This window comes from Trichogramma pretiosum, unplaced genomic scaffold (genome assembly GCF_000599845.2).
Source record: "Trichogramma pretiosum strain Unisexual culture from Peru unplaced genomic scaffold, Tpre_2.0 scaffold8, whole genome shotgun sequence".
NCBI classification, from domain to species: domain Eukaryota; kingdom Metazoa; phylum Arthropoda; class Insecta; order Hymenoptera; family Trichogrammatidae; genus Trichogramma; species Trichogramma pretiosum.
The window spans coordinates 1849778-1910725 of record NW_019641699.1 but is presented as its reverse complement, the minus strand read 5'-3'; the positions used below and the strand labels follow the sequence as shown (position 1 = coordinate 1910725).

Sequence of the window (60948 nt, the reverse complement as noted above, 5' to 3'; positions counted from 1 at the left end):
ATTGGCGCGTTCGTGCAAGTGTATGCGTGTGTATGCGAATATATGTATGTGCACGTACGTAAGTACGTACGTATGTATGTGCGCCGCTGTCGCGTATGTAAGTGTATATGCGCGCGTGTGTTCCGTGCACGCGCATACACTCGCAGAGAGGTATAGGGCCGCCGACATCTTGTTCTCTCTTTGCTGCAAGCAAGTCAGCGGCGCTGGCAGCACTACCAGCACAGTAGAGAGAAAGAGAGAGCGCGAATTACTAGCTCTGTTAGAGGCGGCCCTGTGTCGTATGTCTAAGAAATACACATCGAGTGTTGTTTTTGTATATAAACACAATCGACGAATACTCGAAAGAAATTAACGCTAGGGAGTGAGGGTTTCGTCACGGGAAAATTCTCTCTCCGAGAGAGAGAGAAAATCGTACGTGCAACGACAGTGGCAGCAACGGAGCCAGCGGCGGGTGCAGTTGCAGCAGCAGACAGATTAAAAGCAGCAGCATAGCGCGGAATAGAGCGAGGCAGTTGTGCATGCACGTTCCGAGAGATCGAGAGATATGTATCTGGTGGCGGTTGGCTCGACGCTACGCCAGCAGTGAACAGTTCTCCATTGTTTTTTGTAAACGAAATAACAACAACAACAACAACAAAAGAAAAACAAACCGATAAACATCAGGCATATAGGGGCTCGTAGTATCGAAACTCGGGGTGACTCAGTGCTCGAACGCAGTCATCTCGATAAAATTTGGTGTGCTCGATTCGGCCGTCGTCAACTAGCCGACGGAGTCGCATCTACTCCGAGTGCAGAAGGACCTTTGCCAGACGTCGCCGAAGAGAGGCTGTAGCCGCGCCGCCAGAAAAGCACGTTGCGTTGGCCGCTCGCGCCACAGCGATATATGCCGTTTGCTCGCGCTCCTGGCGAAGGTACCCGCGAGCGAAAGAGATAGAAGAGGCGCCCGCTGCTGCTTTTGCGTAGCTTCTCTCTCTCTCTCTCTTTTTCTCGCTAGTTGCGCGCTTGCTCGCCCGCTCGCTCTGTGGCCCGTTCGCGATTCGCGCGTGTACATGACTACGTGTGCGTGTGTATGTGTGCGCGACGGCTCTATACAATAGTGGGGGACGACCGGAGCAACAGCAGCAGGCATAGCCGCAGCATAGCATAGCACAAAGAGAGCGGCTCAGCAACAGCAGCGTCCCGCTGCAAGAAAGAGGTTTTACCGTGTATTAATACTTACATATATTTATATATATATATCTACATAATATATATATAGATATATATATACACACGCACCACATATACGTATCTACGTATACATACGCTGAGTTACATACATATACACGTTTAGCTATAACACAAGTCTGTGCGCAGGTTATATAGTACGATTATCCGAATCTGCAGTGTTTGTATGATAGTGCCGCGAGTATTCGCTTTGGTTGTACTAAAAAAAGCCGATACAGCTTCTTGGACGAGCAATTCAAGCATCCAGCGAGTCTCGTGAAAAACAGCGATTCGGCCAGCAACAGCAGCAGCAGCAGCAGCCACGATCGTGTAACATATACGTATATATAGTGTGTACGTGTGTATCGAAGGGCCCTTCTCTCTCGGCAACGTACTCGTTATATACGCGCGTGTTGGTGTGTTCATCGTGTCGCTGTGTGTGTGTGAGTGTGTCTCTCTGTACTTGTGTCCGTGCGTGTACGTGTGAACGTGTCCGTGTGTCTCTGTGTGTGAATCGCACTCTCACATACAAGCGCACTACGCATACTCGCTCTCTCACACGCATACTCGCTATACTTCCATTGCCAGTGTGCCCAACGATCTTGCATGCTGCTACTTTTATGCTGAATAGAGAAGTCGATTCGGCTGTGTCGTCGTCGTCGATATAGTTGCCTTACCTACGGTGTAAATGTGCAAGATAATAAGCGACAATAGAGCATCTATGTGCAGCAGAAGCATCGTCGTCCAGGAACGTTAGCATAGCCAAGTAGCGATACAAGATTTCAGTCGTTCGAACAGTTACAGTTGATTTTTACATAGCTCGAGTGCGCGCGTGCCTCAACGACGTCGTCGCATAAAGACACACACACTCACACAAGTTTGCGTGCCAGTGCAGAGTCGTGTATAGATCGTACACACTCGTGATCATCAGCAGCATACATTTTAAGGGACACGGAGTTGTGCTGCGAACATGTCGGATCACCATAGGTGGGCGCCCGGTAGCCGGGAAGACGGTGGCGCCGGAGCAGCCGCGTCCGCGTGGTGGCCGGCTGGCTTGACGAACGAGCAGGCAGCCGCGGTGCAGCAGCAGCAAGCCGCAGCCGTGGCCGCTGCCCAGCAGCAGGCCCAGCAACAGGCACAGCAACAGCAGCAGGCTCAGCAACAGCACCAACAGAACCTCCAGCAGCACTTGCTGAACCAGCAGGCGGCTGCCGCGGCGGCTGCTCAGCAGCAGCAACAACAGCAGCTCAGCCAGCAGCACCAGCAGGACATAGTCAGGAGCACGGCCGCGGCGACGCAGCACTTGTTTACGTACAAAATGGCCTCGAGCTTCCAGAACCCGGCGACGACGGGGGCACAGAGCAGTCCCGTGTCCTCGTCGAGTCCCGTCGCCGCTGCCGCCGCGGCGATGCAGGGCATGAAGGGCTACGACTACAGGAGCGTGCCGGTCTCCGCCACCAATCAGTGGTGGTATCCCAGCCAGGTCATGGACCAACAGAACAACCTTCACCAGCAGCAATTGCAGCAGGGCCAACACCTCATCAGTCAAGGCAACGCGCAACTGATGTCGCCGGTACAGAACAACTTTCAAGCGAATATGCAAATTGTACTTTTCTTTTTTTTGTTTCATTCATTCATTAGACTTAGTTACTTTCTTTCTGCCTTGAGCTATTACATCTTCTTCGGTCACTTCGTATCGGTCCCAAAATTTGTGAAAAAAACGCCGAAAACTAACGATCTGTCTATACTCCGAAATAGCCGGCTGTTTAGGCTATGTTAAAATCGACACGTGTGTGCGTGTAATGCGTGCCGTGTTGTCTTCTTACACTTGGTACATGTAACGACTCCTCGTTTTTGCCGTTTTTTCCACAAATTTGATCGAGACGTAATGCAACGTTATTTGAGCTCATTTTAATCAATTTGACAATGAGAAGAGAAGAATCAAGTAAATGAGTAGCTAGGCCAGGAAACACGTGTTAATTATCATCTTTTAATTCGAGACTGTCGCCCACTAAGACAGAGACTGCGATAAAAACTCGTTTGAGATCGATCATAGAGTGTGATACGAGATTACATCTTCGGTCTCGCTGCACACATAACCTGAAATCTAACTTATTTTTCTCGAAATTTACGCCGCCTATACAGCTAGCCGTTGCATGAATTTTCTCCTCTATCGAATAACGTAATTACAACATCACGGGTTTTGACACTATAATACATTGCGTCGTGTCACGCGGGCCCTGATAAAAAAAATCTAATGACAACAATAATCGCACGCGTTTCTGTAAGGTTTTTTTGGTGCATTTTTAACGCAGGCCTATAACGCCCGGACCCATGGGTTTTGAGATTGTCTATATAGCTGCGCGCCTTTTCGGACTTTCACGTGTCGGTGTATGTGTGTGTGTGTGTGTATGTTGTGTGCCCCGCTGCTTCCACCACGCCATATATACCGACACGAACTAGCAAGCGAACGAACGAACGAACGAACGAAAGAGAGAGAGAGAAAGAGAACCCCGTCCATTTTGTACACTCTGGCTCGGTGCTTGTTCTCCCGCTAGCCATGGTGTGTTGTCCGAAAGACTGTCGGGCGCATATAATTTTTTTCACTGCCTTTTCTGTAATCGACGAGAACAATTTTTTATTTTGTTCTTTTACATTTTTCTTCGACACTTTTTTTTATTTCTCTGCGCATTATTGATACATGAAAAATAGTGGATAAGAAATTAAAATCACTCCGATTTTACTGAATGATGGCGTGAGGATATTTTGTATTGCTCATTTTATACATCGGCCATCGTTTACAGTTTTGATTTTTTAAGCCCAAATCATGGATTCAAATATATCATTCATTCTAAACTCATGTCATCGACACTTTTTACATTGAATTGTTTCTCTGATTTCAAAAATCGCATCTGGAAAAAGTTGTTTTTTCTAGTTATATATTTTAGTCCTTTTGATTTTTGAAAATCTATTTACCTGTTAATATTTGCCTTTAATTGATGTAACGGTATGTTTTTGATGTCTTTCACACATGGCCGTAAAGAAAGTATAGTACAAAATACTTTCCCACGCGTATTTATTTATCATCGTACCCACGATCAGTTATTTCGTAGCATATTCCGAAATTTGATTTAATGAATCTCGAGAATACTCTATTACGATTCTAATTAAAATCTTTTCTACAATAATTATTGTTCTGCATTTTTAATACATTTTTATTCATTATAAATTTACACTTCGTTCAAGGTTCAAAAAATTCTAGGTATTTATCATATAGGTATATATATATATATAAAGAGAGGGAGCCGCTGCTGCATACAACTCGGGCTATTGATTCTACCTCACTTACTCTCTCTCTCTCTCTCTTTTCATCCCGCCTTCGTCCGACGGTTAACTCTCTCTCTCTCTCACTACGCGATTTTTAAGCGGCTCCCTCCGCCTCCACGTTCGCTTTGCTGCTTCGAAATTCGCAAACTATGAAAGAGGGTTGAAGGTGATTTACGCATGAGGGTTAGTTATTACAAAGAGAAATAGAAAGAGGGAGGCGCACTGGGCGAGCAACATTGATTAATCGAATAAATTAAACAAAAAAAATTTTTTCTCGCTCTAACCTAAAATATGCTACTTTGCCGCTAGTTTTGGGCTGATGTGAGAAAAAATAGTGTTTTGAACTAGCGTACATATGGGTTTTCATTAACATTTGTTGCTGCACTCGCCTTCATCTCATACTATATCCCTAATGTTGCTAAAAAATAAACCACAACTGCATCTGTTAAAATTATATTGTTATGTACTACGTATAATAGTATACACATTTTCGTCAAAGCTTCTTTTTTTTATTCTCTAGAGTACAAGATGTTTCACTTCGTAAACTTGTATGCAGTCAAAAATCACTACATAGTTGATACGGGTATTGAGTTCGTTGAGTAGCTAGGTGAAGTTGAACGCCATACATACTTTATATAAGACTGGTTAATGTTGAAACCTACTGTGAGGGACGAAATATTTTCGCTTTGGCCACGAAAAATAATGCGTTTGTTTTTCCTTGTCAAGATAACTATCTATGGGATAATATATATCGGAGTTGCAACAACCTTGATCAGTAACCATGCGTTAAACGATATAGGAAATTGAAACTAATTTCCTGATCACACAATTATAATGTCCGCTCAGTCATACGTCCAATGACTTTGATCGGTTCAAAATCAATGCAGATTATTTTTCCCTTATCAATTTTTGAAACTTCAAGTTTAAATAGATGAAAAAGATGATTTGGTATTATCACTTTCCGATCTCTACAGGCGATTATTGAGCTCAAAATATTAACTAATTTTTAAGTTTTAAAATACCGTTTTGTTTGCTCCAGTGATACGAATTTAACGCTTTTTCTATTTAACAACTTTCCAACAATATAAATCTTATACATTCCTTACATTATTCCCGAAAAATTTCTCCGCACCTATGACCAACAACAACGTGGGTTTTTCTCGATTTTTCAGCACCAGATACAACAGTTGCACCATCAAAATAATCTACAACATCAAAATAATGCTTTGCAACAGGATAAAAGAGCAAAAAATACCAAGCCAAGGGGCCGCATGACAGCATATGCGTTCTTCGTTCAGATTTGCCGTCAGGAACACAAGAAAAAGCACCCCGATGAGAACATCGTCTTCCAGGAATTTTCCAAAAAGTGCGCTTTGAGGTGGAAGGTCAGTTATCAACAATATTCTATTACTCAATTTAATATTAAACGTCAAACATATTTGAAACTCGTAAAAAACTTTCGATTTGACTATTTCAATAATACTGAATTAGCATAAGGGAAAATAGAAAAATTGTAATTTTCATAGTATCTTCAGTATTTATAAAATTAATACTTAATAAAAAACGGTCTCGAGAAACGGCAAGAAATAGCTCCAGCAGATCAAGGTATACAGCCGCTGTATATTTTCCGCAAACGTAACTTAGAGTTCGTTGAACCTTGCAGAAAGACTAAATTTCCAGAAATAGTAATATGCGTTTTGTATGTGCTTCGTGTTGTGTCGCGTCACGTCGAGTCGCTACATTACTCGATTGATGTCGTTTACTATTGAAATCTTCCATTAAACTCGTTGAAGCATCTTCGATACTCAAAGATATCACCCGTGATTTCAAAAAGTCGATTGATTACTTGTGTTGTAGGCAACATACAGTATGAATGACCTAACGAATATAATATGAGCGGTAATAATTCGTTTTAAGATTATCTGTGTGTTCGTAACGAGATTTTTCATTCTATAGTCATGAGGGTAATTTCATAAATTACCCCCTCGCCACGGGAACTGTTTAAAATACTATGTAAAATGTTTTTGTGTTAGTGAATATAGTTAATTTTCTGTCAACTCACCTTTTTAAAAAAATTGTCCTGTATCTGTAATGTTTGTCTCGTTGGAATTATTCCAGAATTAAAATCAAATTTTTGGGACAGCAAATTGCAATTCAAAAAAGTTCCTAGTTCGGTTCTGATTGATTTGCTGTTATTGAAAGAAATTTAAAAGTTAAAATCTAATCAAGTTTGATCTAAACTTTGATCAGAGTAAAATTCACCAAGATTTATTACAATGTCAACTATCTTCCATTGTTTGTATGGTTTGATCATCTTTATCCAAGTTTTTCAAAAATCAAGTCCGAATTAGATATCTCTGTGATTAGTATCAAGTGTTGATCGGAGTGCTCAAATCACTTTAGATACTTTTTTCAAAACTGGGACAGTTTTAACTAGTCAAACATCATGTTCGTCTAAGCAGTTACAGAAACATAGTTTTGAACAGGTAAGTTAACAGAGAATCGGACATGTGCATATGCGTAAACTCGAGCGTCTGACATCAAGAGTTAATTTCATCAATATTTATCAATTTATAAACACTCAATGGAGTTCTTACAATCATACTCTCGATTATATTCCCTCTCACAAGTAACTAATCGCACGTCATGCGTTATATGCTCACGTCATGTATACCGCGCTCTTTAACAACTAAAAGAAAGTTGGTATCTCAATTTATGGAAACAACGCAAGATAGCATCCATTTCTGGGCACAGTACTGTTTCAAACCTTTGTAAAGATCTTGAAAAAAATAATATCGATCAAACACGAGGAAAAAAGAAAATTAACCACTTGCGTAATGTAGTGCTGCTGTCGTCAAGTTCTATTAATCCGCCTATTATGTACTCCAGATTACATCATACCAAGTTTATTTTAATAATTATTATTATTACATCATGCATCAAAATGTTGGCTCGAGAAAGGAAACTTTTTAAAAACATCAAATTGACGAATAATCCATGTATCGAGCGTGATTCTTTCGTTAGTTGGCGAAAAAAGCAGGAAGAAGCCGTGTTTTACACGCCGCACCTGCCCGGTATAGACGGATGTTTTCTCTCTTTCCCTCTCTATCTCGCTCTTGTGCTATGTGCGTCAGTCTATCATTGACTAGCACCGGAAACATTAGCAGCGTTGTAGTCGCGCACTCTGTATCGAGATCTCTCCCTCTCTCATACTCGTAATCGGCGTATGTATATGAAACACGTGCACTATTATCTATATAGATATTCGTTGCTGAGCGCATCACGTTTTTACGCGCACCTATTATTAGATATATCATCTTTTTGCTGAGTTTAATAAAAATCAATCTCATATGAAAAGTAGTAAAATTGTCCACAGCTTTCTATCATTCTCGAAGCGAGTTATTTTATTTAATCTCGTTGATAAATAATGCATTCGAAGCTCGGTATAGGCTAATCTCAAGAATATATTATAGAACTTTTGTGAATATTAAAATGATTATAAAAAAATGAAATCACAAGGTATCCATGATGAATGCATTTCATTGAGAAGAAAATAAAAATAAATTTCTACTCATATCTTAATTAGAACTCTGGCTATGTGTTTTCCAAACCTTACTCGATCATAATATTTTTTTACCGAAAACGAAGAAGTATGCAGAGGTTTCATTACTATCTCTTGTATGCTGCATTTATTGCTAATGCTCATCACTGAGAAAAATAATGATTATATAATATATACGTATATATATTTATAATATATGGGAAGCAAGAGAGGGAACGAACGAGCGAGCTAGCTACGAAGGAACGAAATTAACGAGGAAAATAGAGGGGTGAACCGAGGAGGGGAAAAAAGTGGGTTAGGGTGAGGGTGGCAAACGGCAGTTCTGGTGACGGTATCGACCAACTCGCTTTGGTGTTCCCTACTGCCGCTATACTACCCTCTGCATGTCCCCACTCAATACCGCCTATCTACATATTTCCTTTGCTCTATGTTATTTTTTACTAAAAAATTGTAATCTTAGACGAATAGTTTGAAAATTAATTGTGATGAAAAATAAGAAAATCGATACTTATGAAAAAAAGTAACGCGAAGGTAACCAATGCTTTGATACGATGAAAATTGATAACTTTATAAAAGAGGGGAAACGCGACAGCGAGCGTAGACTGAGGGGGGTAGATAACGGCGCAGCGGCGGGTACACTGGTCCGATCAATACGTGCTAGCCTTTTACAGACTTGGTATTTAGTGGGGGTAGTGCAATAGCGGTGGTGGTTGTTTTTCTACTGGCGCGTTTATATAGATATACATTTTTTTATACGTGCATTTTTCACCGGTAGATGTAAATTTCGAAAAAATATGGAGGGGATGGATGTTGGAATACCATAGTTGGAGAAAAATATTGTCTTTAAAAAGAATTGATGAATGCTTTTTTTCAAATGATGCGTTGAACGATGAGAAAAATACGCTAACGTATCTTTAATGCAATGTTTGTTTTCGTTTTTTTTTACAGACAATGAGTGATAAAGAAAAAAAACGTTTCCACGAGATGGCAGAGAAAGACAAGAAGAGATACGATGCTGAGATGCAGAACTATATCGTTCCCAAAGGTGAGAAGGGAGGCCGAGGCAAAAAGCGAAAGCACATCAAGGATCCTAATGCACCAAAGAGATCTCTGTAAGTATTGATATTGTCAAAATAATTTAATAAGCTATGCTGAATTCACTTTACTCTAAAAGATTCATATTCAAAATGAAAGCTATAAAATATAGCTTATATTACTGTCTTATGAAATAATAAAAATAAACAATCAGATCAATTTCAAAAAAATTTAAACAACTTTATCATGAACATTGGAAAAAAACCTTATTATATACTATAAATAAAAATTTTTTATACTTAACTTTGCTAAATTGTCCGCTAACATGTGATTCAATTTTTTTGTTTAGGTCGGCATTCTTCTGGTTCTGCAATGATGAAAGAGCTAAGGTTAAGATGATCAACCCAGAATACGGAGTTGGTGATATTGCTAAGGAACTTGGTAAAAGATGGTCCGACGCTGGTCCCGAACTAAAGAGCAAATATGAAGCCATGGCTGAAAAAGACAAGGCTCGATATGAAAGGGTAAGTACATAGCTGCTATGTACATCTTAAAATCTATTTTTCTATCTTACTCAAGTTGGCATCTTTAAAAACATCGCAATTTTATAGGAAATGACAGCGTACAAAAAAAAAATTAAGGATGGTCCTGGAGTCGGTGTACCAGCCATAGTTGCAAAAAAAGCTGAAAGTGAAGAGGAGTGGGGAGAAGAAGAAGACGAATAGCCTGGACATTGATGAAAATAATAATAATATAGCGGACGCACGTCGATAAAAAAATCTCATCTATCACCCGTATCCTTGATCCCAATACATGCCTCACCTACTGTACATGCCATTGACCTTAGCGTGAGAGTACTTACACAAACAACTCTAGGAGAACAAATAATACATATTAACCACAAGTCGAATTCACGGCTGTTTCAGATTGATTATAATGATTTAAACAATGCGAACCAAACGAAAAAATTCAAACAAATAAAAGATACGATGAATCCGCGATTGATTATAATTTTATTTGATTGAGAAAAAAAAGAAAAATTGTATGTGTGAGTGTTTAAACAGATGCGAGAAAGGGCAGATGTGCGTGCGTGTATGAACATTTGTATTTTAACCTATTGATAGCAAAACATGTAAAGTGGCATAGGATAGAGATAACATAAACGAAATGGATTACAAAAGTAATGACATGTTATGTGTGAATCTAAAACACATATAAGATGGTGCCCACTTTTTTTTTGTCTTGGGGTGGAAGGCGCAGGGGCTTAATTTATTTATGGAAACGCCGACTATTGTCTCCACTCTTATTTTTAAAGTAAAGAAGATTGAACAAAAAAGCGGCAATTATTATTTAGATAAAAAAACTTGAATATACATTTGATTTAGTTGATATATTGATGAATGAATATAAATGACAAATGTTGTAATGAGAACACAATTGCATTGTAATCGACGGAGCGTTCCATCTTTAGTAGGTTTAAGTAAGCTTACGGAACGTTATCAGTTCAGTTCATTCGGTGCCAGCGTATAGTATGCGATTTAACGAGGTTTATATTAAATGAACAAATAAATGCAGTTTTCTTTTGTAATTACTCGATTTTTGTACAGTTATACTACTTATAATTATTTTTTAATTAATTCTCATGCTCGAATCGGCTGATAAAGAATCGCGTGCAAATAAGGAAACCGCGACTTTATTACTTTCTTCTATGGTTATGTCCTTTGACTTTTTCCTATATTTGAATTATTATCGCGATTCTAAGAAACGTGCTGGTGCGACCAGACCCTCAGCACTTAGCTGTACCTGCGTAATTTATATTGCTTTTTATAAACCACTTGAGGTACGGGGATTCGATCTTAATCGCGTGTACGTTGTTGTGCAAGAAAACGATCTCCCGGAGTTGATGTTGTAATAACTAACTCTTATTTAGGACTGCGATGCGCGTGATTGAGTGATATTTATTTACTTAGCAAGCGATAGAATGAGCGAAAGAAAACTAAAAAAATGTTTTCTTAAATCAAAAGAAAAAAATGACTATGAAAGAATTGTAATACGATTAGAGTGATGTAAGCACATTCGTTCGAAATTTTGCTTCGTTAGCCGGAAAGAGCACAATCATAATTAAGTATTTCACAAAAGTTTTGAGCATAAGAGTAAAAAGATAGCGCAGTGTAGGATGAGTATCACGCGTAAGAAATATATCACACGCGTAAAGATTCATTCTCTAGCTTTTTAACGAGTAATGATATTGTTAATCCATAAGAATATCGTTAATAGATTCTGAAAAGAAAGAGTTTGAATTTTTAGTAATCGCTGTAATTACGCTTTAAGTGAACTCAATTTTAAATGCCAGCTTTTTATTTTTATCGATCGATTTTGGAAAAATTTGTGCGATTGTAATCGTTGTACAATACATTCAGTTTTGTTTAAAAAAAAATGGTTTTTCATATGCCTGACGAGTAGGTTTGACTGTATTAAAATAATACTTATTTGTATGTTTTGTTTGAACAAAGCGATCGGTCCCTGCCCCTTACCATCGTTTATATATTCCCTTCTTACAAACTTTCATTTTGTCAATAAAATGATATTTCTTAAAAAAAAAATACAATGGATTTAAGATTTTATAAATGATTTCTTTAAATTAAACACACCACTTAACAATATTTAAATTAAAATTTTTGTCTAACGATGAAATTCAAATAATACATTAATAGTGTAAGTAATACTCAAATGCTATACGCTATCTCATGAAAATCATTCTGGTGTACAGCAGGCTGTATTATAATAAATCATTGTGGTTTCTTGTAATGTTAACATTCCTAGATCATAGTATGTACAGATTACCTAAACGTCATCAATTAGAGCAATCTATTATATGGGATGCTGATGATAAAATGCAAGCTCTATATTATTCCAAGATTTTATTGACACGATAATTATGATATAATTATTAATATACAAAAATAGCAAAACATTATGCAAGAAGCTCGACTTCTTTTATAATCAGACTGATTGTAATGAAAACGATTCTTATTATTCTATGAAAAGCAAAGACGAACTATTCAACTAATTGGACGCATTCAGCGTATTACGACTCTTTGTCTACCTCAAATGCATTATTGCATCGTTCTTTTTTTTTTTTTTTAAGAAAAAATGCGACTGTATTAATATGATCATTATAATTATTATATGTATTAATACAACCAAGTGCAACCATACACAGTGCGAAAGAGAAGATAATAAGAACTAAAAAGAAGTAAGGCATGAAAATCTCATCATAGGAAAAGGAGTTAGAGGACTAATAATACTGTAAAATATGAAATTGTAATATTTTAATACTGATTTGCAGATGTGCATGATTTAAAATGAGTATAGCTGGTTGAAAATGAATTGTACTGATACTGAGAATATAAATTAATAAGCGCTGATACGTTTAATGGTGATACACTAAATGAGTATAAAATAAAACCAAGTAAAAACGAGAAATGAAAAAGAATAAGAACTCATGACAAAATTTCCTGTGTTAATTTAGGAAATATCTTAGTTACAAAGAAAAAACGTTTGTTTTGTATATCTCTTAGGGATTAAATAAACTTTTCAAAAAATATTTACTATTGTATTTGAGTATCATTTTAAAGAATATGCCTTTCAATAAACGTAGAATTTCTATATTTACATATTAATTCACATAGTCATCCAATATAATATGTATTTTATATACTAACGTTAGTACCAAGACATATTACTTACAAAAATTAATAAATTTCAAATTATCCCTTCATATAACTTAATGTGAATACAATTATTTACTTTTTTTATTCACATCAAACTTAAAACAGTTATTTTTGTTAAACTTTGCTCTTAGAGGTGTACCTGAGCTGTCAAGTAATACAATATTTTAGATTCTTACTTAGCGTGATGCTTTTGTAGATGAAATTTAACTCAAATTAAATAACAAGAATTTTCGATAATTTACAAGATAGGAATATTTATGCAAGAACATAAAATTTCCTCATAAGATTTTTGGTACAAAAGAAAATACCAAACAGTTACAATTCTATAAGTTATCATTTTTACAGTATGATGATGAAAGTACCTTCAATCTGCAGCTGTACTTATTTCGAAGTCGAAAAAACAATAAAAAAAAATCAACAATAATATTAATCGTAAGTATACATTTTGCAGAATTATTTTATTTTCATTCAAAATTGATATGAAATGCTATGTTCTCTCAAAACTTTGAAAAAAACTATTTTCCTTGTAACAGAATTATGAAACAAGATGTTAAATTGAGATTGTGATAATTTTTCTTTCACTTCCTCAGCAAATAAACTTTTTTAGATAAATATATAACAATATTGTGAACTTTAACCCATCTAGTCCGGAACGAACAAATTTTTATCTTTTTTTGAAACCGTTGTGTTTTCGGTCAAGCATTATAAAAATACAATTCCGTGAATTTTTTAAATTCAACGTTCGATTTGCGGAAAAATCAATGGCTCAATTTTTATGGATAATCTTATCCACAAAAACGTGGTTCTGAGAATAAAAATATTTTCTTTCTGATTTTAGATTTGAAAATTGTTTAGGATCTGATATCTTAGGTGTAAATTAAGCGTTTATGGCCCTAGTAAAAAAGTTATGTCCATTCAAATTGATGAAATGAAATTTTGAGCCCATGAAATAGCGTCTGGAACAAGAAAAAAATGAAGAACCTTCGGGAATTTTCAACTCAAAATAAAAAATGGACTTGGGGAAAAAATGTTACTGACGAAATAGCTCTTAAAATCATCTAAGGATATGAAGGAATTTTTTCAAAAATTTTTTCCGATTTTTGAAAATTGAAAATTCTGAAAAATCAACAAAAAAATTCTAGTGTATTTGATTTCACGCTCTAATGTTTGCGAAAACACCATTTTACATACAATTTTTATACATTTTTTTTAATAGAAAACGTTATTATACATGAAAATTTCAATGAAATAATTTGTTTTTTAAAACTTGAACTTTCAAAAACCTTTTAAAAAATTTCAAGTCTTTATTTGAAAAAGTACACAAGTTATTTTCACTTTTTTTTACTTGTTTTGTAAATAAAAAAACACGGTTTTTCGCACTTTTATGAGTTTTTTTCGAAAACTAATAATCCGATTTGGTCCATCGACATATCGCTAGGAAGATAATTAAATTTTCTATATTTTTTTTTTAGATTATAGCTCTATCTTGTATGGTTCACAAACTACAAGTAGAAATGTAGTAAAGGGGTTCATTTTGGAACGAGATTGTTGCATAAAAAGTTGATGGAAAACCTAAAAGGGCAGTATCAATACTTTTTCATATGCTTGGAACAACTTTTTTACAATGGAGTTGTTCGTTCTCTATAATTATCTATGGCAAAAATCTGACATACTTTATCGAATTTACTGACCTTTACTAAAATCTAACAATCTCGTATTGATATTGTTATTAAATTAGTCCTTAAAAATATTAATTTAAAAGAATGTAATGATTTTGTTCTTTATATCTTCAAGTAGATTAACAAAATTTTAAGTAACGTTTTTACGCGCCATATGATAGTCATCGAAATGATTTTCTGAATAATTTAAAAAAATATTCATTAGGATCTCACGATAAATTAATTTTTAAAATAAGTATTAAAAAAATATGCAATCTTATTTAATGAAATGATTTTTATTTATTGTATAAATAAGTTATTGATAAAAATGCTTCATTAAAACAAAGTAAATCAACTGTTTTAATGCACGTAATTCTTTGCGTTGATTGAAAATGTATATTTTAATAGAATTTCGTGTATTAAAACGCGTATAAATAAAAAGCCGTAATGATCTTCAAAATCAATTGATGAGAAAGTATGTACAAATTGAGCTTAATAGCAAATAACAATGATACATATCAATTGATCTATTGACGCAACGCGAAACAGTACATTTTTTTCGCACAAATTTTTGAGAAGCCACATGGCTAAGTTCTCTTTCTCTGAAAATTTAATTTGTAATATTATAAGTAACATCTAAAATAATTAATTGGAATTGAGTCCTTATGGTCAATCTCGTCATGCACTAGTATTAATAATTTTAGTTACTGTTTGGCGCTGATTATGATAAAATTTTCTGCACTATATCTATATGTGTTAGAAAAGATAAAATCTAGTTGTTTAGATTAAAAAAAAAACATTCAATTTTGAAAAGATTTTTACATTTTAAATTTGGAACGAATCATTACAAGTCATAATTGATCAATCACAGTTTTATGCTTTCTTTAACTGATTTATCTCATTAAATTTTTTACAGTAAAACGTCACTTGTCAAAAACCATCATCGGCTCGTATTACAAACTTCAGATGTAATCAGATCTAAAGAAATCGTCTAAATAGTAATAAGGATTGAACGAAACTAATCATCGGCGGTGGTCGATGGCTCAGTTCCAAAGTACCGATCGCCAAAATTACCGATGCCCGGTAAAACATAGAACTTTTCATTTATTTCTGGATCGAGTGCAGATGTAACTATTTTTACATTTGGGAAGGCGTATGCTATAGAATGCACTCCTGACTCAGCCATCAATAGCGATGCAAGCATTATGTTATCAGCTGGTACGTCATGATCCAGAAGAACTCTTATGGCCATCATAGCAGCCGCACCGGTCGCAACTGTTGCGTCCATCAAGATTACTTTGTAATCTTTTATGTCCTTCGGTAATCGCAGATAGTACAATTCTGGCTCTCCGGTCTCGAAATTCGTTTGTATTAAAATTTTACCGACTCGTATGTCCTTACAGACATCTCTTAATGGTTGTTCCATGGTTTCACCAGCTCTTAAAATTGACACACCACAAATTTTTTCGGATGCGTTTCGCCTCCCATTGTATGAAACGCCCTGTGGAGTTTCCACCGATACTTCTTTAAACGGCAACAATGATAAAGCACATTCTATAACCAAACGCATTAAGCGCTTAGAGTAGAATATGAATTCATCTCTATGAGTTTTTTCATTGCGAATAAAAGTGTGTAGGCCTTTTATTTGAGGAGTGTCAGGAAGTAAGTACAATGAGTTGGGAAGCGGTTGACCAATATAAGAAAGAGCTAATTTTTCTCGCAGTTTGAATCCTCTTAGTTGTAATTGAGTGTGAATATGTTGCACTATCAATTCAATAGCTACTTCATTATCTCCTCCCCTGGGAACAATAATGTCTGCATGGACCATTGATGGTGCAATGTAGTAATAAAACGAAGGTTTTACCATGGTATTATACTGCTTCAAAACTCCGTCTAAATCTCTACCTCTTTGAGAAATATCTCTTTTCAATCGCCGAGCTAATCTTACATCTGCATCGGTATCTACAAAGACTTTCATGTCACACATTTTTAAGACATCCGCATTATAAAAAGTTAAAATCCCCTCAAATATAATGACATTTGCCCCGTACATTGTTTTTGTTCGGCTTTCCCTACTGTGTGTTACAAAGTTGTAAATAGGGACCTCAACCTTTTTACCCTCTTTTAGTCTCTGTAGAGTTTTTCTTAACAACTCAAAATCAAATGCATCAGGATGATCAAAATTGTACTCGTTGCGAGCTGCCATTTCATGCTGTTTTTCATTCAATACTTTATAAAATGAGTCCATACTCAATAAAGTAACCCAAGGCACATCAAGAGATTCTATAATTTTTGTAGCAACTGTAGTTTTTCCTGATGCACTTCCTCCACAGATTCCTATAATGAAAGGTTCAACTTGTTGTCCAGCAAAATTGTACCAAGGAGGCCTGCCTGCTGTGTAAATTGTCCTTGTTTTACTCTGGAGAACTGACTCAGCAGCAGTTTTCTTGTTGGATTGAGAACAGCTTACGGTCCTTTGTCTGCGTGAATGAGGTGATTTGGTAGAGCTAGCAGATGGTGGTCTTGGTGAAGTTGGAACTGGAGTAGGAGTACCCATTTCAAATTTATTATCCATGGATATTTCTTCAGTAAAAAACATTTCTCTATCATCTTTTCCATCTTCACTCTCAGAACTTGCTGAACTTGGAGGTTCGTAATGTGTTACTTTGGCTGCCATTATTTTTTGAGTAAGTACCCTTTTAATACTATATAATGTAAAATTACCAATAATTAATTCCAATCAAATTTATTTGACGTCTGTAATCTTCTTTGTTAATTTGTAGCACTGAAATAAAAATTATTTCATTAAATTATAAGATTCCTAGGTAATATTTTTATTAAATCAACATACATTTGTAACATAAATATATATGGAAATGAGCAACAATCTATGACTTTTGAATCTGATGTTCGATATGGTATTTAAAATATTAATCAAGCACAAATTATCTAAAAAAAAAATTATAATAGTATTAATTTTTTGTTTTACCACAGCCAAAAATAACAGTTTTGAGAGTGCGGCCCAAACTACAGATTGTGTATACACCTAGATTGCCTTCATATAAACTCCATTACTTGAAGGTGTTTTATCAGCCTCCGACTTTTTTACACATATTGTAAAACTTTTCTTTGTTTTCAGCTAATGTATGTTTAATATTATTAATACAATTTCAATCACATTTACTGTAAAGTCAATTAACAAGAATGAATAGATAAAGACTAGCTTTGAAAAATTTCTAAAAGATAAAAATACATTACAGGAATGAAGTAATAGTAATGTGGGAAAATTAAAACGATTAATAAGTAATAAAAGTGTATGCGCTCATATGACTTTTGTAAAAAAAACTTCCGAGAAACGATCCGTCTCTAACGTCAGCAGCTAACTCTGAAAAGTTGTACTGTGCGCATATAGTAACAAAAAATATGCAGTATCATCAGTTTGTAATCACACTCTAAATACGAAATGCACATGAGTTAGTGATCATCTTTTTCAGCAATCATTGCTTTGGTCAAAAGATTGATCTATAAAACGACATGTCTGTTATTCTCAGTGAACTTTCAGGTTAAATGATGTTCGTTAGAATGATCCGTCTCATCAATCGCAACTGTTACGTACGTACAAAGCAACAATATAAATAAAAATCTGGGGCAATGGCACATGCATCATGCAGTTTGAAGTGAATAAACGTGGCGAAGCTTACGTACTACGTCTGACAAGTAGGCTCATTTCATACATAATTATGACACTCGACAACGACAAATAATACATTATACTACACGACAGCAGAAGTATTTAATGAGAATATGATTAAGAGTTGATAATCAAAACTCACCGGTACTTGTGATGAAAAATGTGCCTTTTCACTGAGTCAGAACACACCGTGCTTGTTTCTCTCACGTCTGCAGCGACCGCATGCGTTCTCATGTCAATGTGGACTGTGAACACGAAGCTGTTAAAACGCCGTTGTGCGCCTCGCGCATAGCGAATGGTCGGATGTAACGACGAACGTAGCGCCTCGTGCGTGGAGCTTGCGAGATTGACATTTTCTACCCAGTTTTTGAAAAAAAATTTCTCGACCGAGAAAAATCTTATTTTCTTCGTATGATCCATTTCAAGAGTACAGATAAGTAAATACTAGTAAATATTAGTCTTTGAATAAAAGTTACAATGAGTAATAAATTAGATACATAGCATCCTAATTTTATGAAAAAAAAAAATGAATTTATTTTTTCAACATTTAGATAAAAGTATTCACTGAAAACTTTTTCTAATTGAACGCTCATATTTACTATTTTTGATAAAGATATTTTTATTGAAATTTTTGTTCACTGAAGAAGATTGAATGGATATAATGAATTTGTGCTGGCAATTTTGTTGATTGCAAGTTGCAAATTTTAGCGCGCTTGCGTACATACGATGTGATCAGATGGTGACTTACAGGTGAATCTTGTAGTTATAGGTTACAAATGTGACAATGCTCGGCCTTGTCAGTTAAGTTGGTTCTATGAACTGTACAGTTAGTTATAGTCTAAGTGCGTAAGAATTATTGATTCGCATGATCAAGTATTCGAATGACATTATCGGGTAACTTGCTAATCAATGATCTTCATGCTTTGCTGTCAAGGTAGCTCGGAATGTTTTGGTAATAAGACATCTTGTTCAATGAAACTAGGTAAAACATAGCATTGTGTTATAACTGACATTTGCGATTGAACGATGTTATTACATAAATATGTGAAATTATCAAGTTAAATTTGTTTATCTTATTAAAACTTATACATAAAATTAAACGATAACTTAAAATTATAACAATATGTATGTACTTCATATATTACATATATTACATAAAATGTGAAATTATTCTGATGACAGTTTAATAATTTTAGAAAATGAACCGATCCAGAACAATCATACAAGAAATCAAAGTTCACATGAGTACTAGAGCCAGAAAAAGTGTACATCAAAAAACTCATTATGAAACTTTAAAAGTTTCCCAAAGTAGTACTCAAGATGACATTAAATCTGCTTATTACAAACTTTCCAAAGAATTTCACCCCGATGTTAATAAAACTGAGGGTGCAAAAAAATCTTTTCAAGATATATCAGATGCTTACGAAGTGTTAGGTAATTTTAGCAAACGAAAATTGTACGATCGTGATTTAATGGCTACAGGACACCATGTTTCACAATCAGTTAATCATGATGTAGCAGAGGACCCAATGGCAGGTTTCTACAAGTCAAGAACATACAACACATCAGAACGAACAGATTTCACAGCTACCGGATTTGACTTTGATGCATGGACTCAAGCACACTATGGGCGGACATTGCATAGAAGTTTAAAATATAAATCTGAAAAAATAAAGAGAGAGCAATATATGAAGCAACAAGAGCTAGATATAGAAAATAATCAAGCTGCTGCCAGACTCATCATAAGTGTAGCTATAACAATCATAACTTTGTTGACGCTACAACGAATGTATTTCGATGATTATGATAAAAACTTGATCAGGGAAAGGAGAGCACGTACAGATGATTCAAGATTAAAGGATTAAAGTATTTTTTGTACACATTTGTAGATAATGTTTTAAATATGATAGTAATATTTGTTTATTTTATTTGTAAATACTAATACAAAGCCATTGTTACTGTACAGCAAGGAAAAGTCTATTGTACATAAAAAATAAAGTGTAATATACCTTTACATTTATAGATTTCAAATTGATTTTAGTCATACCATCTAGCAACTTATTTGTATGATTTTTTAACCCAGACCAAAGTAAAAATATCTTAAATTAATAAATCAGGGCATAAGAAGTAAAATTTTACTTTATTTTTGCAATCAGTCAAGTTTTCATAAAGTAATATAAAACTTTTAGTGAAAAATTAATTGTATTATTTCATCAACTAGTACAACATTCAATCACATTCAAAATTTTGAAAATAATATTATCTAGAAAGGTTTTAAAATTGGAGGCACTGGCATAGGCATTGAAACAAGGCCTGTTGGGTATGGAACAGCAGGTGATAAACCTGGAAAATTTCCAGAAATTGGATATCCAGGATTGATAGAAGAATGAACAGATGGCCTTTTCATTAGTTCTTTCATTTTATCAACTTTTACTTTTCTCATATGCATAATTTTACGTTTAGTTAAAAATTGTTCCAAAAATTCATCCACTTCTAAATCGCTAGTCAAAAATTTTTCTGCTATTTTCTAAAAGTTGAAATTTATATTATTTTTAGATTTTTTTTTTAAATTTACATTGTACATATAAATACCAACCTCTGACTCTTCTTCCATTTCTGCTGCTGCTGTTTGTAACAGATCTAAAGCTAAATCTGCAGTCATAGTGCCAGCTTTATTTTCTAAATCAGCCAAAAATATATCATTTTTATAATTTCTTGTTAAAAGACTTGTCAAAATAATTAATTAGGTGAATGAGATTTGATTTATCTTACTTATTTGTTCAAGTTTAGCTTGCACACTAGAACACAATTCACCACCCTCTTCGCTGAGCGATTGTAGTTTGGCTCTAGCTTTGTCTAATTCAGGTTCTTTAGATAAATTGAATTCTGCCAAAGATCTATTTCTCACCATGATTTCTTCTTTCTCTGCTTTCAACTCCAAGAGCTAGGAATGCAACAATCAATTGAAACGACTTCATATCAATGTATGCATGAAAAATGCAAAACTTTTTAAATACCTGAGGATTATCTTTAATGAGCTCTTCAAACTTTTCATCAGTATTTAATAATTCTTTGAGTGAATCATTGGTTTGGTTCGACAAACCTGATAAAATAGATGAAACGTCGGGTTCTACGTCAGAATTAAACATTTTTTGGCTTATATACACACCCACAATAACAATAAAAGTAATTAATACAGAATTTCAGAAATAATTAGAGTAAACTAAAAAGTCTCATAATTAAGTTTCCGTGTAAGTATAAAGTACTCGTCTTAACTTATATGTACACTGTTATCGCCTTCACAGGCCGATGCCAAAACTAATAAAACAGACATAGACACACAGTTGTGAGTGACTTGTTGGAAGAATCGGGATTTGCTTATATGCGACTTGCGCTTACGAAGAATCGTCTGATTGGACGGTCGATCAACCATTCTACATAACCTTACATTGCATTTGTGAATTCGTTTTGACTTTTGAGTGATGTTGTTTGTATAATCGTAAACGACTATAATATTTATTATAAATTTTTTTTGTTTTGAAAATTTGTGCTACGATCATGTTTCGATTGCGTGTTTGTGCAAGATTAGCTGCTCAACTACCAAGAGCAGCATTAGTAAATCAAATATGTGAGTAGTTTCGATCATCTTTTAAAAATGCAATTATTATTTGCATTTAAATGAAAGCTCTATTTATTTTATATCTAATAATAAATCTATTTAGTTCAAAGAGAGATCAAAAGATCAGTCAGACCAGTTTTAATAGAACTGACAAAAAGGAAAAGAATGCAAAAAGATCCTATAAGTCAACCAAGAAACAAATGGATTGATTGGAATAGGGATGCTGAGTTATATGCATTCAATCAAAGATTATCAGAAAAATTCAAGACTGATTTGTTAGAGCAAGCTTTTACACATAGATCTTACATAATTCAAGAAGAAGACGAAAGAAAAAAAGTTGGTTTGGAATCACAATTACAGCTTGTTGATAATCAAGAACTTATAGATGAGGGAAAACAAATTGCATCTCTTGTTGTAGAAAATTATTTAAATGAAGTTTTACCATTGGCACCTCGAGAATGTATACTGTAAGTATATTAAAAAATGAACACCACAACTCTTAATTATTAGCTACAAAAGAACAAGTAAAAATAATAAAACAATAAGTAAAATATATTTTTGAAGATTTTTATTATTTTCATCTATTGCCCTGATAATTTCTAAATTTTACTTATTTTTATTTTAAGAGCCTTGAAAAACTATTTATTGGCTGAAGGAAATTTAGCTAAGACATCTTCAGGAATTGGAACAAAAGATCTCATTTTAACAGCAGTAAGTATTTTGGAATTTAAATAAAAGTATTAAAAAATATAAAAGATAAATTTAACATTTAATTTTTTACACAATAGGAATATCCAGTGTCTGAAGAAACTCTAATGAATACATTCTATGCATTAGTTTCGGCTTTGAATAGAAGTGTTGATTTGGAGCATGTCGGCAAATTTATTCGTGACATTGTTATATCTACTTTGGCAGAAAAAGATCTAATAGAAATTTGGTGTCCCGAAGACCCAATGGAAATTTTAAATGATATTCTTGATAGAGAAGGAAGGGCATATGCAGAATCTAGAATAATAGGGCAAACTGGTGTCAACACACTTATTCCAGTATATAATATAGCAGTTTATTCCAATAAAGAATTTTTGGGCTCTGGTGAACATTTTTTAAAAGTTTTAATGCAATATCATGTCTGCTTAATCATTAAAATTAATACTAAAAAATATTTTTTAGGAATGGGCGATTCAATTGAAGAAGCGGAAAAAATGGCAGCTCTCAATGCATTGTTGAGAATGTTTGATCTATTAGATTCTAGTAAACCAATCAGTTGTAATTTACCTATAAGAGATGCTGAATGTAATTCTTCTCTTGAATCTTGGAAGAGAAGCGATAAAGTTTAAAGCTCATGTTGTTAATTTAAAAAAATAAAAAAATTTTCTTTATTGTTAGATTTGACTTGTTTGTGTAAATATTAGCTTTAAAATTCTGCAAACATCATTATAATAACGACTATCTTTTTATGATGCTCAATTATAAGGTCAAAATAAAAATGTTCTATTGAAGTAAAATAAAACATCACAAAATGTCAATTGAGAATATAGGGATTATTGGAGTATATGAGTATTTATATAAAGATTCATTTATATTTTTTACATATGATATATTTACTACAAATCTAGGAGCGAAATTGTGTTTATTGCACGATAATTTAGAGACATTTTTTTTATTAATTTGGCTTTTTTAATCAATTCGATGCATGACAAGCTCTTGTGTCATGAAATAATTTTTTCAATGAATCGTAATTTTTCATCTCATATTGCTCTTGTCAGCAGTAAATTTTTATAAGATAACAAAAGCGTACCAAGTCCTATGTTAATAACGAAGATTGGGTTGTTTTTTGATTCCAAGTTCAACGAGATACTTTTTTGAGTTGGATAGCGAAATAATCTATCTAATCTAAACCAAGCGAAAAATAGAGAGACAAACCTCAATATTTAATTTGTTTACATAATTTTTTTGTATACAGTTTATAATTAAATATAATAAGGTCGTATGCAAAAGTGTCACACCCATTTACTGTTTTATGTTCCAGGTATGAATGCCATCGTAAAAATAACAAAAATAAGCTGAAAATTAAAATATTTGAAAAAGTTATCTGAGATTTTTGCTAAATATCTTTTAAGAAAAATTGTCAGTGAGTTTTTCATTTCAGCTCAATTTCGGTATCTTCTAAATATTTTTTCTTCTGAATCAGAAATGGTCGTAGTCATGAATCGAAAAAATCATTGATTCAAAAACCATTGAAAAATATGCATATTATTGTAATTTAAACGATTGCTTTAAGTTTTCTCAATCAGTCGTTCCCCGTGTATTATTTTTTCTTTATAATTGGTTGTCTGAGGCTCGAAGTTCACTTCTTACGATCAGACTCTTCGCTGGGATTTTTTTCGAAATCGACATGACTTTTCACAGGATTTTCAAACAAGTATAGACATTTTTGAAAAAAGGTCAAAATCAAAAAACATTGATCACCGTTCAAAAATACAAGAAAAATTGATTATACATTGTCGCTGCCTACCAAAACAGTAACGTTACTACTATTGTAGGTAAAATTCACATCAAAAAGTTCAACACAAGTGTTATCATAAACTGTAATTTCGGAGTTTTAATCCAAGGAAATCACGATTCAAGTTGAGATCACTGACATCAAAATCAATTACTCTTTAGGGGACAAGCTAGTGTTTAATATAAATAAAAAAGCATAAAAATTCAATTTTACTTTTGAAATGTTTAGTTTTTAATTTTAAAATATATTTTTATCACAGCGTGCGGGAAGTACGTAATCCCCGAGCAGTACTGTAATAACGATACTTCTCGAAATTACATACTTCCCGCACGGCTGAGCGTGCGGGAAATAAAAACTTCCCGCAACTCGTGATAAATAAATAGTATACGTCACTCGTGCGCGAAGTGGGTGATTCTCGCACGAGTCTCAGTTTGACGCCCGAGCGCAGCGAGGGTTATAATGTACTATGAATTAGTGTACGCAACTGGGGTGGTTGTCAATATTACACCGCCCGCTCGTTATCTACTATTTGGATACTGGTATGCGGTAAAATTACTGGAATTTTGTGATTGTGTAAAAAACCATATCATGTTTGTTATTTATGCACTTTTTGCATACTATTGCATAAAATTTTGTATGCAATACGTACCCAGCTTTTTCCACACAATGTGTGCGAAACAAGTTTTTACTCGTGCCGGCGCGTATCTTTGTGCGCAAAAACGCCTTTTGGGCACTCGCTGCATAAATAACAAATTTCGTATTGTTTTCGCATATGAAAAAATTTAATTCTACTCTAGACCGCATTTTCAAACTTCATACTTTTCGCAAAAAATTGTTGAGTTATTGTCTTTGTAGGTAGCGTCAATTTAAGTAGATGATAATAAAAAATGGGAAATATTGCATGCCAAAATAGACTGAATCGAATTACCGTTGATAAAAAATGGATAAAAAATGATTGGTGATTTGTAAACGTTAATTGCATTGTATTTCGGTAAAAATTATCTCAGGACGTATTTACAGAAGTCCACAAGCCTGAAGAACGATTTAAACGGGCCTTATTATTATTTTTTTATTATTGTAGACAATTCGACTTTTTTTTACGTCATCACAAAGAATCGACCGTGTATGACAATAGAGCGGAGGTACGACGTGTTCTGAAGTTTAATCAATAAACATCAGTCAAAACACACATGTGCAGTATAGCAATGGGCAGGGGAGGAATTACTCTATAGGTGAGTATTATTCGTTTTTTTTGCCACAAACACCTTCAGAGGCTTCGACTGTGGAGGTTGGTTTACGGAGTCGTATAGTCGATCGTTCGAGTAGACAGGCACACGTGTGAGTGCGCGGTTGAATGACCCGCGGGTTGCAGAGCGACTTGGCCTATACCTTGCGAGTTATTATTCTCCTACTATCGCGAAGTAGCTTTTCGACTCATTATTTAATAATTTTTCGATTATCAATGTCGATCGTTTCATATTGATGACAGTGCAATTTTTGCTATGTAAGATTTTGGATTGCGACATTACGAAGACTTCAGTATTAAAGTTGTAGCATGCATCTCTTGCAAATATTTTGAATTGGATGAAAGGAAAAGTAGAGGATATTATATATTTTACAATATTATAGGAAGCAATTTATGAAGGACAATCGGAAGCCGCTGCGAGCTCGGAGCACCTCTATATACCTACATGTAACTCCGTGCCAGCGTGTGTTGCTCAACAGGTGATTCGTTTTACGAACGAGCCTTTCCTAAAGACGAGCAACTGACTTCTGTATGAGTTGCGTTCAATATACTTACGCTGCTGGATTTTTTACTCCCAGCAAGACAATCAGTTTTAATTTCTACTAATATGAGTTTCCCTTTTTTTTAATTTTTTTATTTTTAAATCTTGAGCGATGGAATTAAAAGTCAGCTTTGTAGCATTGGGATCATCACTCAGCTTTTAACCAGTGCTCGACAAAATCTCAGCCAAGTGTATATGTTTTAACTCATACAGTTACAACGTTGACTGTTGAAAGTTCAGGTATTGAACGAATCAATAACTGAAGTGAATCAAAAAACGGTATGATTCATAAACGCTTAAATCTTTGGACGAAACTCGGTCCCTTGAAAAATAGCGAGATGCAACGCGGTGCCGTGAAATGCTTCTGTAATCGCTGCAGTTCTTGAGGTGCATCGTACACTATGCTTGCGTATGTTTGTGTGGCGGGTGGCCTGTGTCAGCCTCAACGACGACGTTGCCAAGTTTTGATTGGAGCTTCTGGCCTCACGAGTTATGCAGTGAGAAGCGCCACGAGCTAAGAAACAGAAAGATCACGAGCCAAGTGCAGGTGCGATGTTGCCGCAACTCGAGCGATCATCTGCAGCGGGCTTCGATTCGATCCACTCGGCTTTTCTTCCCTACGTGTAAACTTACCATGTGCATGCGTGCAGATTGGCTATAAGCAGCTCGTGTGCATACAGCCACGCAGACCTACCCGTCTGTCCAGCGCAGAAATGCAATTGATCCTTACGAAGAAAGCAAAATAATTTCTGGTGAGAAACGATCGAGCGAGAAAGACAGATAACTGTAGACCAAAGGTAAAAAAAGCGATCGTTCACACTCAGCCCAAAGCTTCGTCTGTCTTTGACCTATCGCTATACAATGCACGTACGTGGTGGATAAGTCTGGACGTTGCCGGTTTCTGTTGCTAATGCTCAGGTCCGCTATATATATGAAACATTTATTTTAAATCATGGTGGGTCATAATAACTAATAAAATCCTGTAAGATAGAGTGGACAACTTTTACTTCTCTCTCTCTCTTTCTCTCTGGCATGCACACACCTCTGTGCAGTCATGTGCATTGACCTTGAAGCAAAAGGACACACAGAATTCAGAATGGCGCCCGAAGGATTTTTCCTCTTTTGTGTACATGCGGAAGAGAATAAAACAGGCCTAAATTTTAAATTCTCTTGTGACGAAATTCTGATTTTATAAAATTTTATAGACAAAAACGTTGTAAAAAACATAATTTTTCGAAATATGTCCGCCGTTTAATCAATTTTGAAAAATTCAAAAATCGTTCTATATGTATTAGGGTGTACCCCTTTTTTAAATATTTCGAATAAAAAGAATAAAATAAAATATATCTCAGGAGCCGAGTGAAAAACTGTAAGATGGTATATTTTTGCAGGTCTGTGCACAACATGGGTGCTGAAATCAAAAATTTTCAGCTCGGAGTAGCACGAGGCAAATAAATACTAATGTGGAAATGAAAAGCTTTGCGATTTTTTTTCTCCCATAGGAAGGGTTTAACGAAAAATTTTCTTTGAACAAAAAGTGCTTAATTTTGATCAAAGAATATGTGTGAATTTTTTCAGATTTTTTCGGACCATTTTTGGATTTTTGGCGTTCGTCAATATTTCCAAAAATCCAAAAATGGTCCGCAAAAATCTGAAAAAATTCACACATATTCTTTGATCAAAATTAAGCACTTTTTGTTCGGAGAAAATTTTTCGTTAAACCCTTTTTATGGGAGAAAAAAAATCGCAAAGTTTAATTAGTATTTATTTGCCTCGTGCTACTCCGAGCTGAAAATTTTTTATTTCAGCACCAATGTTGTGCACAGACCTGCAAAAATATACCATCTTACAGTTTTTCACTCGGCTCCTGAGATATATTTTATTTTATTCTTTTTATTCGAAATATTTAAAAAAGGGGTACACCCTAATATGTATTGTAGCTTTAATCATAAAGAGTGTCTGATAAAAAAATTCGGTAAGAATCAGTTCGTGAATTTCCTAAATTCCTTCAACCCCTTAACTTTTTGATCTTTTTCGATCAGGCAACTCCATTGTTACAAATTAAATGGTATGAATGAAAAAATTTTTTTTATGTAGTTCCAGAGTGTATTTCGCAGGTGCTTATAAATAAAAACACGCTTCATTGAAATGCCGTAAACAAAAACCGACCTCATCAAAACAATGTGAAAAAGACACACCTTATCGAAATGCCCCTGATTGTATTCGATGAGGTGTGTTCTTCTTCACGGCATTTTAATGAGGTATGTTTTTTTTCACGGCGTTTCGATGAAGTTGGTTTTTTCCGTGACATTTGATGAGATGTGTTTTTCTTCATGGCATCCGATGAGGTGTGTTTTTTCCATAGCATTTTACAAATGGGTTTCTTTTGATAGTGTTTTTTCCGATGTTTTTTTTCACAAGAACCGGCGATTTATTAAGTGTAACCCTTTCCATATCAATTTCCATAATTTTATCCCGTACAAAATTGATTGCAATTATAATTTTTTGCTCGCACTGGCGCAAATGGTATACATCTCTATATTATAAAACTGATCGACACTGCAGCCACTGTTTAATGAAAGAAGGAAAGCAAGAATTAAATCTCTATTCAGGAGTCAATTTCGAAAATTGAAAATTGAAGAAAATATTAGATTAAATTTACTTTCTTGCCCTCACTAAAAATGGTAGGTTTGTGGGCACTACGGGTAAGGAATATTTTAGGCTTCACCAACAGAAACTAAAAACATTCGAGAAAATACTAAATAAACTGTTTCAAAAATGGGAATTATGACGGAAAATAAAAAATTATAAAAATATAAAATTGAATGTACACCCGCCAAGTTAAATACGCGGACCTCGAAAATTTGTGATCGATTAGTCGCTTCCTTCACTTGTTTATAAACAACAGCGCGTGACTACAGTTTCACGACGTACCTTTCGCAGTGAAGGAGGCGACTAATCGATTTCAAATTTTCGAGGTCCGCGTATCTAACTTGGCGGGTGTACATTCTTGGATTTAAAAATGGAAGGTCGACAGACGAATAGTGCAATGGTGGTGACGAGATGGGAGAGGGGGGCGCAGAAAAGAGGAGAGGGGAAGTTAGCATTCACTGCGCTTCATAAATGGAAATTAAAGAAAATATAAAATTAAATCTACACCATCGTTTTATTTACGCTTAAGTAAAGGTAGAAAAAGCGTAGAGGTGGAAGATAGTGTAGGCAACAGGTTGACATTCATGCTTTGTGAATAGAAATGAAAGAAAATATAAAATTAAATTCACATTATAAAATGTATAAATATGCAAAGGGCAAGGTGCGGGCGGGTGGGGAAAGCGTCAGCCGGTCATGATAGCTTTTTTAATAGAACTTTAATAAAATTACAATTTAAAAAAGTATAAGAATAATTATTTCAATATCAAAAAGAAATAAATGATTAAATTAAATTATAAAGTTAAATTAAAGCTTGTCTACTTTGCTTTCATTATGATTACAGAAAAATTTTAAAAATCACTTCATTTGTACTTATTTCTCAACGGGTGCAGTCAAGGTTTTCCTAATAACTAATAACCTAATAACTGCACCCGTTGATAAATATACTATTTTTTCAGAATTTTGAAAAAAAAATTAGAATTCGCAAACAATTCTTTTCCAATGAATGTTGCTGAAGTAGTTCTTCCGAGTTCATTGTTAAGACAATCGAAAATAAATGCAATGAAATTCGACATAATTTCCCGTTTTTGAGATTTGGAAATTGGCTGCCAATACACACTCACACACATACAGACGTCTGCTTACCTACTTCAAACTACTTTCATCACAGATTATTGGAGTACTCTACACTTTCACGCAGACAAAATGGCCCTGGTCGCGGTTGCCAAACACCTTTGGGCAGATAGAAAACCACCTGACCGCGGCTGTCGTACAGGTACGAGAGATGCTTTGGGAGCTCGGACTGGTCATATGGCCGACCAAAAAAATGAAGTTTTGCTGTTCTCTATAGCAGCCAGAGGATGAAAGCTACAATATGTAGGAAATGTCTCTCATCCGCTACCTGGGCCTGCATACCAATGCCAGATGCAATTCGATATGCAACAGGAAAGAGTCGGTCACAAGGCGATGAGAGTGACAGGAGTTCGCGAATTATGCCCAAGATCATTGGACCCAGGAGCAGAATCATCTTTAAATAACTTTAATTTTTCACTTTAAATGGGGTAAACAATTGTCTCTTTGAAAGCCCCAATTTGCTATAGTTAATAGGCTACGTTAGTATAATATAGAATTTCGGCTATTATATAAGCTTATTAAATAGTATGTTTTGCCCCTAAGGAGTGAAAAACTGGAAAGTTTCAGAGAACGTGTAATTTATCATCCTAGGCGAACCCGAGGCTGATAATCACGTGCTCTGAGACTTTCTTTTTTCGCTACATAGGTGCAAGTACAATTTTTTGTGAATCCCCCAGCCTAAAGTAACATTTTGGCTTTGCTCAGAGGGAGTAAAATGTTACTTTAGGTTGGGCACAAAAAAAATTATTGCAAACTAAAAATGGAAATAAGCCTTCATTAAGTACTCGATTGCGAACCAAAATTTTACCAATATAAAATCAAAAAGATGGTTCCGGCCGGGATCGAACTGGCGACCTTCTGCGTGTAAAGCAGACGTGATAACCGCTACACCACGGAACCACGGTAGTGTCGGTGGTTTTAATTGACCATTAATAATTTTTGGTCAAGTACTCGTGCTTTTATTGAGTTATGCTTTTTCTGCAAAACGAGGTAATACTATCCAGAATTTGGTTGAAAAAGTTAATTCAGCTAAATTGAAATATTTTATAGCAAAAGAGCTTAAAAGTAGCTGCAATGTTGCAATTTTTAGGTGAGACTACAAATAATTATTTCTCGTCAATATATAATAATAATTTAATCATGAATATTAGATTATTTCTTCGACACATATTTTTTTCGTCATCCAGTTGCGGGTAAAAAAAAACGAGTTTTTAAAACTTGCTATATAGAACTTTAAGGGGAGGCTCTCATCTAGCGCCTCAAAAATGACGAGTTTTCCGTGATTTTTTTTTCGTGGAAGGAAGTGAATAATGCAGTCAAGTTTTTTGGTACTTATAAAGTATGTATTTAACTATATTTACACATTTTTTCAGACCAAAATATCGAATTATTTATCGCCTAGCAGCGTTTGATGGAGATCGTGTTAAAAAAGGTACCTCAACGGGCGGCAAGCTAGCGCCTTCAGTTTTTGCCCGAAACTAAAAAGGCGAAGTTCCTCTTAAACAAGATGACATTTGCTGGAGCTTGAACCTAAATAATTGCAAAAAAATTAAAAATTGATAAAATGGTGGACTTCAGAAAGAAAATTTTTTTCTTCGCCCTTTTTTAGCTCTTTCAAGAGCTGCAAAAAGTAATAATAATGAAAAAATTTTAAATTGTATAGGTTCAACTCCAGACAATTTAATTAGCTGTAAAATGAAGAAAAAAGTGTTTCTTTAAGTGCAGTACTTTTCGAGATATCTTGCCGCCCGATTCAGAAAACATGGTTTCGAGAAAAACGCGTTTAAAATTTTAGAAAGTGAATGTACATACAAACATAAATCGTTCCCTCGTAAAAAGACAGCTTCGGTTTTTTGCCTATAACTTTTCAAGTAAATCGATTTTGGTAAAAAGGGTTTCAGGGATGTATTCGACGGGACATTTGCTAACTAAGTAAGCAAAAAAAAAATCGAGTTTTTGATCGAGTCTCATGAGAGCATCCCCTCAACCCAAAAATCGCAAGTATGCCGCTACGTTTATACTTTTGAATACTCTATGGAACGGGTGAAGATATGCTTTTTCACCTTGACTTTTTATTTTTTATTTTGTTTATCATATCGATTGCGTTTGCAAAGAAGAGTTGAAAAATTGTAATTTTTAGACTTGCAAGCTCTAATGCGATTTTTGCATGTTGACCACAAACGTCCATGAAATTGGTAATCGAAGAAAAATCGAGTCTATTTACGGGAAGAAAACAGCTAAAAGGTTCATAGAGCAGCTCTTCCTCGGGCGTGGCCGACTTAGCTAGCTCTAAATTTCCTAGAAAAGGTACAAAGTGCAAAAACGTGCTGCTCTTGTTTTGCAGAAAACTCCTACATACATAATAAAGAAAAGTTTTTGTGTTTTTATTTGTATTGGAATATGCAATTGTTTAGCTTTTCCCGCTGCAAAAATTTTAATTTGATTTTAATATATTTTAAATACGACAAAATAACATTTTCTATTTTCAATGTATAATCTGTGCGATTCATGCATACTAGTGTAACTTTAAACAAAGTCCAAGGACACGTACTTTTAACATGAAATTATATACAATCGATTATACGCGAAGTTTTCTTTTAGGTTTTTATGGCTTCGTTGATTTTTTTCGAGCACTTTTTGGAAATTTGTTTAGCTTGAAACGGAATAGGCCATCATTTTTATTAAATTTAAATTACGAGGCTAGGTCAGTTTTGTTAGTGTAAGCGATATTTTCTTTTCGTTTACACTGCTCAATGTGCACATAGATTTTTTTCTTTTTTCTATGGACTCGTAAACGCTGTGCGTATAACAATAACTCAACGCTAGATATTGTATTTTTATATAGCAAAATTATGAATTGTAAAAAGTGCCAAAGTCAAAATATAAAATAAGTAAAAGAAGGAGAAGTGTCCTTAAAAAAGTTTGGATTCAATTTCTGGATTCAATTTTGCTCGTTTTAGGTCCACGTTTTTAAATTTCAAAAAACTATCAACACCGGTTAACGACCTTTTTCAAAGATTTCAAAACCGGATTTTTTTTGTAAAAGCTCTGAAAATTCGCAGGACCCTAATGCGATTTCGAAAATTTTACCAAAAGTGAACCAGTCTTATTAATGTGGCACAGGTATAACTTAGATCGACTGAGAATATAGGGCCAGCTTGAATTAAAAGTGTTGACCGAACTGATTGATTGATAGAATGGATCTGGGAAATGAATGAGTTTGTCAGTTACTGACTGGATAGTTTTTATCAGTTCCTCATAAGAGGTATGAGCGAGTCATAAAAAATAGATGAAGACTTCAGAGCGCGGAGAGCGCGCTGTTAAGTCATAAATGACTATTATCTTAGGAAAATCGAAAACTATCCCTAGTTTAAGAATGGTGTATAAATAATTTTCGCGGCTCCTGCAAACATGATAAAAAATTGCTTCGAACTGTTTTTTTTCTTAAAGAATTCATTCGTGTTTTTAATTTAAATGATGTAAACATAATGTAAAGAATGAAAAGCTATTGTTTAATTTATTCATAAATGGGGGCTGAAAGAAGCATCATCAATTTTTCGAATAACTTGTCTAATTTTACTGCACTGCATTACACATACGCAGAAGCATGAATTTGAAATGTTTCACTGTAATGTAAAGTTGTTCTAAAAAGCAAACAACAAAAGTCCAAATAAAAAAAGACTACCTAGATTCGAAAGTGGGTGAAATCATAATATATTTATCGACAATTCTGAGAATAAGTCGCTACGATCTGCTTATCTAGCCATTCTTCGTGTCATATGGATTAAATTACTTACATTGCATGGCAGTGTGGTAAATCTGTATGCGAAAATTGAAGGTACTGCAGTGTAAAAAAACTGAGAGGCAAAACTATGTGACTGTCAATGGATGAGCCTGAGGTGGCTTTATCCTGCTGTGCAGACCAAAATCGACTCGCGATTTCTTCTCTTTTTTCAATACCTCGAACTTGACAGTGTACGATTCTGCCAGATAAATAGGTAGATGAATAATTCTTTTATGCGTTGCGTCGCACAATCATGCAAAAGTTCGCAACTATATTCTACAACCGAACGTGTGTTATGCGGAGTGCGCTGAGGAGATTACACGAACTATTGACCAATGTATGCAATGCCTTACGCCGCCTGCCAACACTGAGCATCCCAAAATCCGGTTATAGAGAAAACCGGTCTCTTGCCATATATTCTATAAAGATTAGGGTATCCCTTATGAACAAAATTGCATGAAAACTCGCACCCGAACTATTAAAAGTTTGCTTGCACCTAAAAGTGATGAAACCCTTGCAGTTATGGCTCATTTTTATAGTCATTGAACTGTATGTTAGTCGAAAAAAATTTTCAAAACGTCTTCAAATAATGTGTACGCCTTCTTGGACTTATTTTATGATATTTTTCCTATAAATTTTTAATTCGATACGATAACGTTATTGGAAAGTTTAAAACCAGAATAATTATTATTCTTTTATAAATGTCTTGACTAAGAGCTAACTAGTGATTCTAATGAAAATTATAATTTTCTTCAGTTGATGAATTTATTTTTAAAAATTTTCAATTAGCAAAAATATTTACAATTCAAATGAAATAAAATTAAAAGTAATGCAAAACGCATTTTCGTTAAAACTTAAGGTCATTTTGTAAACAGTGAAACACATTATGATATTGGAAAGTGATGCTTCTTGACCATAGAGGACATATTTGTGTATTACACTCTTACGTATTCGAATTTACATTTTTTTTAATTTTCCCATATTATTTAAACGGGAAAAACGGACGCATGTGGCACTATCTATAGATACACGGAAAAGTGATTGATTCTTGAAATATGAAACAGGAAAATATTGCACTACGAAAGAGCATGCAGGTTCGTCAATTGCTAAGACTGCTTAACGTTTTCGAGTGCATGGTCGCGCGACATTTGTAGAAAGCTGCAATGGTTAAAAAATTTGGTAGATACTGCGTAGGACAGTGGAGATTTGCTTCGCTTTTCGTAAAACAGCTTCAGAAAAGCTTAAGCAGCACGACCTCCTGTGGTGCAAGTCTGCATCGTGTTTTGTAGTTCTCGTAGCTTTATCTTTCAAGAGCCAATCACTTTTCCGTGTAGAGTGATCTACTCTATACAGTTAACTTATTGAGATCGGACAGTGATTTTCTTTCATTGTAAGCCAAATGATGAACTTTCAAGGGTTGAGAGCGAGGATTTGAGCAATTTGGAAAATAACGGACAATCTAATCCACAGTTGGACGTATTAGACTACCACCCTATTAAGCGCTTTGGTAGAAAAGTACGAATGACCCATAAAGTTAAAATTTACGATTTCTCTGAAGCGTGTGTATAGAAAATGTTTGTTTTTTTGTAGAATAAACTGAAGCCGTGACTGTTTTTGAGCGAAAAAGGGTAAATTTTCATTGTGAGCTCAGCAGAATTTATGAATAACTCCCGTGCAACTAGCTCCACTCGAATGAAATGAACTCGCCACACGTGCAAGTGAAACGAACGTTCGTAGATTTATATTTCACTGCGGCGACGCGTATACCTTTGTATGCTGCGTAAGAAAAAAATGAGGAAGAGGAAATTGTTGGTTCGCGCGAGTGGGAGCCGCTACTAAAGTGACATCCAACGTTGTGTACCTCGATCGCGAATCACCTGCCGCTGCCTTCGGCACACATGCGTATTTTCGCGACGTATCCCATGTTCCATTTCTGGCCGAGTCACGGTTTGTTTATGCCTCGAGTCTGCGAAAAACCCGAGGTGGGGTCTTTTTATGAGCGTGTGCGTATTGAGCTTTTGTGGATTTATATCAGAGAATAAGGAATTCGAGGTGTGTTTTCAGCGCAATTATCGCAAGTCAAAAACTGTTGGCAGAAATTTCCAAAAAAATGTACGGCTTTAGAAAAGCATAGCAAGAAAAAAGTGTTAAAGAGTTTAGATGACTCGAGTCCATGAGTGAGGCGATATTTTGGCTTTGTTCAGCGCTGCGTTTTAAATTTCGTCGTTTCCCTTTGGCGCAGCACTCTCGAAGCGTTTTTATGACTTTTTTGTTTTGATGCGCGTCACAGAAAATGTCAAGTTGAACTCTACTTCTGCGTCCAAGATTGCAGTATAGCACCAGTTCACGCAGCTGCAGCAACAGAAGCTCGCGCGTTTATGCGTCTTTCAACGTCTGGCTTTATAAATAGACCGGCTCGAGGCTTTTATTTTCATGTTCTCCTCTTCTATTTCGAGCGATAATTCTCTTTTTCTATACGCAACAGTTAATCAATAACAATGATCGAAATGTTGAAGTTTATGAACCCAAAGCCAATCAAAGTTTTGAGAAATTTGGAAAAGTAAATTGGCAATTTACTATTTAAATAACATGATATAGAAGAAAGTTCAATATAATTCGAGTATCGGAAGGAACAGAAAATGAGAAAAGTTTGCAGTTTCCCGGATGGTTACGTATCTATAGACATAAATTTTTAAATACAGAGAAAGAGAGAGAGAGAGAGAATGAGAATATGCAGGGCATAGTTATACATGGAAAGTTGTTGAACTTTCCCTTTCTTCAGCGCTATAGGTATGACGACGGGCGAGCTCCATACGTGTCTGAGTGCGTACGGCAAATTTTCTTTTCTCTGCAGTGGAATAGGGGGTGGTAAGTTTGTGTGCGTGTGAGTCGTACATTATGCAGGGCGCGTACAGCTCTTTCACCTACTCCCACTTCTCTATGGAAAATGGCGTGCGTACATAAAGATCGGAGCAACTGCCAAGACCATACGACTATTTTCTCGTCAAGGGATCTGGCCCGGACTACCATCACGACAAATGCGTATAGTTTACCGTGATTATTTTGTCTTTTAAGCTACTTTCGTTCGAAGTGAAATCATCCGATTTACACTCGGTATGTTCCCACGTTTAATAATATTTCTAATATTTTATTCGAAGGCAAAAGAAATATCACGATAATTAGTTGTTAATTAGAAAAAAAGAAACGAAAAAAGAAAGAAAAGAACGAGGTGACGAATAAAAAAAAAGTTGAAATGGTTTTTCTTTCTTGTGTTAGAGAATCGTTTTACATGATTGACAGCTGTTCGCTCCATGCGTGAACTATAGCTGAAGCTTGACTAGACAATTTTGCCGGAGCATTTCTGTTTTTATCGATTTCCTCAAAGTGGTCGTTGACTGCTTCTTTATACCTAAGCGCTATTATGTCGGCCAACGATGAATCCAAGATTTCAAGGCTTATAATATATTATAAGGTTAAAAGGTTGCTGGCTCGCTCATTAGTAGCAAGGAATAAAATATCCCGTTGCCAGTCGTGCTTGTACGTATTATATCACGTAGTATGTCAAGCGACTTACTGGTGGGGCTGTACTGCACGCGCACACAATTAGCACATAAAATATACGCGGGCGCAGAAAACGCAGTGTTTGTACTTTGTACTATTTTTAGGCAGCAGAAGCTCGCTTAAATTGGTAATGGCTCCAAACAACGACTTTTCGTGACAGTCACACTCGCTGATGATTGTCGAAAATACAAAGACAGCTTGATTACAGGTCTGGAACAGCCCATCAGCACGAGCGTCTCTTCGAGCTCCACAGTCTGGACATCGAGGAGCAATGGCGCATAGCTTCGGCACAGAGGAAGATTATGACAGGTTCGAGAGCAGTGGATGGAAAAAAACACGCAATATAACAAGTATTAATGTAGAAATTGTTGAGCTGGCCCAAGTTGTTGAGTCGTTTAAAAGGTCTTAAATAGCGCAATCCAAGGAGCAATTGGATGCGCCATTCTAATTTCTATGCGGCATGAATGAGATGAGCCGGCGAATATGGAAGTAGCGGCGCGCACGTGAGTCCCGAGCAAAGTGCTATTACATATAGCTGTGTAGACGCCAAGTCGGATACTAGTCCGCGGAGCGCAAGTCCGCGCGCAGTCGAGGCGAATGTTGAACTGAGCACTGGGGAGTAGAATTGGCGATGAGACACCGTCGGTCAGGCTGACTGCGATCCGCGCGCCAAACTTTGGCACATTCTTCAGTTTTTCAATGAATAAAAGATGACTCTGGGTAGGTAGGTGCAGGACCGAGGAGCTGACTGGATATGCCATATAATACCCGTCTGCTTTGTACGCGAGTGTATGCAAAGTGCAAACTGCTGGTGGCTGGGTAGGATCCAAGGACGACGCCAGGGGGACAATTGCTTCGCATTGGCCAACGGTCGAGACTTTGAGAGAGAGAGAGAGAGAGAGAGAGAGAAAACTGAGAAACGAGTCGATGGTGCGCAGAGTTGAGCATAAAGCACGACGAGTCGAAAGAACGGCGAACGACGACTCGGGCTTACTGGCGCCGCCGTCGCTAGTCAGCCTGCACCGAGGGAAGCACCAACACAGAAACCAACCACCAGAGATATGTGCTCTTTATATAGCTCTACATAGCCCAAGTTGCTATATATATACTTCGAACAGTGAACCGCTTCGTATACACGTATGCGTGTAAGTACTGCTCGAGTAGTGGTGCAGCGGCGCGTGTCCGTATCTATGTATGCGTGTACGTGTGCGTATTTTATACACTCGCAAGTCGCAGTCCGGAGAGCAGCTCACAGCAGCGCGAGCATATATACAGACGCAAAGATAGACGCACATGTGACATGCACAGTGCAGAGCTCTCGCACACACGCACACACAAACACCGTCTCGACTCTCGCAGTCCGAGACCGAGAGTGATCTGCGCGTATACTTGCGCGCCAGACTACAGTGCAGTCCAGGGAGCGAGCCAACTCGCAACAGCGCGTTCGCTGGTTCGTTTCTCGACTCTGCCCGACAACTATAATATGCGCCTGCTATAAAGCTCTATGTTAGTGCCGACGTATATGTATACATCGGAGTCTCTGCGACTCTGAATCTCCGTGGCGGGGGAAGATTTTTGCGAGCGCGACGGAGATAACTGCACGCGAGTCGAGTATTTCTCTCTCTCTCTCTCTCTCTCTTGCATGCAGCTCGCCCCTATTTGAGTCTGCCTCGCTAACTGACGCTTCGTCCGTGTGAGCCTGTGTTTGTGCAGTATACTGCGGGGCTGCTGCTCTCGCTTCTCCTCCTCGTCCTCCTCTCGGCCTCCTCATCCTCCTCGTCGTCGTCGACTCGTCGTACTGCGTACCTGTACTTGTGACTCGGCTGTGTTTGTGTGTGGCAGTGCGAGTGAGTGAGAGAGAAGAAACCGTATATACATATATAGCTATATATAACTATCTCTATGTATGCGACTATAGCTAGCCGTGCGCCCATATCGTACGTTGAGCTGGCGGCTCGCTCCTCGTTCGCTGCTGCTGCTTGGCTTGCGTTTGCCTATGCATGCATTGCCGCCGCCGCCGCTTCTTGCATGTGTTGACTCTACGTACATAGATTCATACATACGTGAGTATATATATATTCGTACAAACACATCCACGAGCCTATATCACCAACACGTACACACGTATACACGTACGACGCACCCATATGTGTGAAAAAGAGATTATTGTTTTATTGAACGAGTCGCGGAAAGTCGGAGCAGCCAAGCAACGTCGTTTTCTTATCGATGTTCAAATGTGATCGCCTTTAAACATCTCCGCTATACAGTCTTGTTTTATCCGACGCAGCTAACGTCGCTTGACTTAGTCAATACACACACCTATGATACTCGGTCCTGTGTCCTGTGCTCTTGCTACTGCTGCTTTATAGAGCACAACTCGAGCTGCAGCTACTACACATATTGCTGCAGTGGCAATTCCAGCAGCAGTCTCGACTCTCGTTGCAAGTATGCATCTAATGTGTCAAGTACTTCGTCAACAGTGAACTGCCTCCATTCCCATTAAATATTATAATATACAAATATACAGCTGCATACCCACCCGCCCACCACACTCACACACATGCACACACACAAACCTCCCTTTTACTAATTAAAAACACATATACGTGTTAAGCAGTGAGAAATATAATTGTGCTCGTCATTCCTTAGTTAATACACGTCGTGTCTCATTTTTTTTCTTCGAAAACACAAGCGCATGATCTACAAAACTAAATAGAGAGAGATATAGATAACAGGCAGCTGTTTATTATCATTAGTAAATTATAAGAATATCAATAAGTTGTAGTTTTACTATTTTTACTGATCGAGAAAAAAAGTTCGTGCATCAATGCACTCACATATACTTACACGAACACGTGAGTACATAATGCACATTAGCATAAATATTTATTATAGTGAGTGTGCGCGAGTGTTCGGTCACTTCTAATTTGGTGTGTTCGTGAGTTCTCAACTTTGTTGATTTTTGTACTACTCGTTATTATTGCAATCAGCGAAATCATTGTCGTGGGAAGCCGACGAGCAGCTATATAAGCTGCAACAGCATTTTCAACTTCAATTTTGATGAGGTATCTTTTGTACCTGCAGAACTATCGATAAACGAGACGATTAGCTGTATAAGCTCAAAAATCATAAATTTTACATCTTTTGGATCAATAAAATCTATTTTTCACGGAAAAATTCTAAGCGCAAGAGGGTGAAATAAATTTTCCAAAATAAGCAATTTTTCGTACCACGACGGTCGACAGCAGCTGCTTAGCTGCCACTCCACTCGTTTGCTGCAGGTCACAAGAATTTACAACTTTTAGTATTATTCGCTAAGAATAATCAGTCATATTTTAAACAAGTAATACTACATCACTGATGAAGATCGTTGAACTTGGATATGAAAAACATAAATCAGAAGCAACAATCGATTTAGCAAAAAAAGTGGGTTTCTACGCATCAGATGTAGCAGCAGCCGTAGTTCGTGCAAGCGAGAAAGAGAGAGAGAGAAGCGACGCCGTTATATGTGTGTGTTAGTGTGTGCAATTGCAAACGGTTGGGTGTATTCTCCTTTGATGTGTAGCTGCTGCTGCCACTTTATGCAGCTAATTGGCATTATTAAATCTTTATAGATAGATTTTCAACAGTCGAAGCAAAAATGTTTGTCGAGTGCGTGAAATTGGTACTTGGCGTTTACGTGTAGATATCTGTGCGTACATCTACTGATGTGCGTGTGTGCATAATATATATAGCTGTATGCATGCAATGTACACGAAGTGCAGTCGAGAAAAGAAATTGGCCTCTTCTCGATGAATATAATGTAACCGATGGGCTATTGGCTCTCTCTCTCTCTCTCTCGCTCTATCTCGCTCTCGTGCAAAACCAGCAGCAACAGCAGCGACAGTAGTCTCGGTGCACCGTGTGAATTTATCAACCAAGAGGAACGAACGTAGTGTTGGCTCTTGCAGCAAAGACATATACGTGCACGTTATATATAACTGCATTAAGAAGCAGCAGTTAGTGATTAGTCCTACTCAGCTCAAGTTGTTGCGCCTGTCTGCGTGCAGCCTCTGTGTATGTGTTCGACTGTATTTATGCGACTCCGCTTTTCGTCCGATATATCTATGTATGTGTCTTAGTCTCATTAGACTATAAATATAATAAAAGATATACGTACGCACACGTACGTATGGGATGGGCGAGCGTACATGTAAGCAAAATGTGCATGTGTGTACGTGTGTGTGTGTCCGTGTGCACGCGAGCTTAGATATCTGTGTTGGAGTGCAAATTTTGCAGTACAGTGCTCTTTAGTGTCGACGAATCATTACAATCAGCGGGCAAATGTTAATTATTTTTTAATTATTTTTGTTGTTGCTCTGTGTCGTTCACTTATACACATATAAAGCGCGTCAATTGCAACTTGTACGTGAGACTCTTCATGTACATAAGGCCTTTATACTCGATTCAGTGGCAGTCTCTACATGGCTGCTGCTAGTATATGCGATGATAAAAACGACCATTGTGAATGTGTAGTGTCGGTCTACTAGTCTTTCTCACTTCGAGATACATCAAATGCAGATCGAGTGATTCTTCGTAAATTAATCCATTGGCGGGAATATGTAGTGAAATCTCGTGTGCAGCTTCGGATAAAATTTAAGAATTGCGAGGTTGAAAATGTATATCTCTCAAAAGCACCGAGCAAACACACACAGACATACACACACACACACACACTGACACAGCTATATTCTACCTTAACTTAGTTTATAGCTACTACTTATATACATATATAAGGATCTATGTTTGTGTGCGTGTGTGTGTGTGTGTGCGCGTATACATACGTAGTTGGAGAGCAGCATTATAGCAAGCCAGTGTGCCGTGTATATAGTATATAGGGGAGAGAGAACGAACCGCCGCCATTTCGTGCCTTCTTTCCTCGCTCGGCTCTCTGCGGCTCTTTAGCTCTCTTCTGCATTGCTGCATTGCTACGGCAATTTAATAACATTTTAAATGTGCAGCTACTCGTTTTTCGGCCAATAAAGACGCAAACACATTGGCTGAAGGTTGCTACATTTTTTCTCGGACAACACAAAAAAAAAACTATTCATCTGTTCTGTGATCTGTCTGTCTCTCTCACACATACATATCACACACACACAAGAACATACATTTAAGGCAGCGACTCCAAGTACATGAATGTGTGTGTACTTACTCTATAATACATATATATATATATATATACCTACATACACATACAACATCATTTAATAAATCTGTGCATATAAGTGTGCTCCGACTAAGTGAATTGCAAATTGCATTTATATGCGTATTTACAGTCGCATATCGACATTTTTATGTAGCAGTGAGAAGTGAAAATCAAGTTAAAGCGTGAAGAAAAAAATGATCTCCATCGCAAAGCTACATGTGATAACATAATAAAATAGTTAATACTTTCGTTCGATGTGTTTATAATTTTATAATAAATTCTTCACTTGGGTGCAAGATAAATTTATAATTTGCGGTTTTACTTGGCCATTATTTCAATGGTCCAAATCCAAGAAAAATGTGCTGCGATCGAAATTTAACAAGGAATCATAAATTTCGCGAAAAACTGCGCTATTAAATCTTATTTTCATAAAAATCGCACTATCGAGCGTGGAAATATGATTTTTTTAATTTTTAGCCGTTTTACGCGCACAACTTGGTAGCAAACGCGAGTGCTAATGCACGGCAGTTGTTTGGTCGTGATGTGTTCTTCCAACAGCTCGGGGTAATATTGCGTCAAAACAGTGCTGGTCAATTTGAGGATATTCGGCTCATAATTTGTGTATGATTATCCGATTGTAAATTCAATGTGTTTGTATCGGTGCAACGATCGATCCAAGTATACACGGCTAACTGGGCTCATTCGAGTTAAAACTGCTTCGACTGTTTCTGGTGAAATCAGTGGTAACAACAACTATTGTTGAAACTTGTGATCGTGTGTTGTGTTGAGCATAATACTTGCTAATTTTTTTTTTTTGCTATGCCATACCGTGCCGAATAAAGAGTTTCAACGCACACATACTCACGCTATGGGCTTGACGAGTGGAATCAAGTGGCCTACGAGAGTAGGCAAAGATAAAAAATCAAAGTAACCTCACGTTCGAGTAAAAAGTAACGAGTCAAACAAGTATAAGTCGGAGAAGCCGTCACATGATGTAAAATTTTGAAAATCAATCGTGGCATTGTTTCGTGATATCTCGGGTTGGCTGCAATCGTAAAAACTTCCACATATTCTAGTAGGCCTAGGCAAAACGTCAAATTCTTCTTTTTTAATTTTTACCCCGCTTGATACATGCTTGATCACATTTAGTCAAGTGTAGAATTTACGCAGTTTTAACGCATCGGCAGTTGCGACAGCAGCTTTCTCTCGCTTCAAAAAGTATTTCATCCCTTTTGTTTTCGCATATGCTTTTTCTCGAATTTTTTGTGTACAAAATGAACAAAAGGGGAAGCTTATTAACGCTGATCAATCCTTTTGAACTCAATCGACAAATGTATCACGCAGCAAAAGAGTATGTGAGCAGCTTGTTGGAGTGCGCTACATTGCGTCTTCTGCCGTCGCTCGCACTTCCGATCTTCTGTTTTCTTCTCGTTAACGTTGCTTTTCCAACATGTCGTCCTTTACCTGCCATAGCTGCTGCATCTGGCGTGTCAAAGGTAGTCCTATGTGTCGTAGTGACATGCGTTTTTTTGTCTGCTTGTATAATGTGCAACGATGTCAATTTGTGCAGAGAAAATTTCTCCCCCACCCTCAATGGCACACATCGTCAATAAGCAGCCTCACACAACTGTCACATTTCTCGTGTGCTCTCTCACACTGCCTTTCTACAAATTGTTACTGCCTAAATTTATCCGCATGATATATGTATGATTATTCTATGGATATATCAACCTGATACTATGAATTGTGCTTGATTACTGTTCAATTTGGAATTGATGAAAACGAAGTAGCGTTCAAACTTGTTTATTTATTATAAAACACTTGGCTGGTAAACGCCCATATTATTCTTGACGCGTCCAAAAGTCAAAAATATTATTTAAATAACATCGTATCATTTTAAAAATCTGTGCTTTATGAGGCGCTCAGCTTTATGGAGCTTCGAAATCATCATTTTACAGATTTTTCTGTGTAACGACCTTATGGATTAATCATTCGAGCTGTTAGAAAATGAGTGAAAGTAATAGAGAATTTCTGTGGGAAAAAATATTCATTCAGAACAAATTTCTGGTTTTGTACTTGTTTCACTGTGTGTAGGTAAAGTTCAGCTTGTTTTTGAAAACTACAAATTTGAATTGGTATCATTATTATCAATATTATTGTTATAATATTGTTATAATTGTAGACAATCCACGAACTCCATGCTCATGAAAGGCATTAAAAATAAAAACGATTAGTTCGGAAGCACCTTCGCTCACTTCACATTTTTTCCCGAGTCTCGCAGGTTACGCGAATCTCCTTATGAGAATCGATGCAATAAACGCGTAGGATTTTGCAGATATACTAACGTCCAAATTTCATCTGTGTCTCTGACTTTCTACATATTTTTGCGTATTTCACGTTATGTACTCATACGGCCAGTTACAGCAAGACCAGTTACTTCAGTTCATAGATGATGGAGAGTTGCATACAGCTCTTGAGTTGCGATCGTGGGTTATTGCCATTACCGCATAATATTCTTCAGGTCGATCGACTCATTTTGCATTACCTGTCGATAGGATGTAAAAAATAACACGTCTAGTCGACTGTCGCTAATGGGCTTTTTCTCCTAGCCGATAGAAATTTATTAAAATTCAACCTACGTACGTCCTGCAGCCGAGAGAAAATTTCAATACGCATTTCTAAGAGAAGTTCTCGCGATCTCCGGCCGGCTTGTAGCACTCTTTCAGAGCCCTGCACTTGAGAAAATATTTCTGCCTGCGATGAGTAACATGCACAATTATATCTATAATTGTATTCATATACAATTTGTTAGATAGGAATTGCTGCTGCGATCGAGTAGCTGTCATCGCTTTTAACGCTTCACCGTACGAGAACAGGGTGCCGTTTGCTTCGCGATATTCTCATTTTGCTATGGTTCTATAGTTTTTCATTCATGGCGTTTAATGTGAAAAATATCGCAATCGAGAATCGGGGGGAAATTTCGTTTGATTCAAGTTCGTGTTACTACATCTAAGCTCGTGGTGGCTAAAGACAGGAGGGGAAAGAAGGAGGGGGAGGAGGAGAGTTGAGGGGGAGGGGGCGGGAGGGGAGTGCACTTGAACATACACACATAGATGTACCGACTTAGATCCAAGTTCAACGACACAGCGGGCAGTCCTTTTTTAATTATGTAATCTTGAGCTGCGAACTTGCAGCCTTGGACTATTCGTAATTGCGAGTTCACTTGATAATACTGTCACGGGCCTCGACTCTGAGGGAAAAGTGAACCAGCGCGAAAGTGCAGTGCAACAATTGTAATAAGTAGGGCTTCGCTCGTTCGTCCATAATATAAAGAGGCAGAAAATTATGTTATTTCAATGGTTTCGCTCGTGCCTGTTGGATGCAGACGTGCTAATACGACTTCTCTTTTCTCGCTTGCGGGCATAATATATAGACTGATTTTAGTGAAAACGTCTCGATAGAAACACAACATCGAACGGGAGTCTTGGCTATAATACAATCACACTCACACACACGCATCGGATGCATCGCACAATATAAAATGACGGATTGCGCAATGAGTGCGATAACAACGACGATCGAGTTCTAAAATTATTTTCGTGCATAAAATTAAGACTAAAGTCATGATCATCGTCTCGTTCTCAGCTCATTGCGCAATTTTCGCGATTCGACCTTTATGCAACGTAAAATTTATAAAAAAAATTTATGAAAAAAGAAAAATATTGACTCAATTTTTTCTCTCCACAGATACTTGTGACACAAGATATAGCTGATGATTAAAAAGTGAATTGATGAAGAGAAAAAGGCTCTAGGTGCAGCCAAAAACGAGAAAGGAGGAAAGGAATAAAAAAAAAGTAGCATCGAGAAATAAGATTTGCACGATACGGTTCTCTTAGCGTGCGTAGCGTGACGATGAGGAGATTAGCAGCAGAGCCAAAGATATCCTCGGGCTCTGCCACAGCGGCTGCAGGATGATGATGAAGTTTTACATCATCCATTGGAAAGCGCGAGACGCCACTCACACTCGCGCCGTTGTGTTTCATAGCATCGACGAGGTACGAAGAGCTTCAATATATACATATATATAAATTGCGAGTTGAATGCGCGCACATATTATTGCTCTTTAGGCCGACTCACACTCGAGCGAGCTCGCTCGCACACATGCACGATTGCTGCATCGATTTTTCGTCTGTAACCTCTTGAGGTCGTTCGCTTTTTTCGCCCGTCCTATACGTATACATTCATGCGCGCGCTGTTATGATTAATAAGCGATAGAGCGAGGCTTGCTTGAAAGCAATGATGAGTTGGCGCTTTTTTTCGCCGACAATTTTTCAAAATTTCTCGTGCTTGGATTGCGCTCCTAAGACGAGCACGACCCCGCACATGTTCTCTTCGTCAAAAATACAAAAAATAGCAACGAGTAATTAGCTATGCGCGAAAGACCTTAGCAAACTTGTGCACCTCTACGGAGCGCTGCTAATCAGCGATAAGTAATAAAAATAACTTTTTTCTTTTTTCATTCGATAAATCTCTCGCTCGCTGCGGCGCACCGACTGTGCACACTAAGCGCTAACTTGGTTTTCTTTGTCGGAGCCGGCGTTATCCAGCGGATATATTTGTAACGATTATTGGCGGTTGTAGTCGAGCGCGTATCGAACCCACGCAATTGCTACAGGCACCCTCTCCCCGTGCCTTTATTCTCGGCGTGCTCTTTGAGATTTCTACGTGTGCATCAGCTATCGTATCGCATTTGCTTCATCCAAATTTATATTCCTTCGAATCGCATCGGGCACTAACATGACGCACACTTTAATATTCGGCTCTTCTTCCAAGCTCTATCTCGAGGCTATGTGCTAAAAATTCTGCTCGATTTCTACGAATGTATATTTTTATTATGCGCTCGCTCACTTGTAAATCGTGCTTACACTGCACACACTCTTATACATTTACGTATTTGCGTAAAACTATGTACTTTTGACTAATCGAATTTTTTCCCCCCTTAGATCTCATCGTGAAAAATCTGGAAGAAGATAAAACGAGTTAGCCAATTTCAGCGCACTTCAGTATAGCATTTATACAAAAAATAATTACAAATAAACAAAAAAATTAATGAAAAGCAACTGTAAGGTTTATAATACAGAAAAATAAGGCTCCATAATCGTTAGTGCAGTGTGTGCGTGTGTGTAATAATCTTCGTAATATATGATATATTTAATAATAATTGGGCCTAAGTAAAGATATAAGTCATCGCTACTGGCTGTCATCAAGTGTTTTACAATTTCCTGGATCACGCAGTAATAAAAAAAAAGTGAAAATATGATAATGATTATGAGTGGATGCTGACAAAAAGTGTTAGATAATCACAAGACAATTGGACAGCAACATTGGCGCACATTCTGACGTCATTACGTGAGTAAAAGCATCATTTCTTTTTTACTTTTTTTGTCGTTTCTTTCGTGAAATTTTGAGGGAGAGTAAGACTCTGCTTCGTGCATGCAGTTTTTCCAATAAACGCACATGTACGAGACAAAAGTACGTGTCGATTGTTTGCGTGCTATTAATGAAAAAAAAAGAAGCATATGCCTACCAATATGCGATGTTAACTGTTAAATCTGCGCTTAAGCTGGCCCAAAAATTAAACGACGATTGTTTATTCGTGTGCTTGTCTCGATAGAGACGTGTGAAAACTTCGGAACTTATTTTGACAATCACAAAATCATCAAAATCGCCTTTGTTTTATCGCTTTTGAATTGACAAATGGTAATTACTCTGCGAATCGTTTCGAATTGCCATTAAATAGGCGTGATTCACACGTATACTGTGTCACGACTGCACGCATATAAAAGCGATGAATTTTCTCGTTTCCGGATTATTAAACCACACTAGAGCGTACAACTTGAATTACTCTTAGCTTTCTCAAAAAAAGGACGAGCGGTGTGGCCGGCAACTATTAACCTTGCTATTTAAACACTGCATGAAGGATATGTCCGCCGTATGCATTAAAGTATTTTAGCGAGAGGATATCGACCGATTACTAAGCACAGATAAAGGGAAGCGAACTTGGCAATGTTCATATTAAGCAATTCATGATACATAAGTGTAGTGGAAAGGCAAAACAATTCAAGTCCACTTTTCTGGATTTCGAATTTATGCTTATTATTTTCTGGGTGATTTTCTCGAGTTGACCGTGTTCAGATCGTTAATTATACACAAAAAAAGTTCTTTAACTATTCGTAAAAAAACATTTACTTGCGTCTTTACGCGACAAAAACTACGAGTCTCAGAGAGTAAGAAATAGGTGAGATAACGAAGTGTAAGTCAAATTTTTCTTGGAAGAAAGCAGAATTATTTGTGTTAACTTTGAAAACCAGACTCGCGGACCTGATTTAGGTGAGATTCGTTGCATTGCCACATGAATTGAGTGAATTATAAAAATAATACGTGATAGTTTTTCAGGAGTGAACGAGTCGCAGTACTTGTCACAATATGTATAATAGAGATTTAAGGAAAGAGACAGAGAAAATAAGAGAGGGATCAAGTGACCTGTTCTCGGTACTAACAATAAAAAACATCCTATAGATTTTATAAAAAAAAAAAAAAATTATATGTAATATATAACAGAAGGACTGATTCTCTCTGGTTACTACTTTTTTTCTTGTTTCTGCAGTAGGCATAATAATGCATATTATACGCACACATACACGGCACGCTCACACTTAACATCGTGGGTTAGTGCGCCGGAACGAGGCCAAGCGTCGGTGGTTCTCTCTTGCTCTCTCACGCCTACTATATACGTGAAACACACATACACTAATAAAAAAGGGCAGTATATGTATGTATTGTGAAGATGTTTGCATTCGATGTCTATATTCGATGCATCTAACTCACTCAGGCGAGCACTATGGTTTTTCTGTTCATCGTTCTTCAAAAATACCTTTTGGTACATTAACACTTTCATATTACAAGTAGAGGTTCACCTGGAAATGCTTATATAGAGCTCTTTTTCAGTTATATTCAAATTAATAATTAAAACGCGTGAATGATGAGCATTAAAGATACACTGGTAGGATTTTTAATTTATAGTGCATATCAATTTAAAGTTTATTTTTGTTATTAAAAACTTAGCGATCAGCTAGCGTGATGTAATATCTCTATAAGCTTTTATACTGTATAGTCTATAGTATTCTATACTATATTCCATTACTATCATTTATATTTATTATTTATTATTATCATTATTATTACTATTACTATTACTATTTATAAAAAATAATTTATAAAAAAGTGATGAACCTAAAAGTGAAGTATTTTAAAACGGTTTCTGATCAACTAAACTTGACTAGACTTGACAGCAAAAATTAAAACTATGTATGTACAAAACTCAATTATAATTAACGCGCGTAAAGAGCGTCTATAATTTACTGGTGTAATAACTACTCAATTTCAAAATGTTTCGAATCTCGTGTGGTTCTCTCTCTTTGTCTCGCTGTCTCTCTCACTCTTTCTCATTCTTTTTTCTCTAAGATAGTGAGAAAGAAAAAATGAGTTTTACTTAAACAAATAACAGCAGCATGTACTATATACTACACAGCATTCATCAAACTTTTTTTTTGTATTACGGGCATAAGTATCGTCAGAGTAAAGAGAAAGAATATCGCTTCTTTTGTAATTCTTATGGGCTTATATGAACATTTTAATGCATATAAACATAATATTAATATTTATTGAGAATTTTTTGCTCATTTCCTTGTGCTGTTCGTCAATTTTTCCTGCTATGAACATTTAATATTTGAATTGGCGCTCGAAAGAAACTGCTAATATACGCTTCTACTGACACAAAGTGTATTATAAAAATAAATCGCGAGATCGATAATATAAATTTCAGCTCTCGGGCGTGTATATGCGCTCAGCTTGCTTTGAACAACGTTTTTTCTAGGTCATGCTAGCAAACTCGTTAAAATTTTGCAAACAATCGCCTTGCTCGACCCAACGGAATGACTCGTTCTTACCGCTGCTGTTCTTATTTGCTTCCTTTTTTCCCCTGTCTCGAGAAAGAGTCAGGATGTTCTCAGGAACAATTTAACGGCATTACGGCACTGTACAAAGTCTGCGTGACTCTATGACGACGTTTCAAATATACATATTCAGACATACACATGTCCCCATGAGCGTGTTATACGCGCACACGTAACTTGTACACATCGTAATTCATAGCTGCAATGGTAGTTTGTAAATGCATAATTTTGGTTTTTGATCTAGTACCATGCGTACTTAAAAAAAACTGTGATTCTTGAATATGTAAATCCTTGTGCGCGTACACATACAAAATTATCAAATTGTTTAATCATGTTGTATTATGAGATGGAAAAAAAATTAATTAACTTGATACTTTTTCCCCCAAAATTTGGTTGCTTATATAGGAAAGCATGATTATAAATAGTCAGGGTCAGGGACGTTCGTGTTGCCGCATGTATCAATATATCATGTGTATATTGCCCGCTTGTACAGACATGCACAATAAGCACGTATAAACCGTATTCGACACTGTTCTCTGTATTTGTTGCGGTCAAAAGCAGACGACTTTACCCCTCGGTCATTTGGCCTCCCTCTTTTCGGTCAATGATTTTCATGCCCGAATCCTTGGTAAAAAATAAACGACTACGGTAACATTGGTTTTTGCGGTTTTTCATTCAAACATATGTCTGTCAAAAAATGTCATTTACTTTCAAAGGAGAAAGATTCTTTCTTTTTTTGAACACGAATACTACTATTTGAAGAAAAAAAAAGATTATGAGAAAGGATGACTTGACAATTAAATTTCTCTAATTACTTGGCCTGTTGAAAAAAAATTGATGCGCAATCGGGTCGTCTTTAAAAGTGAAAGTGTCAAGCACATGTAAATAAGAAACTTCCCACAATATTTTCCATTTTTGTCTTCCAAGTTAAGGAAATAATGAAATTATTAGGAGGATGCCATAGTTCTCTGTCAAGTACAAAAGAAATGCAATTAAATAACTCGTTATACTTTGAGTTTAAAAATCGCAACACTTTTAGAGATGAAACACTAAGAAAAATTAATTTTATGTACAGAAACATGACACGAAGATTTACTTCTTTTTCACACTACAGTACCTTTTTAGTACATTTTTTTACCTCTGTACCTTTTCTGTATCTCTTCTGTATAACCTTTAATATACTATTGTACCACGCGTTGGAGTTTGTCTGATTTTTCAATCTATAATTATTATGTGTATAGTTGACGTAAAATAATAATATTTTTGCTGTATCTTGATTAAACCCGACTGCAGTAACTAAATGAGGAGATGGAAGGAGAAGAGGAAAAGAAGGGAGAGGATTCTTTCGCTCGATTTTTTCTCTTTTTGGTAACGCAGTATTGTTTTTCGACTTTCAATTGTCGGAGCACTTTTTCTCCTGCTTCTTACAGAATTTTGTTATCCTCAAACTAATAAATGTGCAACAATAACTTGTAAAATTACTTTGCTTTCAGTAAATAAAAGAGGGAAAAAAAATGTAATGATGAATCTTTATTCAACTGCTCTGATAAAAAGTAAAAACTACCCAGCTCATTCAAATGAAGTTAATTCCACACGTGTGTGAGCGCGAGTGTGCGTTACAGAAGTGAACTGCCGAATGTGTATACATACACTCGTGACCTCATCATAGCCAAACAACGACAGACCAGGCGGAACTTTACCTTTTTTACTCTCTCTCTCTCTTTCTCTCTCTCTCACTCTCAACTCTGTGGCTTATCGAAGTGGAGGAAAAGATTTCTCAGCGTGAATCATGCTTGAGAGAACCTTTATACATCTTTACAGAGATTCTTCAATTATCGACTCGGCGAGTATACTTTTACTCGAGACATGCAATGCGTGACATTGCTATTTTCGGCTTTTTGAATTTACGACCTAATATGCAATAGTAAAAAAATTTCATTTTCCGGCTTTAATGAGATTTTGATATTTTTCTTGACTTTTGCCCACTAGGAGTATTTTGATTCTTTTGAAATTATTCTTCATTTTTGATCATTAAAATATATCCAGGTAATGTGTGGAGCTGGCTTGATCTTGCGAGTTGTCATAGACTCGACGACGGAAACCAAATATATTATATTTAATTTTACACGTGCTTGTAAGTACGCGAATGACAAGAAAAGCCAGTCTCAGCCGTTAAAAAGAATTTGAAGTCAGCGGTATCAAATTTCCTAAACTACAGCAGGAGTAAATAATAGTGTATTTCTAAGCACAGAGCAGGTACGCAAGTAATTGTAAGCAAAGTTTTGTTGTACATTACAGCAAATCGATGGAAAAAGATTTAGTTTCACAAATTAATTTGGATGGGCGTAAAAATAGAAGCTTTCTCTTTCACTCTAGTCAAGTGAACAGTTACATAGTTGAATTAGAAATTGTCGGGGCAGGCTATATAGGTATGGATTTGAAGAAAATCACATAAATAGCACAACAAACACAAACACACACGCGCGCTCCAACAGTTAGGCAGCGAAATGTAAATGAATTGCGGAGAGATTGAAGAGTTTTGCGTGGAGTTGCTCTTGGATGGTTACATTTCCATTTGTTTATGCTGTAAGTGTGCGCAGTAACTCGTCCCATAGTCTTGTTACAGCAGATAGCAAGTAGGAGTGAGTATCGACAAAAACATGTTCTATTTCCTGTAAAGGTGGTTGGGCAAAAGCCGGAGCGAAAGAGAGAGAGAGAGAGAGAGAGAGAGCGACTACGATGCCGCATACTGGCAACCTCGACGTCTACTTACAATGACTGTCCTCGAGCGATGGAGCCTTCATTTTTGCCTCGCTTTGCAATCCCGGTAGATATCAATAGTTTAACGCGCATCAACCGGTGAGATTATAGCAGCTCGCTTAGATGATAGCTTTTTGGCTTAAAAGCGAACGATGCTCTCACGTGTCCGATCACAAGCTACAAGTACCGACAGCTCAAACCATTTTTTCTGTAATTTTCTGTCTCTTTTTACGCACAACTATATGTGCAGCCTACAACTGGTGCAGCGACAAATTCGAGCTACGAGCACTTATAGTCTGGTTGCTAAAATGCAAGGATCGTCACGGACTGCGAAAACTTTGCTACCATATGTCTGCAGCATCAGCGTACCTCTAATAGAATAAAGCTCGAGTCCCGAGCTCCGGTTTGTTTCGCCCTTCTACCATATAATCGCTCGTTCGCCGCGCACATATATATCTATATATAGAATCTCGAAAGAGAGAGGAGAGAGAGAAAGTCGTATAACACACGTATGTATGGGTATATATACATTAAATTCATATATAGGTATATAGGATGTATACGTAAGTTGGCGCGCGTACATCTTTTGTCTGCGCGAATCTTCTATAATGCGTTGCTCGAGCCCCGACAGTCGTCGGCAGTCTGCTCACTTCGCACTCGGCTCTCGCTGGCAGAGCAGCAGCAGCTCTGAAGCAGAAAGCAGATACGACCACGTATACCAACGGGTACGAGGCAGTCTATATAGGTATACCAGTACACTATGAAATGTAGGTAAGCTCGAGCTCGAGTTTCGACTTTGGAGCGCTTGGACAGAGCTATAGGCCGTGCACAAGAGCTGCTGCGAGTCGCTGCTGGCTGCGCCGCCAAGCGCGATGACGATGACATGACGGTCACGCCGCCACGCCGGCCATCGTATTTATAAACCTAACCTCTAAAAACGCATCGCTCCGCTCTTGCCTCCAAGGCGACTTCCAACGTGCAGACGTGCTGCGGCCTGTACGGGGCACTCTTGTTTTCTCTCTCTCTTTCGCGTTCGCTCGCTCGCTCGCTCGGCTCTCGATCCCAATTCTCGGTGTTCGGTGCACACAGAACAGAGCGTACCAACCGAACAGCGGCAATCTCTGGCCTCTGCGCCTCTATCAGTTGCACCTACATAATTCCAGAGGCCGGACCTCGATCCGAAGCACGAGACACGAGACACCGAACCTCTGCAGATTGCAGAATCTCCGCTGGCTGTATCGATAGTGCCGCGAGTGCTCGTGACTAGTACGCGACGTTTCTAGCTCTGACCTGCACGAGTTCATGTGTTGAACATCGAGTTGGCCAAGTTTGCTTAGCTCGTTGCCGCGACTGTGTGTCCGTCTGTGTCTATGTGTCTGTGTGTAGGAGTGTACGTGTATATAAGTTTGCCAAGCCTCGAACACGTCGTGCATTATCTGCTACGCCAGTTTTGCAGTGTGTTTCAGTGACTGTGTCTATGTGTTTATGTATGTCTTTTTGCTGCCTACCTTAGTCTAGTGCAGCTCTATATTATATACGTATAATAATATAATAATATTAGTGACCAGTGCAGCTCTACGAGTGTGTGATACATGCCGCAGTTGAGCGCAATGTTGCTTGCCTGTTGCTCGACAAACATGCATCTCGCCTGAATTTGCAACAGTCTTCGACAATTCCATCCTTACATTGCATAAAACATCTTTTCGTCAATTTGCCCGAGGGTATGAACCGGCACGATGGACGAAACGTAAGTTCTGCATAGACTATCGAGTCTACTTTTTCTGCTTCAAAGAACACACGTCCGTGTGCCTTTGTGTGCGTGCGTGTGTCTGTGCGCGTCTTGTAAGTTGTGTGCGTACAGCGGCACTTATGGACGTGCGAAAAAGATGAGTAAGGATATCCGAAATCGTGCAAGACTCACTTTCTTGATCCTTCGTTTTTTTTGCGATGAGCAGTGATGTGGCACAACGATAGCACAATTGACGCGGACTAAAAGTTTACGTAGCATAATAATTGTTTCGATAATTCGTGTTCTCAATATCTCATTAAATAAAATAGTGTAACCGGTTCACTGCTACATTTCAGATCTCTTATGGGTCTCTTCTCTCTCGCGCTATTCCATAAATGAGTATTTTATGCTTGCCACGTGTTCTTCGGCGTTCATTTCGCTATCGTCTTCGTCGTCTTTTACTCTTTATACACACGAGAAAAAAATTTATTTCCTTTCAATGTTGATTTTTCAGTTGATTGCTTCAGCACACGTAATAAGGTCTGTGACTAATATTGAGTTCGCGACTAGGCTAAAACTCATTCCCTTTGAACGATCCGATAGTCTGTGACGATGCAAGAAACTCGTGTTTTCCGTGAAAAGACTTTTCAACTAATTCTTTCGCGCGTAAGTTTGTCGGAAAATGGGGAAAATCATTGGGTCTGCAGCCAATAGAAACAATGATCATGCCTATACTTAAGCTCGTTATGGCTGTGTATATTATAATCAGGTGAAAAGGTCATCATCATCGTTATACAAAACAAACAAATTGTAACCAAAGGAAATCCGCCGCCGCTGCGATGCTACTCTTGCTGTTTTCGCCATACTAATATAGCATTATAAGTTCGTTACGTCTAATTCGTACTATCCACGTTTGTTTTAAAAGTCCTTGATTTACGCGATTGTGTGTATTGTTCACGTGAACTCACACACTTATAAATGCTCGTGTACACTATAGTCAGATGAAGAAGGGGTAAAGAGAGCAATGACTGTTACGCATTATTATTCTTCTATATTATGGCCGGCTTTTCGATGTTACTCGCATACAGTTTCACTCTTTATTCAAGCGTATAATTTTCATTCATCAGTTCTTGCATAGTTGTGGGTTTCACTGCCTATTGCGTCGATAAAATGTTTATTTCGTCGCACATATTGTAGTAAGATTATGTAACTTGGCCTTACATGAGCCAGTCAATGACCGATGTAGGAATTTTAGTGTACGTACTGCCGGGCTGATAGTGCTATCAATAATAAGCCACGGACATGCATGTACGTCCGCATAATTTTTCATGAACGCACAGCATAAGGGATAACGTTTTTGAACCAGTGAGAGGTTCTTTTTACATAAAAATTACGGTATACTTACCGGACAAGGAATCGAAAACGTATAATGTCTGGTTACACTTGTTTTTACTCACTCTGTTTCACCTGTAATAACGCTTATTGGGCCTCCGTATTTGTCTCTCTCTCTCTCTATTTAGCTCATCCGTTAACATTATAATAAATAAACATATCATTTGAATCATATTTTTATCGCATTATCTTTCTCATCGACGATCGTGGTAAGAAGTTAAAGCCTTGATAACCAAACGTCTTATCGAGTACGAAATTCTCTTTCTCTCGAATCGGGTGACCATTTATAATAAAATATATATAGTATATAGTATATAGATATATTTAAATTATACGAGAAATGTTCGTCGATTGTGTAATGCTATTCGTAAACTTGAATACGGTATTTTGGAGAGATGTACTTTTGAACAGCTGTAAAAATAGTCACCTATGAATATGTGTATATAGCACATGTATAAGTAGATTACACTAGGCGTAAAATATGTGTCGATGTTTCAAAGCTCTCATATAACTTTCAAAGATAGCAGTAGCAGAAGTCGAGACAAAAACGGCATTTTCTCGTGACTCTTATACTCACTCGCGTAAAGCGTGTGCTAGGTGTATATAAGCATCACGCATACGTTGTCAAACACTCGGTGAATTCTTGCGTCCCGATTTTTATTTAAGGAAAAAAGGAGGCTAGTTTCACGATACGTAAACAATAGACGAGATTTCATCCGGGGAACTCTTGCAGACTGAGTCCGAGGCGAATGAAAATGTTTCCCATTTAACCCGTAAAATAAGTGATAGCGACGGGCGAAGTTTATACGAATTCATTGATCCATCGACTCGCTTATCGAGTGCTTATAGTAATATGTTGATGTGCAAATTGATAATCACACAAAAGTACACATTTAATGCTTCTCGCTCGTCACTTGAAATTTTACTGTTGGTAAATAGTATCTCTACTGGTCAATTTTTAAACGAGAACATTTTCTTTGCTATGTATACCAACAAGAAATTTTAATATATTTGTCAACAACAATGAGATGATGATTACAATTGCGAGCGGGTACTTCAACGACATCGGTTACGGATGTATATATATATATATATTTACATTGGACACGTGCGCGTGCGACGTTATATCTATTATTATACATATTAAACATATGTTTATACACAGGCACGTGAAGGAACAAACTCAGATGTCTTGTAATATTTTTAATGATCGGTTGAAAGTCTGGGTCGCGACACAGTGGTTAAGTTTTTCGTTACCAGTGTATCTCTTTATGGAATACGTAAATTAACAATGCTGTGATTTTTTGTTCAAGTTATTGTTTAGCTATAGCAACCAAGTTTTTTGCTCGCGACCGTGCGTGTGACGATTAGTTGATTGTGAAATCGACCGATATCTGCCGCTTGTTTGTAGCCTCGTGATTTTTAGCGCTTACTCGAGAGTTAATAGTGGATCAGGAAGTATCTTTTTATCCTTTACCATGGAGCCTCACGAACAATTTCTATTGGATGTTGACCTTGCACAAAGAAGACGTCGCCGTGTAGAATCGACAATGATACAGCGACAAAGTTATTATGTGTAGGTATTTGATAGGAAAAATTCGCGTCTATTGGAACAGTATTGTCTTAATAGTTCTTACTTCAATTGTCATCAATTTAGTACGAATAGTTTTTGCAGATAAATGTATATTCATATGCGACCAGTGTTGAGGTCAGTGGCCATTGTGTCATCAAAGGACGCAGCTTAATGCATGCACACACCCACACATATATGCAAAATACTTGAACTGTGTTTTATACATATATACGTTCTTTATGTATTATAGATATACCTTAGATCTCTCTCTCTCTCTCTCTCTCTCTCTTTGTATAATAGTTCATAGACTTATGTACTATTGTCCACCTGGGCCACATGGGGTTTCACCCCACGGTCCAATCAAATAAACAAACTCAAACTCAAACTCAAACTCTCTCTCTCTATCTCTCAGTAATTCATTATTATAGTTACTTTTATTGTTTTTCGCCACTGACTTGTACATCTACTTCAAAGAACATCATCTATTTTATTGTAATACAATTTGTTGAAGAGTATAGTGGTCATTATTTTTTTCACACGTCCCAACGGCACAATGCTTACAAAATTGCAATACACACTTATTAGGAAATTTAATTTCTCTGATCCTAGCTGTATATTTATGAAACTCGTTGAATCGATAGCTCTCAAGTATTAGAATTTGTTTTAATTGATGAATTCAAAAGCACTGTGATTTTTTTACTAGAAATATTTTTTTCTAATGATTGCGACTTTGCTATAAAGTAGACACATTGTCAACAATTTATTACAGTACTCTAGGCATTTAGTGTGGATATGCTTTTTCTGCAAAATAAGGGGTTACTTGTAGTGTCCCGAGTTTGGTTGATAAAGCATATTCACGTTAGTTGCATACATATTTATTCAATCTTCAGATTTATTTACTTCAAATTTATGAGATTTTAACACATGTCTCGAGATCATCGCGCATCGTTTTATGTAGTTATCCTTTTCTCCTCTAGTATTTCACACTCATTCTTTATTCTCTTTTCATTCTTTTCACATAATGAAAGTCAATCCTAACTATCGTCAATATTTATACCTACACAATTTATAGAGATATTTATATATAAATGGCAACGTCACGCTCAAAAGACACATGCATGTGTTGATGTGTATAATATACACATATGGCTGAATACTCTTGGCAACACCGCCGTATTTTCTTTCTCTCTCGGACTCTCGTGAGTCGAACCTTTCGCGCCTGCGCTTGTCTTTACCACGTGGTCATATGAATGTACTTAGCACATTTTCTACAAAGTTGAAACAAATTTTTCGAAACTAATAAGTTTGTTATAAATATCGTCTCTGAGTAATGCAAGCTTCGCATTTTTCATTTAATAGAATATTTGCGATACAGATATAAAAAAAGCTTCTTATCGTAGCATTATACCTTCAACTTTTTCCGAAGACGGGACTTTAAAAATAAACGATTCACGCAATCCGAGTGCGGATATTTTTTACCCTCGTAGCAATTGTACAATATGGTCCATCAAGGCTCGTTGAAGTGAGTCTTCTACAATAATGTTATAAATATTTTGATTATTAATCTCTTGAAGAATATAACTTAATTGTACAAACTTATATTATCTATGGACATGGGCCTTTTCCCACTTGATATGGCGTTGACGAAGTCGATAGAAATATCTGTTAGTAATTTAATAGTGAAAAAAAAATCTTACTTATCAATAACTTGACCGCTATCGCAATAATAGAAAAATATCTAAAACGAAATCATACTTACAAGGAGGTCTTCTCATATTCGAATCACGGATCTGTATGAAAATTTTTTTGGGGTCTCCAGGAACCTCTCTATGCTTAGTTTTATTGAATGGGCCTTAGGGCCCGTTTTAAAAGAGGTTTTCTATTTTAATTAAAAATCTTTGAGATTTTCTCTATCAAGTTAGGAGCACTTAAACAAAAAAATGCACCAATCAAAAGTTTTGAAATTTTTCAAGGAATCTGTCTGATTTTTTTCAGAATTTTTCGAATCTTTATTGTCCTATTTTACAGGTTTCTGAATTTTGCAAGAAAAGCATCAAATTAGGGTCTCTGAAAAAGGGTAATGGACGATTCAAAAAATTCTGAAAAAAATCAGACAGATTGTTTGACAAATTTCACAACTTTTGATCGGTGCATTTTTTGTTTAAGTGCTCCTAACTTGATATAGGCCCATTCAATAAAACTAAGCATAGGGAGCTTTATTATAAGGTTCCTGGAGACCCCAAAAGAATTTTGGTAAAAATCCGTGCCCCAAAGGTGAGAAGGTCTCCTTGTTAGACATACGCTGAACAAGCAAGCAATGAAAATAAGGAATTAGACTTCAATTACAATCAGCTGAATTTTTCGAGTAAAATATATGATTTTACGGCTGTGATTAATGTTAAACGGTTTAACAATCGTTTAATTTTGACATTTTATTTGTCGATTATACAAAAGCATTTTTGTAAGAATGCACTTATCATATTATTTTTATGAGCTTTGTACTAACAAAGTCGAAAAATACATTTTTCTATAAAAACTAATGATTAGGCATACATAAACATTATGCATTTTCTGTGTCAATACTCAAACTTCAATGAAATGTCCTTCTCGTTTGCTTGCAGTGATCTTGAACCTTGAAAAATGATTCAATTGTAGTATACATTCCTAAGTAGTCGATTAAAAAAATATTGAACTAATTAAATTGTTGTTCATTGCAGCGCTACGCAGAGTCAGAGTCAGGGGTCGGGTCAAATCCAACAACTAACGGTGTCGGACCTAGTCGAGGGTAGCAGAGGCGTTGGTGGCGGTGGCGGATCTGGCGGCAGTCAACGTCAACGTCATCGCCAGCAACAACCACAACAACAGCAGCATCCACATCAACATAATCAACATCAACAACATCAACAGCATCTACAACAACAACAACAACATCTACAACAACAACAACATCTACAACAACAACATCAACATCAACAACATCAACAACAACAACAGCAACAACATCATCAACGACAACTACAACAGCAACAACTGCAACAGCA

At 36.6% G+C, this 60948-nt stretch overlaps 5 protein-coding genes and 1 non-coding gene across 10 annotated transcripts; 3 read left to right on the top strand and 3 right to left on the bottom strand.

Annotated features, from left to right (window-relative positions):
* The first annotated feature begins 244 nt into the window (after positions 1 to 244).
* On the top strand, positions 245 to 12427 carry LOC106653170 (high mobility group protein DSP1-like). 2 transcript variants are annotated; one of them, XM_014372491.2, is made up of 5 exons: positions 245 to 2779; positions 5706 to 5918; positions 9044 to 9207; positions 9480 to 9654; positions 9742 to 12427. In XM_014372491.2, the coding sequence occupies exons 1-5, from the start codon at positions 2177 to 2179 to the stop codon at positions 9853 to 9855; spliced, it is 1269 nt and encodes a 422-aa protein (XP_014227977.1). In that variant the 5' UTR covers positions 245 to 2176; the 3' UTR covers positions 9856 to 12427. The 2 variants fall into 2 exon arrangements, with proteins under 2 accessions (XP_014227977.1, XP_014227976.1); XM_014372490.2 differs by having other exon boundaries at positions 245 to 2812.
* Positions 12428 to 14799: 2372 nt separating this feature from the next.
* LOC106653047 (uridine-cytidine kinase-like 1) lies at positions 14800 to 18470 on the bottom strand. Its single transcript, XM_014372273.2, has 2 exons — positions 18356 to 18470; positions 14800 to 17307 (listed from the first exon to the last, which is right to left on the bottom strand). The coding sequence occupies exon 2, from the start codon at positions 17197 to 17199 to the stop codon at positions 15541 to 15543; it is 1659 nt and encodes a 552-aa protein (XP_014227759.1). The 5' UTR covers positions 17200 to 17307; positions 18356 to 18470; the 3' UTR covers positions 14800 to 15540.
* A 508-nt stretch (positions 18471 to 18978) lies between these two features.
* Positions 18979 to 20227, top strand: LOC106653027 (dnaJ homolog subfamily C member 30-like). 4 transcript variants are annotated; one of them, XM_014372246.2, is made up of 2 exons: positions 18979 to 19165; positions 19410 to 20227. In XM_014372246.2, the coding sequence occupies exon 2, from the start codon at positions 19413 to 19415 to the stop codon at positions 20076 to 20078; it is 666 nt and encodes a 221-aa protein (XP_014227732.1). In that variant the 5' UTR covers positions 18979 to 19165; positions 19410 to 19412; the 3' UTR covers positions 20079 to 20227. The 4 variants fall into 4 exon arrangements, with proteins under 4 accessions (XP_014227732.1, XP_014227730.1, XP_014227731.1 ...); XM_014372244.2 differs by having other exon boundaries at positions 18980 to 19195; XM_014372245.2 differs by lacking the exon at positions 18979 to 19165 and adding an exon at positions 19202 to 19338.
* Positions 20228 to 20334: 107 nt separating this feature from the next.
* Positions 20335 to 21536, bottom strand: LOC106653029 (vacuolar protein sorting-associated protein 37B). Its single transcript, XM_014372248.2, has 4 exons — positions 21231 to 21536; positions 20986 to 21157; positions 20810 to 20892; positions 20335 to 20740 (listed from the first exon to the last, which is right to left on the bottom strand). Exons 1-4 carry the CDS (start codon positions 21360 to 21362, stop codon positions 20477 to 20479), a joined length of 651 nt encoding a protein of 216 aa, XP_014227734.1. The 5' UTR covers positions 21363 to 21536; the 3' UTR covers positions 20335 to 20476.
* Positions 21537 to 21635: 99 nt separating this feature from the next.
* On the top strand, positions 21636 to 23732 carry LOC106653026 (39S ribosomal protein L44, mitochondrial). The gene is made up of 5 exons (XM_014372243.2): positions 21636 to 21841; positions 21936 to 22299; positions 22459 to 22543; positions 22621 to 22924; positions 23003 to 23732. The coding sequence occupies exons 1-5, from the start codon at positions 21772 to 21774 to the stop codon at positions 23167 to 23169; spliced, it is 990 nt and encodes a 329-aa protein (XP_014227729.1). The 5' UTR covers positions 21636 to 21771; the 3' UTR covers positions 23170 to 23732.
* Positions 23733 to 30732: 7000 nt separating this feature from the next.
* Positions 30733 to 30805, bottom strand: Trnav-uac. Its single transcript has one exon. It is a non-coding gene; the product is annotated as a tRNA-Val (tRNA).
* Between the last annotated feature and the right edge of the window lie 30143 nt (positions 30806 to 60948).

What these genes read in the sequence shown, in the direction of transcription:
- LOC106653047 (XM_014372273.2), bottom strand. Translation starts at nt 17,199, where the DNA reads ATGGCAGCCAAAGTAACACATTACGAACCTCCAAGTTCAGCAAGTTCT.
- LOC106653026 (XM_014372243.2), top strand. Translation starts at nt 21,772, where the DNA reads ATGTTTCGATTGCGTGTTTGTGCAAGATTAGCTGCTCAACTACCAAGA. An exon ending in AGCATTAGTAAATCAAATAT is followed by an intron (nt 21,842 to 21,935) that starts GTGAGTAGTTTC and finishes AAATCTATTTAG; the next exon opens with TTCAAAGAGAGATCAAAAGA. An exon ending in TAAAGAATTTTTGGGCTCTG is followed by an intron (nt 22,925 to 23,002) that starts GTGAACATTTTT and finishes AATATTTTTTAG; the next exon opens with GAATGGGCGATTCAATTGAA.
- LOC106653027 (XM_014372246.2), top strand. Translation starts at nt 19,413, where the DNA reads ATGAACCGATCCAGAACAATCATACAAGAAATCAAAGTTCACATGAGT.
- LOC106653029 (XM_014372248.2), bottom strand. Translation starts at nt 21,362, where the DNA reads ATGTTTAATTCTGACGTAGAACCCGACGTTTCATCTATTTTATCAGGT. An exon ending in TCATTAAAGATAATCCTCAG is followed by an intron (nt 21,158 to 21,230) that starts GTATTTAAAAAG and finishes TTGCATTCCTAG; the next exon opens with CTCTTGGAGTTGAAAGCAGA. An exon ending in AGCTAAACTTGAACAAATAA is followed by an intron (nt 20,893 to 20,985) that starts GTAAGATAAATC and finishes TGGCTGATTTAG; the next exon opens with AAAATAAAGCTGGCACTATG.
- LOC106653170 (XM_014372490.2), top strand. Translation starts at nt 2,177, where the DNA reads ATGTCGGATCACCATAGGTGGGCGCCCGGTAGCCGGGAAGACGGTGGC. An exon ending in TTCAAGCGAATATGCAAATT is followed by an intron (nt 2,813 to 5,705) that starts GTACTTTTCTTT and finishes TCGATTTTTCAG; the next exon opens with CACCAGATACAACAGTTGCA. An exon ending in ACAAGGCTCGATATGAAAGG is followed by an intron (nt 9,655 to 9,741) that starts GTAAGTACATAG and finishes GCAATTTTATAG; the next exon opens with GAAATGACAGCGTACAAAAA.